This window comes from Ixodes scapularis, unplaced genomic scaffold (assembly GCF_016920785.2).
Source record: "Ixodes scapularis isolate PalLabHiFi unplaced genomic scaffold, ASM1692078v2 PGA_scaffold12__126_contigs__length_90152505, whole genome shotgun sequence".
Classification (NCBI taxonomy): domain Eukaryota; kingdom Metazoa; phylum Arthropoda; class Arachnida; order Ixodida; family Ixodidae; genus Ixodes; species Ixodes scapularis.
This window is the reverse complement of record NW_024609838.1, coordinates 60,884,956-60,957,044: the sequence shown is the minus strand read 5'-3', so window position 1 is coordinate 60,957,044 and position 72,089 is coordinate 60,884,956.

Genomic DNA, 72,089 nt, shown 5'->3' with positions numbered 1-72,089 from the left:
CATTACCTACCCCTTGCTGGGCTCCGTGGTGGGCGGTGCAACAGGGCACTGAATTTTCTTCCCAAATGTATGGGTCTGCAAACTAAAAAAAGCTCTGATCGGGCCCCGAAGAGGTTCCGCACCGAAGTAAAATTCCAGTCTGAAAAGTCCTCTGTTTCCGAAAAATGTTCAAGATTTCCAGTTCATTTTGAGAAAAAAAAAAGCCACCGGGCAAACTGTTCCTCTTTCTTGTAGCTAAGGCACTAGAAGGAGTTGTTGGCAAAAACTTCAATGCAAAGAAAATGGCGGCCGGAGACCTCGTTGTGTAAATTAGTACAAACAGCAACGTGATGCCCTCTTGGGTCTTAACTTTTTGTCGGACTATAAAGTCAGTGTTACCCCTCACCGCAAACTGAACACCGTCCAAGGAGTAATTTCCGAGGACGGCCTGCTGTTCACATCTGACGCAGAGCTGATGGAGGGCCTCTCTAGCCAAGGAGTTGTCGGTGCACGACGAGTCACAATTCGCCTTGATGGCACAGAACTCAAAACAAAACACATAGTCTTAACGTTTGCGTCCGTCACACTTCCAGAGGCTGTGAAAGCTGGCTATCTCCACCGCCAAGCCACATGTGCAAAATGTGCCAAAAATGACCACCCCCCGACCCTTGCATCAACGACACGCACTGTGTGAACTGCGGTTGATCCCCACCCTGCATATTCTCGATCCTGCAGAACGTGGAAGGGGGAAAACGAGGTATTTGCACTTAAAGTCAAGGAAAACCTCTCCTACCCAAAAGCACGCCATCGCTTCGGATTCTTGCGTAATGACAGATTTGCGCAGGTGGTGCAGCGGGGACCTGCACCACTGATGGTAGCGGTGGCCACCCAGACGCTCTTTTTGGACTATGGGAGGCCACTGCAGTCCCCCACACCCCATCTGACGATTTGGCTTCCGGGGCGTGCAATCTCGGCTGGGAGATCCACAGAACCTCCCAGACAGAGGCGAACCTTCGCAATCCAACGGGACAACAGCCTTTGTCCTCGCAGCCTGTTTCCCAGACCCAGGTTTGGCCGGTGGCTACCGCAACCGTGACTCCTCCGCAGTCTCCTTCCAGGGAGAAGGGTCGACACTCTCGTCCACACTTCCTGGAGAGATTATCATCAAAAGAGCGGCATGTCTCCCGTGCCGCTCCTGCAGTGCCTAAGGAGCAGGAACGGGTAGACCAGGGTGACGCCTCGCCCAGCACCTCTTCTGCCCCTTGGGCTGGTCGTGGGCATGGCGCCCCGTTCCCCAAACCCGAACATACCTTAAATTAAAAGCTTTGCTTCAGGAAATTGAGGCCATGGAGGAGTGTAAAGAAGTTCCACTCATGCGTCTGACCAGGACGACATGGAGTGGCAGACTTCTAAGACTAAACATGAAAACAAAGCGCCTGTGATCACTTCAACGTGAGATTGTAAATTAATTTTTGCCACATGCGGCAGCTTTAGAACTTTCATTTATTCGCCTAGTGTTTCTTCTTTATTCATATTTTAACTCATTTTATAAAACAATTACTAATTTTCATTTTATGCAGTGGGTCTGCCGACGCCTAATCAAAAATATATATGATGTAAATTATTTTTTGGACGAGTTGAGGCCAATTGCACTCAACCTGCAAGAAACACATTTAAATAACACTCATGCACAGATTTTACGTCGGCACCAAGTTTTTAGAAAAGATAGAATCTATCCTGGTATGTCGGGAGGAGTGGCATTAATGCTGCAGAGTCGTGTTGCTTGCTCGGAGGTCCCCCTTTCTGCGCCCCTTGAGGCTGTAGCTATGCGCCTTCTTGTTGACCGTTTGATTACGGTAGTTTCTCTTTATCTGTCACCTAACTCTCCACTGCATATCAGTGAACTTGAGTCACTTGTAAAACAATAAGCTCAAGCTTTTTTTTAAATTTTAGCCGATTTTAATGCCCACGCCCTTAGTGAGGTAGTGCTTACCAATATTCACTTGGAGCTATCATACAGTGGGTTTTTTATCATCTGGGTTGTGTCTTTTTTAATGGGAGGGAACCCAGATTTTTTAGTGGAGCTCATCAATCATTCACACATATTGACAATTCTATTCGATCAATAATTCTACTTTCATGCCTTTCGTCGTGGAAAGTTTTAAATAACCGTTTTGGTAGTGATAATTTCCCTATTGTTCTAGAGAGCACGATGCCCATTCTTTCTATTCCGACACGACTTCCAAGGTAGAAATCGGAAAAGGCTGACTGGTCTATTTTTGTTTGGAGTTCTTTATTGATTCGTCTTTTCTTACAAACATCAGCCCTGAAGATGCCACGCTGTATGTTACTGAAGCGGTTATAAATGCCGCATCACGCAGTATTCCCCAGACCTCTGAACGGCTTCTCAAGAGGTGCAAGCCATGGTGAAACATTGAGTGCACTACAACACGCAAGTCGCAAAATTAGACGAGGAGCATATTCAGACGTTATCCCACCAAACCAATTCACTTGAATTCAAGAAAAGAAGAGCGAAAGCTCTCTGGACACGAAGGAAGGCTAAAGGTAGTTCTTGGGAAAAAAATGTGTCGCCTCTTTGAGCAGCTTTGCTTCTTCAGAGGAAGTGTGGAATCGTCCCGGGAAGATCAGGGGAGACTATGGGCCTTTAAGAATACCCATTTTTCCATCAGCAACATCACTGAAGGAACAAGCAAATATTCTTGGTGAACACTTCCATGAAGTCTTTAACTCAGCCAACTATAGTGGATCATTTAAGAGGTTTAGATCGGCAGCAGGAAACCAAGCTATTTCTTTGTCTGGTGGTCAAGGTGTTCCTTATAACAAGCATTCACAGGGTGTTAAGTTGAATTGGCTCTCGGCGTCAAAAAGAATCTGCAACTGGGCCGGATAGGATTCAATACGAGATGCTAAGAAGACTGTCGCATGAATCTCCAAACAGTGTGCCCACTTTTTTAATTTATTGTGAGATGCTGCTTCTTTTCCTGACTGTTGGAAAATGGCACACATTATTCCTATACTGAAACCCACCAAAGACCCATCTTTACCGACGAGCTACCGCCCAATAGCACTCACAAGCTGCCTGGGCAAAACCTATAAGGGAGTCATTAATCGCTCTCTTGTGCATTTTTTAGACGCAGGTGTGTTTGACAGAAATCAGTGTGGCTTCCGAGCGGGCCGCTCCACGGTAGATCACCTTGTCCGCTTGAAAACTTTTATTCAGGAAGCATTTGTCCATCGCCAGCACTGTGTTTCTCTATACTTTGAACTACAAAAGGCTTATGATACGACTTGAAGATATGGAATCCTTCGAGACTTGTATTCACATGGTGTCCGAGGTCGCATGCTTCGCTGTGTTCAAAGTTTTTTTGACGGGTTGGACCTTCCAAGTGCGATTGGGCTCCATCCTTTCGGATGTTTTCCTCCAGAACAGCGTTCCTCAGGGTGGAGTACTAAGCGTTACCCTCTTTGCCGTAAAGATTAATAGTTTGGCTAAGGTTATGCCACCATCTGTATGTTATTCAATGTACGTGAATGATTTGCAGATATCGTTTCCCTCTTATAACCTGTCCAGCTGTGAACGATAATTGTAGCCCACAATCAATAAGATGAGCAAGTGGGTTCATCTCTCCCGAAAAGACGGTCTGTTTCCTCTTCCCTCCGCCATGGCCTGTCTCCAGATTCAGTGTTGCATTTGAATGACGTTGCTCTTTCTGTAAAGGAGGCGCACAAGTTTCTGGGAAATAATATTTGATACTAAGCTCACTTTTATACCCCACTTGAAAAAGTTCAAACAAAAATGTCTACGTTCATCGAACATACTCAAAGTGCTGTCGTATACGTCCTGGGGGTCTGACATACCCGGGGACGTATTGCATCCTGGGGCCCTTGTGACTTTAGAACTCCTTGCTGCGGTGCCGCCTGGACTATGGCGCGATTGTTTATGGGTCGGCACGTCCGCCTGCCCTAAAAATGTTGGACCCCATTCATCACCTGGGGCTGAGACTTACCACGGGAGCATTCCGAACATCACATGTGCTTAGCTTGTATGCTGATACTCATCTGATGTCCTTGGAAAGACGAAGGCAATATTTAAGTCTTTGCTATGCTTACAACATATACAGCTGTTCTCAATATCCCACTTTTGATGCACTTCAACTTCTACGTCCTTCCGACTCTTTGAAAACAAGCGGAGCATTGTTCGACCCCTGAGTTTCAGAGTGCAGAGCATGGCAACATCGCTCCATCTCCCCCTTGGTGAGGCTACTTTGCTGAGGAGCAACAAGAGAGATATGCCTTGGGACCTTCTGACAATCTCGTGTGACTGGTCACTGTCCAAGTACAGAAATAAAGCTATTTCTTCACTAGTTTTCAGCAGGACTTTGCCGATTTAGAACCAAAATACAAGGACTACTCACGCTTTTACACTGATGGATAAAAGCAAACTTTTGTGGGGTGTGTGTTTTATTCCATCACCTTCAGGAAAGTTCGACAACTCCACACTCTTGCAAATAATTTCGCTGCTGAATTTTACGGTATTTAATGGCTGTTGAGTACTTACTAGAGAATATTATCATGGAAGCAGTTCTGTGTGTCGAATCTCAGAGCGTTCTTCTAGCCGCTTCGTCCTTAGCAGACAGCAACAACCTTCTCGTGCAATGTCTTTGGGTACGGCTAAACCGAGCACTTGAACTAGGACACCATATGAAATTCTACTGGGTCTCAAGCCACGTGAGTATTTCCGGAAATGAGGAAGCAGACTTGCCTGCTGCCTCTGCAAAAGAATGCCCAAAACTGCCTCTTGGCGTGCCACACCAAGACCTGAAACCGATTATACAGAAATCGATTATGAAGTCATGGCAGTTGGATTGGGATTTGAGAAAAAGAGAACAGGCTTCACAATATCAAGTCCCAACCTGGGAGTATGAGAGAGTTCCTTCCATAATGTCCGTCGGGTTGAGGTTCTCTTTTGCCGCTTAAGAATTGGTCATACGCGTTTCTCATTTGCACCTTCTCTGTGGTGCGGATGTTAAACTTTGCGAAAAATGTGGGAACGATATGCCTGTTTTGCACATCCTCTGGCATTGCAAAGCTTTAAACCAAGAGCACCGATCATGTTTTCCAGAACTTTTTCAACATCACCTCCCCTTTCATCAATATTTTCTGCTTGACGATCAACCACTGGTACCATTCGATCGAGTTTTAAATTTCCTTCATAACACTGGCCTTTTACACCAGCTCTAGCTTGCAGTTCTTATAGGTTACACTCCTAAGCCCATCGGAAAAAAATTCTTTGTTTGGCGCAATATGATCTGAGTTGCTCTTGCGCTATAAACCAGCACTCATCATCATCATCACGGGTAGGAAAAAATAGGGATGTTTCATTTTGCCAGTACAAAGTCACGTCCTGAATATTTTGCTGCCGGCTTAATTTGAAAATTTATCAACTTCACGGAAAATATTTATTTTATAGTGTGCTAACGCAACCAGTTGATAAAACGTTATTGATGCGGCCTGCAATAAAATGGATGATTGCGCCTATCGAGAGGCCATTTTAATCAAGCTGAAAACGCGTGATATTGTATGAATATGTACTAATATTGCACAATACTTCATGTACCCCCTGCATAATGCCTAACGGTGCGGCAGGTATTCATGCAAATAAAAAATAATATTTTAATTGGCTCATGCTTTAAAGTAAAAAGCTTTTTCGTACACTTGTTATTAAAATTAAAAAAAGAGACTGACAATTTCTACGCATTTATTTGTTTATATTTTATTAAGATGATTGTTCTGAAAAATTTTATCTTAGAAATCTACTGCAGCCAGTGAGCCTCCCAACAAGTTTCGCATGGGAATATGTTTTGCGTGATGGCGTTCCTCTACAGGCCGACCTGCAGACTTGTCTTTTGCCCTCCAGAAAACCGCTCCTAAGTTTCCTTTTCTAAATTCCCTCTCGTGCTTTTGCTCCTCCTCTCCACACAGGAACGGATATCTGAGCTAATCTCCGCAGAAGAGAGGAGAATATCTCCCTCATTATCAAACAGAAAAAAAAACAAATATGAGAAAGGGTTTCCTCCTCTACGCTTGTTGGTCGGACTTTAATGCGTTAGCACTAGAACGCTCATTCTGACGAAACCCTGGCAGGGTCTCTTGTTTGAGGGCGCCTGGGAGAGAGGAAGAGGAGGCGTAGATGGTTACGCGTGCCATGCTCCCATTGGTCTGAAGCACTGACGTCAGCCAGCGTCAATCTCGCTGTGTCCTCGGCGCTGACAAACTGATAGACACCGCCGAGTTTTTGTCAAAACGAGCCCTTTCGTTTTCATCAAAGTCACACTCACAACTGGCGCGTAGCCAGAGAGGAGAACTGGCCGCGGCGCAATAGCTTGCAGGTTTGCTCAGTCATCACCTCCCAGATAAGAAATCATAAGTGTGGAATTTTCCTGGGTCACTAAAGAAGGCCACCGTCGGGCACAGATCGGACACGACTACAGCATCAGCGTTCGGTAAGGAGTCGTGTTCTTACGGTTTGGACACAAGTTACAGCCGAACGATGAAGCAGCACTCGTTTCCAATATATGGACTATAGTGACCTTCTGTATTGGCGCAGTAAAATACAGCACTTAGGATTTCTCATCTGCGAGGTGTTGGCTCAGTTGCCGCTCTGCCGCGGCGTTTTTTCTTTGAGATGTGTTTTCGTAATAGCGGTGCGTGGGCTGTGATGTGTGTGTGCAAGTAAAATGATAGATGTGGTTTCCTCCAAGAGTGATAGGAATGCGGTTCCTTGCACGAGTGGTATGAGTGGGGTTCCTCCCACGAGTTATATGAACGACCGTATTCAAGGGCGGCGACGTAGAGTGCAGAAAAGGGGGGAAAAATTGCAAGGTTCATTGGTGCATTCCTAGGAAATGCGTTAGTAGGACTCTTGGGAAACGCTAACACAGACCCCGGGCCGACGCCAAAAAGTGGCTGCAAAAAAAAAGGAAGAAGCAGAAGAGAAAGCCATAACAGAAAAAGTGAAGGGGTCAGCTTTAGCGATTCCCAAAGGAGGACGTGCGTGGTGTATTTTCAGTGCCATGCCAGCACATTCCCCATGAATCCCCCAATGGATCTTAAAATGTTTCGTCCCGTGGATGACGGAAATTGCGACCCACTAGAATATTTTGACGTTCTTGTTCATCTTTTATTTTGTAGCGGCGCCGATGATTCCCGAATATTTATTAGATCTTAATAGACACAGTCTCCAAGACTCGTTGCAATACACCCTTTTTTTAAGTGAATCAGGCAACAATGGCGGTCGCCATTCCTTGTGTACAAAGCACGTTGTCGTGAAATTCGTGATGTTAGAAAGAATGACAGAAGACACGAGGATGCGTTATAGGATAATTCAAATTGCACTGTAGAAATATGGAAAGGGAATATTTACAAAACTATTTACACCACTTCAACAAATGCTAAGGTTCGAGTGTCCACTAAAAATTCTCTCGCTGACGACTTTTCAGTCCTTGCGGCGTAGTACCCGTGGCAGCCGATGATCAGGGGTCTACCGACGTCCGGACAGAGGGACGAATTGACGAGGGAGTTGATCGATGGCCTAAGGCTTGAATCAGGCCCCGCATGTTGGTGGCAGCCTATGACCAAGTGTCCACCAAGGTCAGGGCCGAGGGACGTAGCGACGAGGTAGTTGGGCGTTGGCCGAAGGCTTGAATGGAGCCCAGTACGTTCGTGGCACGGCGCGGCAGCGGGTGCTCAACTGCGCCACGCATGCAGTCTTGTCTAATTCCGGAAGGTTGGCGCCCGGACTGTGTCAGAAGCGGGTTGTAATTCGGGCCTCTTGACGTCTGATCACGCCGACGGGGGTCCGGCCTGGTTGCGTCTGCTGCCTCCAAGAGGTTCCCCGTCGAGTAAAGAGAGTCTGGTCGGTGCCATTCTCGGCGTTTGCGGAAAGGACGCTATTTGTTTTCGCATGAATGGCATGCATCTTCCACGTTACCATCACGACAAATAGTTCTGTTGATCTGACACATACAATAGCCCCTGCCTGCCCCGCTCTAAAAACCCGCAGACCTATGGGGTTCTAAAACCGTGTGGGTTCCACAGAAATTGTGTGGGTGGTCGGGTCCCTATGGGTCCCCGCAGAGTTCGTCTGGGTGTGTGGGGACACACAGCTTCCAGAGAGTTTGTGTGTGTGTGTGTGTGGGTGCGGGGACCCCATGGGTCCCCGCACAGTCTGCATGGGTCCTGCAGAGATCCTATAGGAGTTGTGTAGGACCAAAGTCCTGTGGGAGCTGTGTGAGCAACCCATAGGGTTTCATAACCCCATGCTCTGTGGGCAATATATGTGGGAATCTGTGGGGGAATGCATGCTTGACACCGTATTTCACTGCAGACCATTGCCAAGAACTGGCTGGTTCTATTTCTATTTACTGCTTGGCTCTTCATTTCTCTTGCTTTCGCCGGTCGTTTATTTTTTTCTCCCCGTATGTGGTTCACTTTTGCTGTCGTCGACATAACAGCAATGACATCCCCATAATGTTTCGGCCACGGAGCTTCATCACTAGGCATCCTGCATAATATGCAATGACGAAATATTTAAAGGAGCACAGCTTGTAGAGGTAAGGCTTCAACAAATGTTCATTTAGACCACATGGCACATCACTTTCATGAACAGTTTCATTTAGAATAGCCTTTAATAATGACGCACTTGAAAGTTGCAATTGCGACATGTTTTATAAAATCAATAATTAACAAGTGAATTAACAAATGCTCGTTAATTAGTCGACATATTGCCACGGTTATACCCTTATCTATGTCCGCCGAGGCCCACCAATACACAGTGAAAATGGCATCCACGTAACTCCCGCCCCATATTTTTAAAAATGATGTTCGAATTAAAATGTCACATTTTGTATGATGTCAGACCCGATTATATCAAACTATCTCTTGTATCAAACTCTTTGTGAACAGAGTAGTAGCTGCAATAAAAATGCGTAGCGAAAATGTGGTTACTTGAACGAAAATTGCAGCGTCTCCCGATAGATAGAACTGCCAAGAGCGCCGTTTAGCTCTGCAAGCTGGCTTTCCCCCAACGCGAGGAAGTCATTGGGGGAAAGCAAGCTTGCAGAGAAATCTGGCTTTTCTTTCGTTTGGGCAACCGCGTCGACCGCCCGGAAGTGGGGAGAGGATGAGCCGGTGAGATCTTGAAAAACGAAGAAGTGGCCACTGAATAGCCCCATGGAGCGTCCCTTACGACGTACAGACGCTCGTTTGTGAGTAAACAACTTTCTAAATATGTCGTGTTTGTCAGTCGTCAGATTCATTCAAACGTTCATGCAGAATTACCCGCTATATCGAAATGGTAGACAGTTTTTTGTAAGTTGGATATAAGTGGGTTTGACTGTATATCTATTAGCAACCATCTCCATTTGAAAGCTTTTTACGAACAGTTTCTGGCCTTGACAAGTATTGGGCTCATGAAAAATACCGTCACCATGTCACCGCTTTCCACAACCAAAATCCCTAGAAAAAAGTGCTGGTTATACCCTTAATGTAATTCTTCTTACACTAAGCGGGCCGCGTATTTGAAACCCGATATATCGCGCCTGTAAGCATTGACGAGAGCTCCGCGGGTGGGCCGTTAGCACCAGGGAGATTTGGCTGGGGGGAAAGCGCTGTTGTAAACACTTCCCCTGGCGGGCGACCTCGAGAGACAGGCGTATTTTACGACGCGAGGTTCGGAACGCGCGTTTTCTGCCGAGAGAATCGGAGCGTGCGTTCCGGGCCGGGAAAATAAAGTTACACCACCACCACCACCAGAGCGCAGTGGCTCTGGCCGGCGCTGTTTACACGGCGCGTTTACATCGGTTTAGTCTTTCTCGCCCCAGTGTGCGGGGTCGCGGCAGAACGGCAACGTCAGACCGCCTCTGGCAGAATGAATTGCGGGATGGCTCACTTGGCGCTATCCACACTGGAGTCGGTTGTCCGCTTTGCCATGCGAGAAATGGTTTTGCTTGCATCCGAACCAGCCCGACCTTTGACCGTGAGATGTACGCAGACCGCGGGTTCCCACCCGGGAATACAAGCAATTCCCACGTGGCGAGAAGGTGAGCCGATTGGTTGGCGGCGGGAAACGCCCGTCTCACGACGCGTCGAGGATTCGCCGGTCAACTAAAAGGGGACGGACCAGCGAGCGGCTTGGATGGGAAACTCAGCGAGTGAGTTTAGTTCGTGCTAGGGCTCGAGAGCTGTCGCTCCGTAATCGAGTCAGGTCATGGGATTCCGAGGGACTTCTGTCCCCGTAATCGGGACGTAATCCCACGAGCCAGCCAACTCCCGAGCTTGGATAAGCTAAAACCCATCCACCTCCTTCCCAACTCCTTACAGGGGAAGTTATCATTTCGCACTATCGTTTATCTTTGTATTTTCATTCGTTACAAAAATATTAAATTGTTTATTGAAAAGTAATTCCGAAGTTCAACTGAATTAGTTGTCAACGGCCAAGGGAAGCAACTTCGTATCCGGCAAGACCCGCCGAGCTTCCCACAATGAAGTTCGTCACCACACCCGGACCTGGCAATCCGGACGGCGCAAGGTGACCAAGCAACGAAAGAACCCGTACTGGCACAGTCGACAGGATTGGCTTCGACGACATCAAAATTCAAGAAACATCATCAAACGGCCACGGAAGGACTACCGCAGAGAGCCCACGCATCAGAGACCGACTAGCGTCAAGGGAGCCCACTGTCACCCCGTGCCATCCAGTCCAAGGGAGACTCCGCGGCGCCGGTGAGTGGAACCTTCACGTTTTTTTGGTGTGTGCGCAGACGTAGCAGTCAGAGTTCAGGCAAAGATGAAGAAATCGGGGGATAAAGCGAAAACTGCGGAAAAGGACAAAGGGACCGACGGAGGAGCGGAAGGGTCGGTAAGTCGGTCCGCCGACGAGCGCGCTGCCCATGCGTACGCGGAAACCATGCGGCGCATGGAGCATGAGCACGAGATTGCCATGTTGAGGCTCAAACTTAAGAGCGAGGAAAGAATCGCGGCAATGTGTGGACCGAGTGTCGGTGGGGCGGCTACCGTGGCGTCCGGAATGGGCAGGCTGGACCCTGGTTCGCAATGCGCGAAACTTCTTAAAAATCGGAAACTGCCATCTGACGCGTAATGTTCCGGTTTGATTCGACAGTGTGGAAAAGATGTTCGCGGCCTACGGAGTGCCAAATGAGAGCCGAGTGCATTTGATTATGCCGGCCTTGTCAGAAAGATTGAAGTACCTTTTTACGAGGTTATCTGCCGAGGAAGTAGCTAACTACGACACGGTCAAGGCCGCCGTCTTGGACGAGCTCCTACTCACCCCTGGCGACTACCGGAAGCGGTTTGCCGGCGCGCGTAAGCGAAAAGACGAGGGGTGGGCGCAGTTCGGCTCGAGGACGGCCAGCTATTTCAGCTACTACCTGGAGGCGCGGAACGTAGAGAGTAAAGAGGACCTGATTCATCTAATGGTCGCAGATCAGACGAAGTCGAACCTGAGTCAGGAGTGTCTCCGACACGTCACGCTGCGCGAACAGACAAAGTGGCTACAGGCGCACGAGCTGGCTAAGGTCGTACAGATGTATGAGGGGGCCGAGAGGAACGGGCGAGTATCGAGGGGCATAGAGATCAGTGGCGACGGCTCGAAGCCAGAGACGGACGCTTCTAAGCAGAGCCCTCCTCGCACTTCGCCTCGTTGCTTTGGCTGTAACCAGAGCGGGCACATTTCGCGAAACTGCCCTAACCGCAAAGAGCAAGACCAAACCGCTCGAAAGCCACTCGTACAGGGAGTGATGGTAGGGGACAGAGCTGCTGTTTTGAGTTTCCCTCAACAGCCAACGGCTGCGGTAGATAAGAATGACAAGTGGGGACCCAGAGGTTCAGGACTGATCCTAGTCGAACTTGTCTCCGGCGACCAAGAGCTAACGGCCGTGCTAGACACCCGAAGTGAAATAACAGTCGTCAGAGAGAGCGCCGTTCCGCCGGAACTGGCCGAGCATAGCCGCACTGTTCACCTTGTTTCTGCCTTTGGGCAATAGGTAACAGCAAAACTCGTGCGTTTGCCGCTGCAGGCCAGGGGTTGCTCAGAGTGATCCGGTCATCGTACTGTGCGGGGTTACCGATAGACTGGCTATCACGGCGGATTGCTTACTTTCATCTGATGACTGGAAGTTGCTGAACCGGCACGAAGACCAGGATTTTGATCGGGGTGGACACAGGATAGCATCATTGAATGCTTTCGTAGCGGCTTCAGATCCTGCGACTTGCGACGGCGGAACCAAAGTGGTTCGGGGGAGCCGGCTGAGAAACAGCCGTGCTCGAGTGGGACATGTGGGAGCCATGCTTCACGAAGACGTAGACTTTGGAGAGGTAAACTGCGCACCCCCCGAAAACGGCAAGACTGAACAAACAGGTGAGCTTATTCACGAGGAGTGTCAGGTTGCCGGGAGGTCAATCACCCTCCCCGGCACGTCGTGGGGTCTGGAACGAATAAACGCGACCAAAACAAGGACGCCGCGAACGAGGGTTTAGATTACGATTACCCGCGCAATGAGAGGAAACCACAGAGCGTCCTGGGGCCGTGTGGCAACTTCCGAGAGTACGCCAAAGACTACGCTGCAATCGCCGAGCTCTGCACGGCCCTTACCGAAAAGGGCGAACTGAACAAAATACCTAGGCGGATGGAGGGCGCATTCCCGCAGCTAAAGACAGCACTCTTTGCGGCAGCGATCCTTTCGACGCCGAACCTGCAGGAGCCTTGCAGTCTTTTGAAAGACGCGTCAGCAGTGGCACCAGGGCCGTGCCTGGACCAGGTCGGGAGTGACGGAGCCGAGAAGCCGATCGCGTTCGCCAGCCATACGTTCACTCCTACTCAAACACGCTGGTCCACCATTGAGCGCTACGCGTTCGCTATCGTTTGGGTGATTGTCAAATTTTATGGCGGGCTCTTGGGCGCAAGAGTGCACGTCGTGTCGGACCACAACCCTTTGTCCTACCCGGCGTCATGCAGCCCTCATGGGGCGAAACTGTCAGAGTGGGCTCTAGCGCTACTGCGCTATGATCTGATAATGACCCGCAGAAAGGGGCCGGCTAGCGGTAACGCAGACGCTTTGTCTCGCTTGCTAAACAGATTTTGGGGTACCACTGACTCAGCGCTGCGCCCACCCGAGAGCATGGGTGGTTTCACTTGCCGCGCGGCCTGATGTATATATCCCAGGAGTGTGGCGTTGCTGCTGTGTCCGTGCGTGGAGAAAAGACTTCGTCGGACCTTGCGACCCCTGTGACTTGAGATTTGCACGAGTCCAGAGACAATTCTGTTTTGCGAAGCATTTTTGTTTTGTTTCCAAGCGCGGATATTGCAGCAGGCGTGTTCTGCTTAGTGTTTTACTTTTCCTTTTTTTTTTTCTTCCTCGCGTATACGTTGACGTGCGCATTGCGACATGTACGCGTTATTTCCATTATAAGGACGTACTGTCATTCAACATGCGGACATTTCACAGCACGTGTCTCATGGATTTTCTTTCATATTTTGGTTTCTGTAACGTTGAAGTGCTCGGTTATATGAATACGTATTCATCTTCAGTGTTATGCACTTACGTTTACGAAGATAACCTTTTTTTTTTTTTACAACGATAGTTGCGTCTTTCGCACCGTATGTGGAAATGCGAATGATGTCTTCGATCCTTTTTATTTGTTTGACTCTTACATGTTATTTCAGTCCAACAAGAGTTTTAAGGGGGAGGTGTAAGGATCGACGAGACCTCCGCGGGTGGGCTGTTAGCACCAGGGAGATTTGGCTGGGGTTGGAAAGCGCTGTTGTAAACACTTCCCTTGGCGGGCGACCTCGAGAGACAGGCGCACTTTACGACGCGAGGTTCGGAACGCGCGTTTTCTGCCGAGAGAATCGGAGCGTGCGTTCCGGGCCGGGAAAATAATGTTACACCACCACCACCTCCAGAACGCAGTGGCTCTGGCCGGCGCTGTTTACACGGCGCGTTTACATTGGTCTAGTCCTTCTCGCCCGAGTGTGGGGGGTCGCGGCAGAACGGCAACGTCAGACCGCCTCTGGCAGAATGAATTGCGGGATGGCTCACTTAGTCGGCGCTATCCACACTGGGGTCGGTTGTCCGCTTCGCCATGCGAGAAATGGTTTTGATTGCATCCGAACCACCCCGACCTTTGACCGTGAGATGTACGCACACCCCGGTTTCGCACCCGGGAATACAAGGAATTCCCACGTGGCGAGAAGGTGAGCCGATTGGTTGGTGGCGGGAAACGCCTGTCTCACGGCACGTCGAGGATTCGCCGGTCCACTAAAAAGGGACGGACCAGCGAGCGACTTGGATGGGAAACTCAGCGAGTGAGTTTAGTTCGTGCTGGGGCTCGAGAGCTGTTGCTCCGTAATCGAGTCAGGTCGTGGGATTCCGAGGGACTTCTGTCCCCGTTGTCGGGACGTAATCCCACGAGCCAGCCAACTCCCGAGCTTGGATAAGCTAAAACCTGACCACCTCCTTCCCAACCCCGTACAGTGGAAGTTATCATTTCGCACTATCGTTTATCTTTGTATTTTCATTCGTTACAAAAGTATAAATTGTTTATTGAAAAGTAATTCCGAAATTCAACTAAATTAGTTGTCAACGGTCAAGGGAAGCAACATCGTCTCCGGCAAGACCCGCCCAGCTTCCCACAACGAAGTCCGTCCCCCCATCCGGACCTGGCAATCCGGACTGCCCAAGGTGACCGAGCAACGAAAGAACACGTACTGCGCCCTTCTTCTATCTAATGTTTGAGCAAGCGAAAATTAAACCATTAAAAATAAGTACAATGCTGAATTTGCTGATGCTGAATTCAGGTTAGAGAAAGCTATTAAGTGTGTTCAAACATCGCACCAGTCATTGAGAGTACTAATATACATAACATATTATAACCCTGCTTTTGTTTGCCACTGCATGCCAAGTACTTAGAGCTACTGTAATTTTACACAATACCTACTGGAAGTTCACATTGTTCAATGGGCACGTCGAAGTGACCAGATGAATGGCCATAGTGCGCTATGATTTATTACAAGGACATGCCTGAAATCGGTGGCTTCAGCATTTCAAAGATCAGAACATAAATCGCCTTGAGTCAAAAATAAAAAGAAAGAAAAAGTCAAATTTGGGGGCTTTACGTGCCAATCAAACGACGGGCATCTGGCACGCCCCAGCGGAGGACTGAGGATTAATTTCGACCACCTGGGGATCTTTTGACGTGCAACCGAAAGCTCGATTACACGGCGCCTTCTCCGCAATAAGCCTCCGTCAGATTGCGGGCACCTCGGCCGGGATTCGAACCCGCTACATGGGAATTCGTAGGCCGGCGCTCCCTCCTCCGAGCCACCAGAAGAAGAAAAAAGGAAAATTTCGCAAAGCCTTTTTTTCTTTTGGTGAAGACAGATATTATTGAGGGCCACTGTGGCATGTATTACAACCGCAAATGATTGGAATAAAAAAGAAATGCCCTACGCATTGCTTAATTCATATAGCCAAAATAAAGGACAGTGGCACACAAAAAAAACATGAAAACTAGCGTCTGCAAGTAAAGTATACAAAAATATAGGTTTTGTGTTTTACTGAGGTTACGTAATCTTCCCATAATTTTACTGAAAGCTTCCACCATTATGTTACACCTGTGTGCTCAATCCCGTCAGTTTTATGCGGTTCATCCAAAGACCACCAAAACATTGGGAACTTTCAGTATAATACCAACTAGCTGCCAAGATAATGCCTTGATTGAGAAGATTTTTCAAACAACTGCTTAGGTTACGTTTACGTGAGATAATTTGCATTCGCCTCTTAGGAATGCCGTTTTCTGGGGTGTCAGAGGAAGCCTGCTGTCCATGTTACGACTTGCATTCGACGCCACTTCGGTCACAGTCCTCTGTAGAAGGACACTGGACTCCCACAGAGGAATGGAAAAAGGTTCTTCTCAGCAACGCTTGGCCTTATGTCCTGGTTCACTATGTTGTTACCCCAGGCTTTCCACGTCACCTCGACATCAACCGTCGTAGAAATGCACCTATAAAAAAAATTAAAAGAGGAGGCTAAATCGGTGTATTTGGTGGTGAGATCCTCTTTTAATGAAATGCTGCTTCGTGCATGTTGATTAAAGTAAGCTTTCGTTTGTTTAACCCCTTTTTTAATAAAATAATTTGCAAACGTTTTGGTGGCGCCCATACAACAGTACTATGCTGCTCGAGCTGTCAAGCTCCTTTGTGACGTCTCCTGATTATGACGCTGTCGAACTGCAATGGGTACTGGGTGGCAAGCCCTTTAGTAGCGTTGGCTGCTGGCGAAGATTATTTGGCCGGCTCAGAAAAACCTGACAGTGCGCTCACTGGCTGACCGTACGCCTTGTGATTTCGGTCTTCCCTTCCCAGCCTTCTTTGCCTCCTAGGCCAGCTCCTTACATGGTGTTCCATTATCCCCCTCTTCTCCCCACCCTGCTTCCTGAACTTGTCAGTCGGCATAATGAATAGAGAACATGAGAAGATGAGCCCACTGATATGCAACCTCATGCGTGGCTGGGACTATAAAACTGACGCCTTAAAAGAAAAGAAGCACTTTATGCTCCAAGATTGGTGGAGTTTCATTCCCATGTACCTGGTGAACATAGGAAGAATAGACCATTTTCAATACATAAGCAAGCAACATTGATGGTCACCATTTATTGGACACGAAAGCTGTGATTGGATCGAAGTCCACGTGGAATGCTGACGTTGCACTTACGTCTAACGATGCCAATCACTGATGCGGCGCTTGTTTCCAACGCGTAGTCGAGATCCGTGTTTAAGAATTGGCGGCCTTGGACATGCACGCACTTCTGAAAAGGGTTTATTGTATGGGCCAAAGGTAATTAATGGAGAATATGATGCTCCAAGTCTTTCTGCCCTATGCAGTCAAAATGTTGAGCAGAATGTTAGAGATGCAGGTCTAAACTTTCTACAACGAGATGTCGCCTTAGATATGTTTTTCAAGACATTATAAACTTGGTTCTTAAACCACTGCTGGTGAAGTGATGAACACCAAAAAACAATAATTTGTGACAATGGTGCTGAAAAAGAGATCTCATTTGAAAAACATTTATCAAGATCTACATAGTCAATGACAAACTGTCAAGGCCTTTTCATTATGAAGACATTCTAGAAGCGTAGAAATGCATTCTATCCAGGGGTATCCCCTATCAAGCAAAAGATTACCAAATCAACTTACCGTACCAGGTTCTAGGAAGTTTAGGAGCTGACATGGATCCACCTCAGCGGGCGCTTTAGCAGCTGCCTCAGCAGATGCAGGTCTGACTGTACAAGCTGGTCCATCTTAAGTTGCAGGTACTGCAGCTGCCCCACCCAAGGCTATACCACTGTGGCACACGCTCTGCATCACAGGAGCTGGTGCTGCTGCCACTTGTTCTGTGAAAAATATAAAAAGCATATGACATGGGTCAGAACAGTATGCAGCACTGCCACAAGATGTGTGTGGTGCTACACTAAAAGCTGAGAGTGGGATGGCAAATATATACCGATTCAATCAAACATCCGTCAGCTTTGAGCAATGCAGCTCCACTCCTGCCCCTGTGTATACATGCAGAACAGTGCCACACAACACAAGGCTGATAACAGTTTGGTCCAGCCCATTCACAGCTTCGACGACAGCGTCAGACAAAAACTTAATAGGTATAGTAAGGGTCGAATACATGACATTTATAATGCTGTAGCTTGTGAAAGAAAGTATGTTGAATGCATACTATGCTCCTGCAGTCAAGTATTCGTGGTTAGAAAAGAGCGCGGTATATTTTTCATAAAAATGTACCTCAAAGCTTCACAACTCAGGAGTGTTCTGGAGAGTGTTACAGATCATAGCTTCTTGACTACACGGCTTCATAGACCAAGTTAAATGTTTTCGGACATAAGTGAAGCAGAGATGTACAAAAATCTATGCAAAAAGTCCGCAGTTCGTGTAGATCAGAGTTCAAAACAAGTGTGAGAGAATTCGGCATGACAAATATGCCCATTTCATAATTCATTTTTGCAAAATAAAGGGTGACTGCAAAGAAAGAAAAAGTTTTTTTTAACAGCCTAATGGGCGCAAGCATGCAATAAAACAAATCTTCTGAGAAAAAACACATTTTTTCTAGCAATATTTACGCCACAGGACGTAATTTAGTCGGGGTCACAACTTCTCCACATTTGAAAAACTCGCTCTTTCGACGAGCGCGGAGTGGCTGCTATACGTCACTTCGTGACATATCATACTAACTTTGTGGCACGCGATTTTAAACGGACAAAACAGCCGCAAACTAAAATCAGTCTGGCGCAGTAAATATTGCTGTAAACATTTTTGCTTTTGGCGGAAAAATTGTTTTGTGACATGCTTGTCTTACTTAGGCTGTTTAAAAATACAAATTTTTCTTTGCAGCTACCCTTTCAGATGACTCAGAAAGTGCAACCAGCTACAGGGTGTATTCGCGCAAGTCTTGTGAGTGTTGAATTGTAGATACACCGCCCAGGTTTTGTCCATGTGCGATATATGAGAAAATATCTTAGAGACCAATACTGGAAACTTCACTGAAAACCAATGGACACGGTGGCGAAGGACAAGAGTGGCATTGTTCACCACTCTCGCTGTTCGTTTGTGTTTGTGTGTTGCTACCAACAAGCGCACCAATGGGAATGCTTTAGCCATTATTGGGAACACTAAATAAACAAATACAAATACAACACACAGAGCAACACTGCGTGCAAGTAGTAATGCGCTTCTCTTGTCAACTCTGCATTCCGTTAGAAAACATGATAGCGCTTTGAAAACGGGGACGTAGGAAGGACATACACCACAGAGCGCTCTGTGGTGTCTGTCCTTCCTATGTCCCCGTCTTCAAAGCGCAATCATGTTTTCTAACGTGCCATACCAACATGCCCAACAATCAGCACTTGTCTGCATTCCGCTTGCGAATGAAATGCGCAATTTTCCTAGAGGCTTTCGTTCCATTCAGAATTGCTAAAGGCCAGCCCATAAACACAGTCTGTGTTAAAAACAATCCTAGCAGCAATAGTTTGCTAGAATATTGACCAATACGTAGAGAACCTTACAATAAACAGCAGTGGCACTCTTCCATGAAGCCTGTACTTCAGCAGAGTAGGTTGTCATCCTGTGTCGTCTCAGGACACTGACATCGGAATGGTGAAAGTGAATGCCAACTTCTGCTTGGCAAGGGCTGCAGTAAGTATAAAGATGAAAACACAGAGTAGAATATACAATAAAAATATCATGGACCAACTCGAAAAAAGTGCACAAAAGGACTGGAACACGTAGGACACAGCCAGGTGCAAACTAGTAACTCAATCTATGCAACACAAAAGAAAAAAAGAGAGGATCAGAGAAATCAGAAAGGCTGTGCTTGGAGAACTGAGCTTCAGGAACCGGGGCGCGAGGCAAAGATGTTAGGTAGATTGTTTTACAGACACTCTAGAATTAACAACAACCTTTCCATGTAGTGAAGTGGTGAGTTCATTCTAATCGAATATCTTAAAAAAATAGTACACAAAAACCAAGGAATAAAGGGTAGGAATACATATACTATATACACGTGCAGACTCCCAAGTCACATAAATTAGAGAAGAAAAAATAAAGAATCCGGAAGGAGCTTTAGCAAAAGTTGAAACAGGCCCAAGTGGAATGTGCTGATTCACCCATATGCACTGGACTAAAAACAATTTCCTTGGTAGCTCAGGCAGCAGACGAATGTGCGGACACATTGGTTGCCCATACTACGAATAATAAAGGCCTAAAATAATCTGCTTTTATGTTTTTCGTAGTATATGCTAATTATACACTTTTTGTCTAAGGATGACATACACGAGCTGTGTAAACAGTACATAGGTAGCTGATAGTCCATCGTGAATTTCAGAGAAAGATTGAGCTGTTTTGATGTATTAGCCATCCCCTTAACTGACGAGGGAATGATGTTTTTAATATCTGCTCTTGCTAATGTGTGAATCAGCGCGTTCCACTTGGGCCTCTGCCCAAGCCCCTTCCGCATTCTCAGTTTCCTTCTCTGTTTATGTGAGTTGAGAGTCTGCGCTTGCATGTGGTCTACGTGTTACTCTCCTTGTCTCCTTGACTTCTTGTGAACTATTTTTCAAGGTGTTCAGTTAGCACCAGCTCGCCACTTTACTACCAAAAACAATTACAACCTACACCATTCTCTAAAGGCAGTACCAAAGGGAAAAAAACAGGAATCGGGTGAGGTATGAACACTATATTCTTACACTGAACAAAATATACGTCCCATAAAATTGCGAGACACTACCTTAATTAAGGACATGCTTGTAAATTACCCGAGAAGCGGCGTCAAAAATTATTTCGCGGGCACAAATTTTTGCGATCGGGAGCAGAATGCTATGCATTAATAATAATAATAATAATAATAATAATAATAATAATAATAATAATAATAATAATAAGCTTTATTTTTCATTTCCCATTACAGGTAATGATGGGGCCGAGAATAAAAGCCGCGATAGACGGCTTGACAAGCTCTCGGCCCCAGTTACATTCAGCAGCAGTCAGAGGGAACAAAATAAAATACAAAGGCATTCAATCAAAGAATAAGCACATTTAACGGATATCAATTACCTAGTTAATCTTTAAAGCATATCAATGTACAAAATCGACGTTTACATAATAAATACAAATACATGGACATGAAGGGAATTATTAACAACTTACCGAGAACATAGAGATACAACATCGAAGATATACAAAACTAAATATCAGTAGACTACACCAAAGGTATACATGACAGAACGTAATTCATTTAAACTCAATATATCTATATCAATATTGTGTAAAATTAGTGAATTGAGAAGTCTTGGGACTCGGTAGGCTAACATTTCTTTGCCAACATTCAATCGACACGTTGGTATTTGCCAATAATCGGGGTTACGAGTTTGATATGCTAAAACATGTTTTTGTAAATTTGACAATGTTACCAAGGAAGAGGTGTTATGTTGCAATTCTTTTTTAAGGCTTGTGGATAGTCTATAGCTATACATATTTTTGATACTAAGTATATTATAAATTTTGAATAAGTTTTCTGTATGCGACAAATAGGGTGCGTTTGCAATAGTTCTTAGTATTCTTTTTTGAATTAAGTGCACTTTCTCCAAGTTTGTTATTGTAGTTGTGCTCCAGACTAAAGAACAGTAATTCAAATGAGAATAAAATAACAATTTATATAACAAGAGTTTAATCGATGTTGGAAGTATATACCGGTTCCTGCATATCAGCCCTACAACCTTAGATAGCTTTTTATTTAGATACGCAATATGATGGTCCCAGGTCATATTATGAGAAAATACTACACCAAGTGTTTTAAACTTCTCTACCAATTCGATGTCTACTGAGTTTAAGGTTATCCTACATAATGATGGAATAACTTTATGTTTTGTCCGAAATATAACAGCTTTAGTTTTGCTAGTATTTATTTTTAGAGCGTTCCTGTTGGTCCATGATGATGTTTTATCTAATACTAAATTAATTTTTGACACGAGCTCTTCTGCATTATCAGAAGCATAGAGAAGTGTTGTATCGTCTGCATACATTACAATTTTAATAGACTGGTCAATATTTACTATATCATTTACATAGACATTAAAAAGAAATGGACCTAAAATACTTCCCTGTGGTACCACTGAGGAAATTTGTTTTATATTAGAACAAAAGTTACCGCAACACACATATTGTTTCTGATTTTCGAGATAGGACCGTAGTAGATGCAAGGCTTGCCCCCGAACACCATAAAATTCGAGTTTTTGTAATAGCAATTCGTGGTTTAAATAATCGAAAGCTTTAGTAAAGTCAATATAAACCCCTAAAACAAGTTTCTTGTCCTCTAAGTTGCGTAAGATAAATTCTTTTTCTTCAAGTAAGGCAAGTTCCGTAGAACAATGTTTTTGGAATCCAAACTGCGACCTTGTAATGAGTTCATACTTTTCGAAAAAATTTGAGAATCTTACATGAATAAGTTTTTCGAGCCCTTTTGAAAACTCGGGAAGTATTGAAACAGGTCTATAGTTATTAATGTCATTCTTATCACCTTTCTTATGCAGTACAGAAACTTTGGCAATCTGCATACGTTTTGGAAATATACCTGCAGATAAACACAAGTTAAATATATGAGTTAAACAATGCACGACTAAGTCTAATACATATTTTACGGGTCTAATTTGAATATCATCTGGATCTCTACTGCATGTATTATTTAAGTTCATAAATACATTAAAGACCTCGGAATCGCTAACGGGATCTAAGAATATTGAATGTAAGTTTCTATATTTAATATACTCGCAAGCCTTATTGTCGTGAGCTAGAGAAACTAGATTTACAAAGTAATCATTAAATGCATTAGCTAAAGCAGTATTTTTAACGTCTTCGCCGTTAATATGCAATCTATCTATGTTGTTATGGTTCTGATTATTTTTAATAATTGAGTTTACTTTTTTCCAAATAACATCAATACGTCCAGCTGAAGATCTAAAACTATTGTGATAATACCGTTCCCTAGCGGTTCTTAGTTCCTTCGTTAACTGGTTGCGATAAGCTTTAAACTTTGTCAAATCATCTTGATTTCTTGATTTGTTAAATCTTTGGAATAACTTGTTTTTTTCATTAATTTTCGATAAAAGACTTGGGGTAATCCATGGTTTCCGAATTCTACGTGATTTTTTCGTTTTTTTGTAAGGAAATTTTTTTATATAGAGGCGTTTAAAACTCTCTAGGAACGTGTCGTAAGCTACATCAGGGTCTGTTGCAGCAAAAACATTGTTCCAGTCAGCATTTTCAATATCATTACGAAACATGTCCAGATTATAAGGGGTGATATGCTGAATGTGCCTAAATGACTCTGCATTTTTTTTGTGAGAAAGACTATCATTTACGCATAGGAATATAGGTAGGTGATCGCTTATATGGGTGGTAAGTATACCAGCTTTCAGACATACGTGATCAATGTTTGTAATAAAAAGGTCAATAAGAGTTTCCGTGTGCACTGTAATTCTTGTTGGTAGAGTTATTATGTTAGCATATCCATACGTTGTAAGTAATATTTCAAATTCAGTTCTAGGCGTAGTATCAAGTAGCATATTAATATTTAAATCTCCTCCAATGATTACCTTCAAGTTATTATCACTACCGAATCCCAAAAGCCCCTCAAAATATGCAAGAAAAGTATTAATATTGCCATCCGGTGGACGGTAAACCACAGATATAAGCATATTTTTTGCCACCAAAGATAACACTTCATAATCCTTTGTCATAGTACAAAAAGTAGATAATAATTCGGTTTTGATGCTTTCTTCAATCAAGAAACATACACCTCCGCCACGATTAGAAACACGATTTAAACAGTAGTGGTTATAAGATGGCAGCCTAAAAACATCTTCTTCCTCAGTATACCATGTCTCGGTAAACATAATTATATTGAATTTAATTGAAAACTGGCTAAAAAGACACTCCAGATCTGTTACTTTATTTCTAGCAGACCTTGCATTTAAATGAAAACCTTTCAGTGACGACTCAAAACTGCGTTCAAGATATTGTGAAAAATCAGCGGGAAGTACGTATGGTGATTCTTTCATGAATTGCGAAGGCCCTAGTATCTAGACGATAAAGACCTCAAGCTACGAATGGATCGCTTTCAGATCACCTTCGCTTCTAATCACATAGGCGTCATCACCATCTTTGCGCCTGATAAAGACTTTTCCATTCCTTTGCCATACGTACATGAAGCCTTTTCCCATCGTCCATTATTTTGCCTTGGCTAGTAGTTCACGATTTTGCTTCGTCAGATTTTCACTAATGAAGTATTTGTTTCCAGTGTTTCGTAACTTTCCCCTCCTGCTCAACCATGCGTCCCTTGTTGTTTGCGAAGCAAAGCGGACAATAATGCCAGGGATTTTATCTGGCTTTGAGGGCAGGCTGTGAATGGCTGTTACTTCGGCTTCAGCTAACTCAGGCAGTTCTAGGCTGGGAGCTATTTCATTTATTTTGCTCATTAGATCCTCGTCTTTCGTCTTGGTGATACCGTGAAATTCAAGGTTGAGCTTTCAGTTTCTCCATTCGAGGTCATGAAGTTCATTCCTGAGCCGCTTCACCTCCTCACCATTGTCCTTTCCCTCGAGTTCCGCCACTTTACTTTTTAGTTGTTTAATTTCTTCCCTCTGTTCTTTCACACTTTCTAATATTTCATCGTATTTTGCCGACATCCTGATAATGGATGCTTCGATGCCTCCTACAGTTTCTTTGAGATCTGAGAGTTCATCTAATTTGTTGTTCATGGAAACTAACATGGTCGATACGTCAACATCCGATTTCGGTTTATTGGTGGCGCCTTTCTTAAGTTTTGAGGTTCGACAAGTGGGGAATTTCCACGCGCCACGATAGGTTTCGCCCTTTGTTTTTAGTGTTACTTCAGAGATTCCCGCACAACTACCGCAATGATACGCGGAACCGCATTCACTACACGTAATTGACTGCTCATCATCGAGGATTTCCTCTTGGCATTTCAAACACAACGTATCGGTCATCTTTGATAGCGTGCATAGACCAAATAGCATGCACAACAGGCAGCAGCAGCGACAAGGATATAATTGCCTTAGGAATGATAGTGAAATAAACCAACCTAGAATGACGTACAGAACAGATTATCGTTTGTTGCTGTTGCTCGTCGCTGCTGCCGCCAGAATGCTGCGGCTCACGTTGGTGACGGCTTTTATGGCAGGATTTCTTGCTCAGAGGTCGCTTGGGCCTGGTACCATGGGCGGGGCTGCACGCTTCTCTTCGTTGGATGAAATCACGATGGTCCGTTGCTTGTAGTAACACGTCACAGCCGATCCCACGCTGCAGCTTCCGCTTGTACACGGCCAGGCGTTCAGCAGATAACTGGAATGACGTACAGAACAGATTATCGTTTGTTGCTGTTGCTCGTCGCTGCTGCCCCCAGAATGCTGCGGCTCACGTTGGTGACGGCTTTTATGGCAGGATTTATTGCTCAGAGGTCGCTTGGGTCTGGTACCATGGGCGGGGCTGCACGCTTCTCTTCGTTGGATGAAATCACGATGGTCCGTTGCTTGTAGTAACACGTCACAGCCGATCCGACGCTGCAGCTTCCGCTTGTACACGGCCAGGCGTTCAGCAGATAACTGGAATGACGTACAGAACAGATTATCGTTTGTTGCTGTTGCTCGTCGCTGCTGCCGCCAGGTAAATTCACCATGGGGTGAATTTACCGCGGCACCAATTTTTAGAAATTCTTTGCTGATTACGAAGCGCGAAAATGAAGTCGTTTCCAGATGACTGGGCGGCGGAAGCTACGGGCTTGCTCGATCAATCAATCGCTGCCTTTTGCTGGCGCAGCTCTTCGGACGCAGATACGCACAAAACTCCACCCGTAGCATCAAACCTAGAGCTTCGGCGATGAAGGGGCACCGCGCTTTTCTAGACATTCTAGTTTACCAGTAAACAATACGGTGGAAGGATGGAATCACCCCCCCCCCCTTTCTTTTTCCACCTTTGCCTGCTCGCCCGCCCGCCCTTATGTCCCAAAAAGTTTCGCCGCTACTGATGGACCTGGAGCGAGTACGCAACCTTACCGGTCGTTTATACTGGAAGCGGATCCGCGTTCGCAAAGCGGTTGCGAACGGGGTTGTATAAAGATCCAGTACAATTGCACGCGCACTCTTTGACATCAAGTGCGCCTGACATTGTACTGAATCTTTATACAACCGCGTTTGCAACCGCTTTGCCAAGGCGGATCCGCTTCCAGTGTGAATGTGCGGTAAGGGCTCATCTGTTACCGATAATTAACGCGAGGATGGAGTGCTCTGCTTCGTTCGCAAAGCGGTTGCGAACGGGGTTGTATAAAGATCCAGTACAATTGCACGCGCACTCGACGACATCAAGTGCGCGTGACATTGTACTGAATCTTTATACAACCGCGTTTGCAACCGCTTTGCGAACGCGGATCCGCTTCCAGAGTGAATGAGCGCTAAGTGCTCATCTGTTACCGATAATTAACGCGAGGATGGAGTGCTCTGCTCCGTTCGCAAAGCGGTTGCGAACGGGGTTGTATAAAGATCCAGTACAATTGCACGCGCACTCGGTGAGATCAAGTGCGCGTGACATTGTACTGAAGCTTTATACAACCGCGTTTGCAACCGCTTTGCGAACGCGGATCTGCTTCCAGTGTGAATGAGCGGTAAGCGTTCATCTGTTACCGATAATTAACACGAGGATGGAGTGCTCTGCTTCGTTCGCAAAGCGGTTGCGAACGGGGTTGCATAAAGATCCAGTACAAGTGCACGCGCACTCGATGACATTAAGAGCACCTGCAATTGCACTGAATCTTTATACAACCGCACTTGCAACCGCGTTGCGAACGCGGATCCGCTTCCAGTGTGAATGAGCGGTAAGCGCTCATCTGTTACCGGTAATTAACGCCAGGATGGAGTGCTCTGCTTCGTTCGCAAAGCGGTTGCGAACGGGGTGAATAAAGATCCAGTACAAGTGCACGCGCAATCGATGACATCAAGAGCACGTTCAATTGCACTGAATCTTTATACAACCGCGTTTGCAACCGCGTTGCGAACGCGGATCCACTTCCAGTGTGAATGAGCGGTAAGCGCTCATCTGTTACCGGTAATTAACGCGAGGATGGAGTGCTCTGCTCCGTACGCAAAGTGGTTGCGAACGGGGTTGTATAAAGATCCAGTACAATTGCACGCGCACTCGGTGAGATCAAGTGCGCGTGACATTGCACTGAAGCTTTATACAACCGCGTTTGCAACCGCTTTGCGAACGCGGATCCGCCTCCAGTGTGAATGAGCGGTAAGCGCTCATCTTTTACCGCTAATTAATGCGAAGATGGAGTGCTCTGCTTCGTTCGCAAAGCGGTTGCGAACGGGGTTGTATAAAGATCCAGTACAATTGCACGCGCACTCGATGACATCAAGTGCGCGTGATATTGTACTGAATCTTTATACAACTGCGTTTGCAACCGCTTTGCGAACGCGGATCCGCTTCCAGTGTGAATGAGCGGTAAGCGCTCATCTGTTACCGATAATTAACGCGAAGATGGAGTGCTCTGCTTCGTTCGCAAAGCGATTGCGAACGGGGTTGTATAAAGATCCAGTACAATTGCACGCGCACTCGATGACATCAAGTGCGCGTGACATTGTACTGAATCTTTATACAACTGCGTTTGCAACCGCTTTGCGAACGCGGATCCGCTTCCAGTGTGAATGAGCGGTAAGCGCTCATCTGTTACCGATAATTAACGCGAAGATGGAGTGCTCTGCTTCGTTCACAAAGCGGTTGCGAACGGGGTTGTATAAAGATCCAGTACAATTGCACGCGCACTCGATGACATCAAGTGCGCGTGACATTGTACTGAATCTTTATACAACTGCGTTTGCAACCGCTTTGCGAACGCGGATCCGCTTCCAGTGTGAATGAGCGGTAAGCGCTCATCTGTTACCGATAATTAACGCGAAGATGGAGTGCTCTGCTTCGTTCGCAAAGCGGTTGCGAACGGGGTTGTATAAAGATCCAGTACAATTGCACGCGCACTCGATGACATCAAGTGCGCGTGACATTGTACTGAATCTTTATACAACCGCGTTTGCAACCGCTTTGCCAAGAAGGATCCGCTTCCAGTGTGAATGTGCGGTAAGCGCTCATCTGTTACCGATAATTAACGCGAGGATGGAGTGCTCTGCTTCGTTCGCAAAGCGGTTGCGAACGGGGTTGTATAAAGATCCAGTACAATTGCACGCGCACTCGATGACATCAAGTGCGCGTGACATTGTACTGAATCTTGATACAACCGCGTTTGCAACCGCTTTGCGAACGCGGATCCGCTTCCAGTGTGAATGAGCGGTAAGCACTCATCTGTTACCGATAATTAACGCGAGGATGGAGTGCTCTGCTCCGTTCGCAAAGCGGTTGCGAACGGGGTTGTATAAAGATCCAGTACAATTGCACGCGCACTCGGTGAGATCAAGTGCGCGTGACATTGTACTGAAGCTTTATACAACCGCGTTTGCGACCGCTTTGCGAACGCGGATCTGCTTCCAGTGTGAATGAGCGGTAAGCGCTCATCTGTTACCGATAATTAACGCGAGGATGGAGTGCTCTGCTTCGTTCGCAAAGCGGTTGCGAACGGGGTTGCATAAAGATCCAGTACAAGTGCACGCGCACTCGATGACATCAAGAGCACCTGCAATTGCACTGAATCTTTATACAACCGCACTTGCAACCGCGTTGCGAACGCGGATCCGCTTCCAGTGTGAATGAGCGGTAAGCGCTCATCTGTTACCGGTAATTAACGCCAGGATGGAGTGCTCTGCTTCGTTCGCAAAGCAGTTACGAACGGGGTTGTATAAAGATACAGTACAAGTGCACGCGCACTCGATGACATCAAGAGCACGTGCAATTGCACTGAATCTTTATACAACTGCGTTTGCAACCGCGTTGCGAACGCGGATCCACTTCCAGTGTGAATGAGCGGTAAGCGCTCATCTGTTACCGGTAATTAACGCGAGGATGGAGTGCTCTGCTTCGTTCGCAAAGCGGTTGCGAACGGGGTTGTATAAAGATCCAGTACAATTGCACGCGCACTCGGTGAGATCAAGTGCGCGTGACATTGTACTGAAGCTTTATACAACCGCGTTTGCAACCGCTTTGCGAACGCGGATCCGCTTCCAGTGTGAATGAGCGGTAAGCGCTCATCTTTTACCGCTAATTAATGCGAAGATGGAGTGCTCTGCTTCGTTCGCAAAGCGGTTGCGAACGGGGTTGTATAAAGATCCAGTACAATTGCACGCGCACTCGATGACATCAAGTGCGCGTGACATTGCACTGAAGCTTTATACAACCGCGTTTGCAACCGCTTTGCGAACGCGGATCTGCTTCCAGTGTGAATGAGCGGTAAGCGCTCATCTGTTACCGATAATTAACGCGAGGATGGAGTGCTCTGCTTCGTTCGCAAAGCGGTTGCGAACGGGGTTGCATAAAGATCCAGTACAAGTGCACGCGCACTCGATGACATTAAGAGCACCTGCAATTGCACTGAATCTTTATACAACCGCACTTGCAACCGCGTTGCGAACGCGGATCCGCTTCCAGTGTGAATGAGCGGTAAGCGCTCATCTGTTACCGGTAATTAACGCCAGGATGGAGTGCTCTGCTTCGTTCGCAAAGCGGTTGCGAACGGGGTGTATAAAGATCCAGTACAAGTGCACGCGCACTCGATGACATCAAGTGCGCGTGACATTGTACTGAATCTTTATACAACCGCGTTTGCAACCGCTTTGCGAACGCGGATCCGCTTCCAGTGTGAATGAGCGGTAAGCGCTCATCTGTTACCGATAATTAACGCGAGGATGGAGTGCTCTGCTTCGTTCGCAAAGCGGTTGCGAACGGGGTTGCATAAAGATCCAGTACAAGTGCACGCGCACTCGATGACATCAAGAGCACCTGCAATTGCACTGAATCTTTATACAACCGCACTTGCAACCGCGTTGCGAACGCGGATCCGCTTCCAGTGTGAATGAGCGGTAAGCGCTCATCTGTTACCGGTAATTAACGCCAGGATGGAGTGCTCTGCTTCGTTCGCAAAGCGGTTGCGAACGGGGTTGTATAAAGATCCAGTACATTTGCACGCGCAGTCGGTGAGATCAAGTGCGCGTGACATTGTACTGAAGCTTTATACAACCGCGTTTGCAACCGCTTTGCGAACGCGGATCCGCTTCCAGTGTGAATGAGCGGTAAGCGCTCATCTTTTACCGCTAATTAATGCGAAGATGGAGTGCTCTGCTTCGTTCGCAAAGCGGTTGCGAACGGGGTTGTATAAAGATCCAGTACAATTGCACGCGCACTCGATGACATCAAGTGCGCGTGACATTGCACTGAAGCTTTATACAACCGCGTTTGCAACCGCTTTGCGAACGCGGATCTGCTTCCAGTGTGAATGAGCGGTAAGCGCTCATCTGTTACCGATAATTAACGCGAGGATGGAGTGCTCTGCTTCGTTCGCAAAGCGGTTGCGAACGGGGTTGCATAAAGATCCAGTACAAGTGCACGGGCACTCGATGACATTAAGAGCACCTGCAATTGCACTGAATCTTTACACAACCGCACTTGCAACCGCGTTGCGAACGCGGATCCGCTTCCAGTGTGAATGAGCGGTAAGCGCTCATCTGTTACCGGTAATTAACGCCAGGATGGAGTGCTCTGTTTCGTTCGCAAAGCGGTTGCGAACGGGGTGTATAAAGATCCAGTACAAGTGCACGCGCAATCGATGACATCAAGAGCACGTGCAATTGCACTGAATCTTTATACAACCGCGTTTGCAACCGCGTTGCGAACGCGGATCCACTTCCAGTGTGAATGAGCGGTAAGCGCTCATCTGTTACCGGTAATTAACGCGAGGATGGAGTGCTCTGCTTCGTACGCAAAGTGGTTGCGAACGGGGTTGTATAAAGATCCAGTACAATTGCACGCGCACTCGGTGAGATCAAGTGCGCGTGACATTGCACTGAAGCTTTATACAACTGCGTTTGCAACCGCTTTGCGAACGCAGATCCGCTTCCAGTGTGAATCAGCGGTAAGCGATCATCTTTTACCGCTAATTAATGCGAAGATGGAGTGCTCTGCTTCGTTCGCAAAGCGGTTGCGAACGGGGTTGTATAAAGATCCAGTACAATTGCACGCGCACTCTTTGACATCAAGTGCGCCTGACATTGTACTGAATCTTTATACAACCGCGTTTGCAACCGCTTTGCCAAGGCGGATCCGCTTCCAGTGTGAATGTGCGGTAAGGGCTCATCTGTTACCGATAATTAACGCGAGGATGGAGTGCTCTGCTTCGTTCGCAAAGCGGTTGCGAACGGGGTTGTATAAAGATCCAGTACAATTGCACGCGCACTCGACGACATCAAGTGCGCGTGACATTGTACTGAATCTTTATACAACCGCGTTTGCAACCGCTTTGCGAACGCGGATCCGCTTCCAGAGTGAATGAGCGCTAAGTGCTCATCTGTTACCGATAATTAACGCGAGGATGGAGTGCTCTGCTCCGTTCGCAAAGCGGTTGCGAACGGGGTTGTATAAAGATCCAGTACAATTGCACGCGCACTCGGTGAGATCAAGTGCGCGTGACATTGTACTGAAGCTTTATACAACCGCGTTTGCAACCGCTTTGCGAACGCGGATCTGCTTCCAGTGTGAATGAGCGGTAAGCGTTCATCTGTTACCGATAATTAACACGAGGATGGAGTGCTCTGCTTCGTTCGCAAAGCGGTTGCGAACGGGGTTGCATAAAGATCCAGTACAAGTGCACGCGCACTCGATGACATTAAGAGCACCTGCAATTGCACTGAATCTTTATACAACCGCACTTGCAACCGCGTTGCGAACGCGGATCCGCTTCCAGTGTGAATGAGCGGTAAGCGCTCATCTGTTACCGGTAATTAACGCCAGGATGGAGTGCTCTGCTTCGTTCGCAAAGCGGTTGCGAACGGGGTGAATAAAGATCCAGTACAAGTGCACGCGCAATCGATGACATCAAGAGCACGTTCAATTGCACTGAATCTTTATACAACCGCGTTTGCAACCGCGTTGCGAACGCGGATCCACTTCCAGTGTGAATGAGCGGTAAGCGCTCATCTGTTACCGGTAATTAACGCGAGGATGGAGTGCTCTGCTCCGTACGCAAAGTGGTTGCGAACGGGGTTGTATAAAGATCCAGTACAATTGCACGCGCACTCGCTGAGATCAAGTGCGCGTGACATTGCACTGAAGCTTTATACAACCGCGTTTGCAACCGCTTTGCGAACGCGGATCCGCCTCCAGTGTGAATGAGCGGTAAGCGCTCATCTTTTACCGCTAATTAATGCGAAGATGGAGTGCTCTGCTTCGTTCGCAAAGCGGTTGCGAACGGGGTTGTATAAAGATCCAGTACAATTGCACGCGCACTCGATGACATCAAGTGCGCGTGATATTGTACTGAATCTTTATACAACTGCGTTTGCAACCGCTTTGCGAACGCGGATCCGCTTCCAGTGTGAATGAGCGGTAAGCGCTCATCTGTTACCGATAATTAACGCGAAGATGGAGTGCTCTGCTTCGTTCGCAAAGCGATTGCGAACGGGGTTGTATAAAGATCCAGTACAATTGCACGCGCACTCGATGACATCAAGTGGGCGTGACATTGTACTGAATCTTTATACAACTGCGTTTGCAACCGCTTTGCGAACGCGGATCCGCTTCCAGTGTGAATGAGCGGTAAGCGCTCATCTGTTACCGATAATTAAGGCGAAGATGGAGTGCTCTGCTTCGTTCACAAAGCGGTTGCGAACGGGGTTGTATAAAGATCCAGTACAATTGCACGCGCACTCGATGACATCAAGTGCGCGTGACATTGTACTGAATCTTTATACAACTGCGTTTGCAACCGCTTTGCGAACGCGGATCCGCTTCCAGTGTGAATGAGCGGTAAGCGCTCATCTGTTACCGATAATTAACGTGAAGATGGAGTGCTCTGCTTCGTTCGCAAAGCGGTTGCGAACGGGGTTGTATAAAGATCCAGTACAATTGCACGCGCACTCGATGACATCAAGTGCGCGTGACATTGTACTGAATCTTGATACAACCGCGTTTGCAACCGCTTTGCGAACGCGGATCCGCTTCCAGTGTGAATGAGCGGTAAGCGCTCATCTGTTACCGATAATTAACGCGAGGATGGAGTGCTCTGCTCCGTTCGCAAAGCGGTTGCGAACGGGGTTGTATAAAGATCCAGTACAATTGCACGCGCACTCGGTGAGATCAAGTGCGCGTGACATTGTACTGAAGCTTTATACAACCGCGTTTGCGACCGCTTTGCGAACGCGGATCTGCTTCCAGTGTGAATGAGCGGTAAGCGCTCATCTGTTACCGATAATTAACGCGAGGATGGAGTGCTCTGCTTCGTTCGCAAAGCGGTTGCGAACGGGGTTGCATAAAGATCCAGTACAAGTGCACGCGCACTCGATGACATCAAGAGCACCTGCAATTGCACTGAATCTTTATACAACCGCACTTGCAACCGCGTTGCGAACGCGGATCCGCTTCCAGTGTGAATGAGCGGTAAGCGCTCATCTGTTACCGGTAATTAACGCCAGGATGGAGTGCTCTGCTTCGTTCGCAAAGCAGTTGCGAACGGGGTTGTATAAAGATACAGTACAAGTGCACGCGCACTCGATGACATCAAGAGCACGTGCAATTGCACTGAATCTTTATACAACTGCGTTTGCAACCGCGTTGCGAACGCGGATCCACTTCCAGTGTGAATGAGCGGTAAGCGCTCATCTGTTACCGGTAATTAACGCGAGGATGGAGTGCTCTGCTTCGTTCGCAAAGCGGTTGCGAACGGGGTTGTATAAAGATCCAGTACAATTGCACGCGCACTCGGTGAGATCAAGTGCGCGTGACATTGTACTGAAGCTTTATACAACCGCGTTTGCAACCGCTTTGCGAACGCGGATCCGCTTCCAGTGTGAATGAGCGGTAAGCGCTCATCTTTTACCGCTAATTAATGCGAAGATGGAGTGCTCTGCTTCGTTCGCAAAGCGGTTGCGAACGGGGTTGTATAAAGATCCAGTACAATTGCACGCGCACTCGATGACATCAAGTGCGCGTGACATTGCACTGAAGCTTTATACAACCGCGTTTGCAACCGCTTTGCGAACGCGGATCTGCTTCCAGTGTGAATGAGCGGTAAGCGCTCATCTGTTACCGATAATTAACGCGAGGATGGAGTGCTCTGCTTCGTTCGCAAAGCGGTTGCGAACGGGGTTGCATAAAGATCCAGTACAAGTGCACGCGCACTCGATGACATTAAGAGCACCTGCAATTGCACTGAATCTTTATACAACCGCACTTGCAACCGCGTTGCGAACGCGGATCCGCTTCCAGTGTGAATGAGCGGTAAGCGCTCATCTGTTACCGGTAATTAACGCCAGGATGGAGTGCTCTGCTTCGTTCGCAAAGCGGTTGCGAACGGGGTGTATAAAGATCCAGTACAAGTGCACGCGCACTCGATGACATCAAGTGCGCGTGACATTGTACTGAATCTTTATACAACCGCGTTTGCAACCGCTTTGCGAACGCGGATCCGCTTCCAGTGTGAATGAGCGGTAAGCGCTCATCTGTTACCGATAATTAACGCGAGGATGGAGTGCTCTGCTTCGTTCGCAAAGCGGTTGCGAACGGGGTTGCATAAAGATCCAGTACAAGTGCACGCGCACTCGATGACATCAAGAGCACCTGCAATTGCACTGAATCTTTATACAACCGCACTTGCAACCGCGTTGCGAACGCGGATCCGCTTCCAGTGTGAATGAGCGGTAAGCGCTCATCTGTTACCGGTAATTAACGCCAGGATGGAGTGCTCTGCTTCGTTCGCAAAGCGGTTGCGAACGGGGTTGTATAAAGATCCAGTACATTTGCACGCGCAGTCGGTGAGATCAAGTGCGCGTGACATTGTACTGAAGCTTTATACAACCGCGTTTGCAACCGCTTTGCGAACGCGGATCCGCTTCCAGTGTGAATGAGCGGTAAGCGCTCATCTTTTACCGCTAATTAATGCGAAGATGGAGTGCTCTGCTTCGTTCGCAAAGCGGTTGCGAACGGGGTTGTATAAAGATCCAGTACAATTGCACGCGCACTCGATGACATCAAGTGCGCGTGACATTGCACTGAAGCTTTATACAACCGCGTTTGCAACCGCTTTGCGAACGCGGATCTGCTTCCAGTGTGAATGAGCGGTAAGCGCTCATCTGTTACCGATAATTAACGCGAGGATGGAGTGCTCTGCTTCGTTCGCAAAGCGGTTGCGAACGGGGTTGCATAAAGATCCAGTACAAGTGCACGGGCACTCGATGACATTAAGAGCACCTGCAATTGCACTAAATCTTTACACAACCGCACTTGCAACCGCGTTGCGAACGCGGATCCGCTTCCAGTGTGAATGAGCGGTAAGCGCTCATCTGTTACCGGTAATTAACGCCAGGATGGAGTGCTCTGTTTCGTTCGCAAAGCGGTTGCGAACGGGGTGTATAAAGATCCAGTACAAGTGCACGCGCAATCGATGACATCAAGAGCACGTGCAATTGCACTGAATCTTTATACAACCGCGTTTGCAACCGCGTTGCGAACGCGGATCCACTTCCAGTGTGAATGAGCGGTAAGCGCTCATCTGTTACCGGTAATTAACGCGAGGATGGAGTGCTCTGCTTCGTACGCAAAGTGGTTGCGAACGGGGTTGTATAAAGATCCAGTACAATTGCACGCGCACTCGGTGAGATCAAGTGCGCGTGACATTGCACTGAAGCTTTATACAACTGCGTTTGCAACCGCTTTGCGAACGCGGATCTGCTTCCAGTGTGAATGAGCGGTAAGCGCTCATCTGTTACCGGTAATTAACGCGAGGATGGAGTGCTCTGCTTCGTTCGCAAAGTGGTTGCGAACGGGGTTGTATAAAGATCCAGTACAATTGCACGCGCACTCGGTGAGATCAAGTGCGCGTGACATTGCACTGAAGCTTTATACAACCGCGTTTGCAACCGCTTTGCGAACGCGGATCTGCTTCCAGTGTGAATGAGCGGTAAGCGCTCATCTGTTACCGATAATTAACGCGAGGATGGAGTGCTCTGCTTCGTACGCAAAGTGGTTGCGAACGGGGTTGTATAAAGATCCAGTACAATTGCACGCGCACTCGGTGAGATCAAGTGCGCGTGACATTGCACTGAAGCTTTATACAACTGCGTTTGCAACCGCTTTGCGAACGCGGATCTGCTTCCAGTGTGAATGAGCGGTAAGCGCTCATCTGTTACCGGTAATTAACGCGAGGATGGAGTGCTCTGCTTCGTACGCAAAGTGGTTGCGAACGGGGTTGTATAAAGATCCAGTACAATTGCACGCGCACTCGGTGAGATCAAGTGCGCGTGACATTGCACTGAAGCTTTATACAACCGCGTTTGCAACCGCTTTGCGAACGCGGATCTGCTTCCAGTGTGAATGAGCGGTAAGCGCTCATCTGTTACCGATAATTAACGCGAGGATGGAGTGCTCTGCTTGGTTCGCAAAGCGGTTGCGAACGGGGTTGCATAAAGATCCAGTACAAGTGCACGGGCACTCGATGACATTAAGAGCACCTGCAATTGCACTGAATCTTTACACAACCGCACTTGCAACCGCGTTGCGAACGCGGATCCGCTTCCAGTGTGAATGAGCGGTAAGCGCTCATCTGTTACCGGTAATTAACGCCAGGATGGAGTGCTCTGTTTCGTTCGCAAAGCGGTTGCGAACGGGGTGTATAAAGATCCAGTACAAGTGCACGCGCAATCGATGACATCAAGAGCACGTGCAATTGCACTGAATCTTTATACAACCGCGTTTGCAACCGCGTTGCGAACGCGGATCCACTTCCAGTGTGAATGAGCGGTAAGCGCTCATCTGTTACCGGTAATTAACGCGAGGATGGAGTGCTCTGCTTCGTACGCAAAGTGGTTGCGAACGGGGTTGTATAAAGATCCAGTACAATTGCACGCGCACTCGGTGAGATCAAGTGCGCGTGACATTGCACTGAAGCTTTATACAACTGCGTTTGCAACCGCTTTGCGAACGCAGATCCGCTTCCAGTGTGAATCAGCGGTAAGCGATCATCTTTTACCGCTAATTAATGCGAAGATGGAGTGCTCTGCTTCGTTCGCAAAGCGGTTGCGAACGGGGTTGTATAAAGATCCAGTACAATTGCACGCGCACTCGATGACATCAAGTGCGCGTGACATTGTACTGAATCTTTATACAACTGCGTTTGCAACCGCTTTGCGAACGCGGATCCGCTTCCAGTGTGACTGAGCGGTAAGCGCTTATCTGTTACCGATAATTAACGCGAAGATGGAGTGCTCTGCTTCGTTCGCAAAGCGGTTGCGAACGGGGTTGAATAAAGATACAGTACAAGTGCACGCGCAAACGATGACATCAAGAGTACGTGCAATTGCACTGAATCTTTATACAACTGCGTTTGCAACCGCGTTGCGAACGCGGATCCACTTCCAGTGTGAATGAGCGGTAAGCGCTCATCTGTTACCGGTAATTAACGCGAGGATGGAGTGCTCTGCTTCGTTCGCAAAGCGGTTGCGAACAGGGTTGTATAAAGATCCAGTACAATTGCACGCGCACTCGGTGAGATCAAGTGCGCGTGACATTGTACTGAAGCTTTATACAACCGCGTTTGCAACCGCTTTGCGAACGCGGATCCGCTTCCAGTGTGAATGAGCGGTAAGCGCTCATCTTTTACCGCTAATTAATGCGAAGATGGAGTGCTCTGCTTCGTTCGCAAAGCGGTTGCGAACGGGGTTGTATAAAGATCCAGTACAATTGCACGCGCACTCGATGACATCAAGTGCGCGTGACATTGCACTGAAGCTTTATACAACCGCGTTTGCAACCGCTTTGCGAACGCGGATCTGCTTCCAGTGTGAATGAGCGGTAAGCGCTCATCTGTTACCGATAATTAACGCGAGGACGGAGTGCTCTGCTTCGTTCGCAAAGCGGTTGCGAACGGGGTTGCATAAAGATCCAGTACAAGTGCACGCGCACTCGATGACATTAAGAGCACCTGCAATTGCACTGAATCTTTATACAACCGCACTTGCAACCGCGTTGCGAACGCGGATCCGCTTCCAGTGTGAATGAGCGGTAAGCGCTCATCTGTTACCGGTAATTAACGCCAGGATAGAGTGCTCTGTTTCGTTCGCAAAGCGGTTGCGAACGGGGTGTATAAAGATCCAGTACAAGTGCACGCGCAATCGATGACATCAAGAGCACGTGCAATTGCACTGAATCTTTATACAACCGCGTTTGCAACCGCGTTGCGAACGCGGATCCACTTCCAGTGTGAATGAGCGGTAAGCGCTCATCTGTTACCGGTAATTAACGCGAGGATGGAGTGCTCTGCTTCGTACGCAAAGTGGTTGCGAACGGGGTTGTATAAAGATCCAGTACCATTGCACGCGCACTCGGTGAGATCAAGTGCGCGTGACATTGCACTGAAGCTTTATACAACCGCGTTTGCAACCGCTTTGCGAACGCGGATCCGCTTTCAGTGTGAATGAGCGGTAAGCGATCATCTTTTACCGCTAATTAATGCGAAGATGGAGTGCTCTGCTTCGTTCGCAAAGCGGTTGCGAACGGGGTTGTATAAAGATCCAGTACAATTGCACGCGCACTCGATGACATCAAGTGCGCGTGACATTGTACTGAATCTTTATAGAACTGCGTTTGCAACCGCTTTGCGAACGCGGATCCGCTTCCAGTGTGAATGAGCGGTAAGCGCTCATCTGTTACCGATAACTAACGCGAAGATGGAGTGCTCTGCTTCGTTCGCAAAGCGGTTGCGAACGGGGTTGTATAAAGATCCAGTACAATTGCACGCGCACTCGATGACATCAAGTGCGCGTGACATTGTACTGAATCTTTATACAACTGCGTTTGCAACCGCTTTGCGAACGCGGATCCGCTTCCAGTGTGACTGAGCGGTAAGCGCTCATCTGTTACCGATAATTAACGCGAAGATGGAGTGCTCTGCTTCGTTCGCAAAGCGGTTGCGAACGGGCTTGTATAAAGATCCAGTACAATTACACGCGCACTCGATGACATCAAGTGCGCGTGACATTGTACTGAATCTTTATACAACTGCGTTTGCAACCGCTTTGCGAACGCGGATCCGCTTCCAGTGTGAATGAGCGGTAAGCGCTCATCTGTTACCGATAATTAACGCGAAGATGGAGTGCTCTGCTTCGTTCGCAAAGCGGTTGCGAACGGAGTTGTATAAAGATCCAGTACAATTGCACGCGCACTCGATGACATCAAGTGCGCGTGACATTGTACTGAATCTTTATACAACCGCGTTTGCAACCGCTTTGCGAACGCGGATCCGCTTCCAGTGTCAATGAGCGGTAAGCGCTCATCTTTTACCGCTAATTAATGCGAAGATGGAGTGCTCTGCTTCGTTCGCAAAGCGGTTGCGAACGGGGTTGTATAAAGATCCAGTACAATTGCACGCGCACTCGATGACATCAAGTGCGCGTGACATTGTACTGAATCTTTATACAACTGCGTTTGCAACCGCTTTGCGAACGCGGATCCGGTTCCAGTGTGAATGAGCGGTAAGCGCTCATCTGTTACCGATAATTAACGCGAAGATGGAGTGCTCTGCTTCGTTCGCAAAGCAGTTGCGAACGGGGTTGTATAAAGATCCAGTACAATTGCACGCGCACTCGATGACATCAAGTGCGCGTGACATTGTACTGAATCTTTATACAACTGCGTTTGCAACAGCTTTGCGAACGCGGATCCGCTTCCAGTGTGAATGAGCGGTAAGCGCTCATCTGTTACCGATAATTAACGCGAAGATGGAGTGCTCTGCTTCGTTCGCAAAGCGGTTGCGAACGGGGTTGTATAAAGATCCAGTACAATTGCACGCGCACTCGATGACATCAAGTGCGCGTGACATTGTACTGAATCTTTATACAACTGCGTTTGCAACCGCTTTGCGAACGCGGATCCGCTTCCAGTGTGAATGAGCGGTAAGCGCTCATCTGTTACCGATAATTAACGCGAAGATGGAGTGCTCTGCTTCGTTCGCAAAGCGGTTGCGAACGGGGTTGTATAAAGATCCAGTACAATTGCACGCGCACTCGATGACATCAAGTGCGCGTGACATTGTACTGACTCTTTATACAACCGCGTTTGCAACCGCTTTGCTAAGGCGGATCCGCTTCCAGTGTGAATGTGCGGTAAGCGCTCATCTGTTACCGATAATTAACGCGAGGATGGAGTGCTCTGCTTCGTTCGCAAAGCGGTTGCGAACGGGGTTGTATAAAGATCCAGTACAATTGCACGCGCACTCGATGACATCAAGTGCGCGTGACATTGTACTGAATCTTTATACAACCGCGTTTGCAACCGCTTTGCGAACGCGGATCCGCTTCCAGTGTGAATGAGCGGTAAGCGCTCATCTGTTACCGATAATTAACGCGAGGATGGAGTGCTCTGCTCCGTTCGCAAAGCGGTTGCGAACGGGGTTGTATAAAGATCCAGTACAATTGCACGCGCACTCGGTGAGATCAAGTGCGCGTGACATTGTACTGAAGCTTTATACAACCGCGTTTGCAACCGCTTTGCGAACGCGGATCTGCTTCCAGTGTGAATGAGCGGTAAGCGCTCATCTGTTACCGATAATTAACGCGAGGATGGAGTGCTCTGCTTCGTTCGCAAAGGGGTTGCGAACGGGGTTGCATAAAGATCCAGTACAAGTGCACGCGCACTCGATGATATCAAGAGCACCTGCAATTGCACTGAATCTTTATACAACCGCACTTGCAACCGCGTTGCGAACGCGGATCCGCTTCCAGTGTGAATGAGCGGTAAGCGCACATCTGTTACCGGTAATTAACGCCAGGATGGAGTGCTCTGCTTCGTTCGCAAAGCAGTTGCGAACGGGGTTGTATAAAGATACAGTACAAGTGCACGCGCACTCGATGACATCAAGAGCACGTGCAATTGCACTGAATCTTTATACAACTGCGTTTGCAACCGCGTTGCGAACGCGGATCCACTTCCAGTGTGAATGAGCGGTAAGCGCTCATCTGTTACCGGTAATTAACGCCAGGATGGAGTGCTCTGCTTCGTTCGCAAAGCGGTTGCGAACGGGGTTGTATAAAGATCCAGTACAATTGCACGCGCACTCGATGACATCAAGTGCGTGTGACATTGCACTGAAGCTTTATACAACCGCGTTTGCAACCGCTTTGCGAACGCGGATCTGCTTCCAGTGTGAATGAGCGGTAAGCGCTCATCTGTTACCGATAATTAACGCGAGGATGGAGTGCTCTGCTTCGTTCACAAAGCGGTTGCGAACGGGGTTGCATAAAGATCCAGTACAAGTGCACGCGCACTCGATGACATTAAGAGCACCTGCAATTGCACTGAATCTTTATACAACCGCACTTGCAACCGCGTTGCGAACGCGGATCCGCTTCCAGTGTGAATGAGCGGTAAGCGCTCATCTGTTACCGGTAATTAACGCCAGGATGGAGTGCTCTGCTTCGTTCGCAAAGCGGTTGCGAACGGGGTGTATAAAGATCCAGTACAAGTGCACGCGCAATCGATGACATCAAGAGCACGTGCAATTGCACTGAATCTTTATACAACCGCGTTTGCAACCGCGTTGCGAACGCGGATCCACTTCCAGTGTGAATGAGCGGTAAGCGCTCATCTGTTACCGGTAATTAACGCGAGGATGGAGTGCTCTGCTTCGTACGCAAAGTGGTTGCGAACGGGGTTGTATAAAGATCCAGTACAATTGCACGCGCACTCGGTGAGATCAAGTGCGCGTGACATTGCACTGAAGCTTTATACAACCGCGTTTGCAACCGCTTTGAGAACGCGGATCCGCTTCCAGTGTGAATGAGCGGTAAGCGATCATCTTTTACCGCTAATTAATGCGAAGATGGAGTGCTCTGCTTCGTTCGCAAAGCGGTTGCGAACGGGGTTGTATAAAGATCCAGTACAATTGCACGCGCACTCGATGACATCAAGTGCGCGTGACATTGTACTGAATCTTTATACAACTGCGTTTGCAACCGCTTTGCGAACGCGGATCCGCTTCCAGTGTGAATGAGCGGTAAGCGTTCATCTGTTACCGATAATTAACGCGAAGATGGAGTGCTCTGCTTCGTTCGCAAAGCGGTTGCGAACGGGGTTGTATAAAGATCCAGTACAATTGCACGCGCACTCGATGACATCAAGTGCGCGTGACATTGTACTGAATCTTTATACAACTGCGTTTGCAACCGCTTTGGGAACGCGGATCCGCTTCCAGTGTGAATGAGCGGTAAGCGCTCATCTGTTACCGATAATTAACGCGAAGATGGAGTGCTCTGCTTCGTTCGCAAAGCGGTTGCGAACGGGGTTGTATAAAGATCCAGTACAATTGCACGCGCACTCGACGACATCAAGTGCGCGTGACATTGTACTGAATCTTTATACAACCGCGTTTGCAACCGCTTTGCCAAGGCGGATCCGCTTCCAGTGTGAATGTGCGGTAAGCGCTCATCTGTTACCGATAATTAACGCGAGGATGGAGTGCTCTGCTTCGTTCGCAAAGCGGTTGCGAACGAGGTTGTATAAAGATCCAGTACAATTGCACGCGCACTCGATGACATCAAGTGCGCGTGACATTGTACTGAATCTTTATACAACCGCGTTTGCAACCGCTTTGCGAACGCGGATCCGCTTCCAGTGTGAATGAGCGGTAAGCGCTCATCTGTTACCGATAATTAACGCGAGGATGGAGTGCTCTGCTCCGTTCGCAAAGCGGTTGCGAACGAGGTTGTATAAAGATCCAGTACAATTGCACGCGCACTCGGTGAGATCAAGTGCGCGTGACATTGTACTGAAGCTTTATACAACCGCGTTTGCAACCGCTTTGCGAACGCGGATCTGCTTCCAGTGTGAATGAGCGGTAAGCGCTCATCTGTTACCGATAATTAACGCGAGGATGGAGTGCTCTGCTTCGTTCGCAAAGCGGTTGCGAACGGGGTTGCATAAAGATCCAGTACAAGTGCACGCGCACTCGATGACATCAAGAGCACCTGCAATTGCACTGAATCTTTATACAACCGCACTTGCAACCGCGTTGCGAACGCGGATCCGCTTCCAGTGTGAATGAGCGGTAAGCGCTCATCTGTTACCGGTAATTAACGCCAGGATGGAGTGCTCTGCTTCGTTCGCAAAGCGGTTGTGAACGGGGTTGTATAAAGATACAGTACAAGTGCACGCGCACTCGATGACATCAAGAGCACGTGCAATTGCACTGAATGTTTATACAACTGCGTTTGCAACCGCGTTGCGAACGCGGATCCACTTCCAGTGTGAATGAGCGGTAAGCGCTCATCTGTTGCCGGTAATTAACGCGAGGATGGAGTGCTCTGCTTCGTTCGCAAAGCGGTTGCGAACGGGGTTGTATAAAGATCCAGTACAATTGCACGCGTACTCGATGACATCAAGTGCGCGTGACATTGCACTGAATCTTTATACAACTGCGTTTGAAACCGCTTTGCGAACGCGGATCCGCTTCCAGTGTGAATGAGCGGTAAGCGCTCATCTGTTACCGATAATTAACGCGAGGATGGAGTGCTCTGCTTCGTTCGCAAAGCGGTTGCGAACGGGGTTGTATAATGACCCAGTACAAGTGCACGCGCACTCGATGACATCAAGAGCACGTGCGATTGCACTGAATCTTTATACAACCGAGTTTGCAACCGCGTTGCGAACGCGGATCCGCTTCCAGTGTGAATGAGCGGTAAGCGCTCATCTGTTACCGGTTATTAACGCGAGGATGGAGTGCTCTGCTTCGTTCGCAAAGCGGTTGCGAACGGGGTTGTATAGACCTTTGTCCGGAAGTGCTCTTTTTAGCCTCGACCGCAAGGAGCAAAAGCGAACAATAATCTCGAACCCAGACGCTCACGGGGAGGGGGGGCTGCGTCGGCCTGCGCCGCCGCTTCAGCCGCTTCCCGTTGAGGGCTTCTTCGCTGGTGTGCCGACTGCCGTTTCGCTGGCATCGGTCCTGTTTACCGCGGTATGGGAGTATAGTGCCCGTAATGTGAGCGCCGTGTGTCCATACGCCACTTTGCCGCTGTTGGTTTCCATCTAGCCGAGCCAGAAAACATCTCGCGACGAGTTGACCGCGCCGCGAGTGACGAAGAAGAAGCAAACATGGCGACGGTTTGTGCGATCACTTTGGTGGCTCCGGTGTTGAGTGTCTTCAGCGTCCTCGTGAGAAGATTCCCCTGCCCTTCGAATTTATTGCAAGCACCACGAGTGGCACGAAAGATGTGGAATCATCGTCTCAACTACAAATAAGCAGGCCTTCACGAGCAACAACGGTGCCAGTTGTGTCAGGCTCACGCAGCCAGCGGCACAGTTGTGTTGGTTGTGTCGTCAGATGTTCAACAACGCCGAGGTATTTTCATTTATCATTTGGAATGGCTTCAAGACTGGGAAATTAATCTATTTCGCGGATTGTTAACGCCGAGGCGAGTGCCCTCCGTTGCAGTGCCGTCGTCGCGCAAAGTGCAGAGAAAACCGGGTGGCGATGGCGGCGGTGCTCTTTGATCTTGCGCCGTCGGGTTCATGAAGTCCGGAGTAAACGCACGTACGTGCGTCTGCTGGATCGGTGTTTTGGACTTCCTCAAAACTCTTTCTCACGCGCATTTTCCTTGTGAAGCTTAGTAGCTCATTACACCTCATCGTCGACCGCGCTCATTTGACTACGACGGACGAGCCTGCGTGATGTGAATTTCACTGCCTCAGATCCTTGGTGTGCTCTAACGAGGGCTAATAAAATATCACCGCGAACTTCTGAACAAACGAGTAGAAGTTTCGTCTGCTATCATAACTGATCGCCTGTCACAATATTAATCAGTAGCGTTCCTAGACTCCGCCCCCACAGGCACCGTGCTTCGTTGTCCGATAGTAAGTGTCTCCTGGTACCTCGTAGAATTCCAGCTCCCACTTCAAGTAAGTACCATCCTTTAGAACTGGCATTTAATAGTTTCGAACCCAGACGCTCGCAGTGTGTGTTTGTGTGTGTGTGTGTGTGTGGGGGGGGGGGGGGGGGGCGGGCATTCGCTAGTCATTCTATGAAACGTCGTGGTCTCGTTTTCATTCGCTAAAACGGCGTTCGATCAAGTGAACGGCTCCCACTTATTTCGGCTCGGCAGAGCCGCGCTGCCGCAGAAAGGCAAGCAGATCGCGAAAATCGGTCTCAAACGTGTCACGAATGTAATGTCGTATACAAGAAGCCCACAATCAAGCATTTGAAAGCTACAAGAAAGCGGTAGCGAAATATTTACTACGCAATGAACCCGGACTGAAACGCGGATGTCAAGGGTCAGCAGACACCGAGAACATTTAAGACAAGAAAGGTTTTCTCTTGTTTTTTTGATCGAGATGGGTTCTCGAATGTTCACGACATCTTATCTGTTGAAGAACGGGTCGCGGAGGCTTCTGGTGAGGACATCGTACACGATGTGCCGGTGCATTCGGACAGCCTGCCGCATCCAGCTCCCCAAAGCAACGCCGCCGACGCAGCCCCCCCCCCCCCTCCTGCCTGCCAGTTCTCTCCGCGTGGTGGCGCGAGCGTAGATAAACATGGCGGCGCCCTGGAATTGGCGCGGACACTGGTCTATAAAGATCCAGTACAATTGCACGCGCACTCGATGACATCAAGAGCACGTGCTATTGCACTGAATCTTTATACAACCGCGTTTGCAACCGCTTTGCCAACGCGGATCCGCTTCCAGTGTGAATGAGCGGTAAGCGCTCATCTGTTACCGATAATTAACGCGAGGATGGAGTGCTCTGCTCCGTTCGCAAAGCGGTTGCGAACGGGGTTGTATAAAGATCCAGTACAATTGCACGCGCACTCAATGACATCAAGAGCACGTGCTATTGCACTGAATCTTTATACAACCGCGTTTGCAACCGCTTTGCGAACGCGGATCCGCTTCCAGTGTGAATGAGCGGTAAGCGCTCATCTGTTACCGATAATTAACGCGAGGATGGAGTGCTCTGCTCCGTTCGCAAAGCGGTTGCGAACGGGGTTGTATAAAGATCCAGTACAATTGCACGCGCACTCGATGAGATCAAGTGCGCGTGACATTGTACTGAAGCTTTATACAACCGCGTTTACAACCGCTTTGCGAACGCGGATCCGCTTCCAGTGTGAATGAGCGGTAAGCGCTGATCTGTTACCGATAATTAACGCGAGGATGGAGTGCTCTGCTTCGTTCGCAAAGCGGTTCCGAACGGGGTTATATAAAGATCCAGTACAAGTGCACGCGCACTCGATGACATCAAGAGCACGTGCAATTGCACTGAATCTTTATACAACCGCGTTTACAACCGCGTTGCGAACGCGGATCCGCTTCCAGTGTGAATGAGCGGTAAGCGCTCATCTGTTACCGGTAATTAACGCGAGGATGGAGTGTTCTGCTTCGTTCGCAAAGCGGTTGCTAACGGGGTTGTATAAAGATCCAGTACAATTGCACGCGCACTAGATGACATCAAGAGCACGTGCTATTGCACTGAATCTTTATACAACCGCGTTTGCAACTGCTTTGCAAACGCGGATCCGCTTCCAGTGTGAATGAGCGGTAAGCGCTGATCTGTTACCGACAATTAACGCGAGGATGGAGTGCTCTGCTTCGTTCGCAAAGCGGTTGCGAACGGGGTTGCATAAAGATCCAGTACAATTGCACGCGCACTCGATGACATCGAGTGCGCGTGACATTGTACTGAATCTTTATACAACCGCGTTTGCAACCGCTTTGCGAACGCGGATCCGCTTCCAGTGTGAATGAGCGGTAAGCACTCATCTGTTACCGATAATTAACGCGAAGATGGAGTGCTCTGCTTCGTTCGCAAAGCGGTTGCGAACGGGGTTGTATAAAGATCCAGTACAATTGCACGGGCACTCGATGACATCAAGAGCACGTGCAATTGTACTGAATCTTTATACAACCGCGTTTGCAACCGCTTTGCGAACGCGGATCCGCTTCCAGTGTGAATGAGCGATAAGCGCTCATCTGTTACCGATAATTAACGCGAAGATGGAGTGCTCTGCTTCGTTCGCAAAGCGGTTGCGAACGGGGTTGTATAAAGATCCTGTACAACCGCTTTGCGAACGCGGATCCGTTTCCAGTGTGAATGAGCGGTACGCGCTCATCTGTTACCGATAATTAACGCGAGGATGGAGTGCTCTGCTTCGTTCGCAAAGCGGTTGCGAACGGGGTTGTATAAAGATCCAGTACAATTGCACGGGCACTCGATGACATCAAGAGCACGTGCAATTGCACTGAATCTTTATACAACCGCGTTTACAACCGCGTTGCGAACGCGGATCCGCTTCCAGTGTGAATGAGCGGTAAGCGCTCATCTGTTACCGGTAATTAACGCGAGGATGGAGTGCTCTGCTTCGTTCGCAAAGCGGTTGCTAACGGGGTTGTATAAAGATCCAGTACAATTGCACGCGCACTAGATGACATCAAGAGCACGTGCTATTGCACTGAATCCTTATACAACCGCGTTTGCAACTGCTTTGCAAACGCGGATCCGCTTCCAGTGTGAATGAGCGGTAAGCGCTGATCTGTTACCGATAATTAACGCGAGGATGGAGTGCTCTGCTTCGTTCGCAAAGCGGTTGCGAACGGGGTTGCATAAAGATCCAGTACAATTGCACGCGCACTCGATGACATCGAGTGCGCGTGACATTGTACTGAATCTTTATACAACCGCGTTTGCAACCGCTTTGCGAACGCGGATCCGCTTCCAGTGTGAATGAGCGGTAAGCACTCATCTGTTACCGATAATTAACGCGAAGATGGAGTGCTCTGCTTCGTTCGCAAAGCGGTTGCGAACGGGGTTGTATAAAGATCCTGTACAATTGCACGCGCTCTCGATGACATCAAGTGCGCGTGACATTGTAGTAAATCTTTATACAACCGCGTTTGCAACCGCTTTGCGAACGCGGATCCGCTTCCAGTGTGAATGAGCGGTACGCGCTCATCTGTTACCGATAATTAACGCGAGGATGGAGTGCTCTGCTTCGTTCGCAAAGCGGTTGCGAACGGGGTTGTATAAAGATCCAGTACAATTGCACGGGCACTCGATGACGTCAAGAGCACGTGCAATTGCACTAAATCTTTATACAACCGCGTTTACAACCGCTTTGCGAACGCGGATCCGCTTCCAGTGTGAATGAGCGGTAAGCGCTCATCTGTTACCGATAATTAACGCGAGGATGGAGTGCTCTGCTTCGTTCGCAAAGCGGTTGCGAGCGGGGTTGTATAAAGATCCAGTACAATTGCACGCGCACTCGATGACATCAAGAGCACGTGCAATTGCACTGAATCTTTATACAACCGCGTTTGCAACCGCTTTGCGAACGCGGATCCGCTTCCAGTGTGAATGAGCGGTAAGCGCTCATCTGTTACCGATAATTAACGCGAAGATGGAGTGCTCTGCTTCGTTTGCAAAGCGGTTGCGAACGGGGTTGTATAAAGATCCAGTACAAGTGCACGCGCACTCGATGACATCAAGAGCACGTGCAATTGCACTGAATCTTTATACAACCGCGTTTGCAACCGCTTTGCGAACGCGGATCCGCTTCCAGTCTGAATGAGCGGTAAGCGCATATCTGTTACCGATAATTAACGCGAGGATGGAGTGCTCTGCTTCGTTCGCAAAGCGGTTGCGAACGGGGTTGTATAAAGATCCAGTACAATTGCACGCGCACTCGATGACATCGAGTGCGCGTGACATTGTACTGATTCTTTATACAACCGCGTTTGCAACCGCTTTGCGAACTCGGATCCGCTTCCAGTGTATATGAGCGGTAAGCGCTCATCTGTTACCGATAATTAACGCGAGGATGGAGTGCTCTGCTTCGTTTGCAAAGCGGTTGCGAACGGGGTTGTATAAAGATCCAGTGCAATTGCACGCGCACTCGATGACATCAAGAGCACGTGCAATTGCACTGAATCTTTATACAACCGCGTTTGCAACCGCTTTGCGAACGCGGATCCGCTTCCAGTGTGAATGAGCGGTAAGCGCTCATCTGTTACCGATAATTAACGCGAAGATGGAGTGCTCTGCTTCGTTCGCAAAGCGGTTGCGAACGGGGTTGTATAAAGATCCAGTACAATTGCACGCGCTCTCGATGACATCAAGTGCGCGTGACATTGTACTGAATCTTTATACAACCGCGTTTGCAACCGCTTTGCGAACGCGGATCCGCTTCCAGTGTGAATGAGCGGTAAGCGCTCATCTGTTACCGATAATTAACGCGAAGATGGAGTGCTCTGCTTCTTTCGCAAAGCGGTTGCGAACGGGGTTGTATAAAGATCCAGTACAATTGCACGCGCTCTCGATGACATCAAGTGCGCGTGACATTGTACTGAAGCTTTATACAACCGCGTTTGCAACCGCTTTGCGAACGCGGATCCGCTTCCAGTGTGAATGAGCGGTAAGCGCTCATCTGTTACCGATAATTAACGCGAAAATGGAGTGCTCTGCTTCGTTCGCAAAGCGGTTGCGAACGGGGTTGTATAAAGATCCAGTACAATTGCACGCGCTCTCGATGACATCAAGTGCGCGTGACATTGTACTGAATCTTTATACAACCGCGTTTGCAACCGCTTTGCGAACGCGGATCCGCTTCCAGTGTGAATGAGCGGTAAGCGCTCATCTGTTACCGATAGTTAACGCGAAGATGGAGTGCTCTGCTTCGTTCGCAAAGCGGTTGCGAACGGGGTTGTATAAAGATCCAGTACAATTGCACGCGCTCTCGATGACGTCAAGTGCGCGTGACATTGTACTGAATCTTTATACAACCGCGTTTGCAACCGCTTTGCGAACGCGGATCCGCTTCAAGTGTGAATGAGCGGTAAGCGCTCACCTGTTACCGATAATTAACGCGAAGATGGAGTGCCCCGCTTCGTTCGCAAAGCGGTTGCGAACGGGGTTGTATAAAGATCCAGTACAATGGCACGCGCTCTCAGTGACATCAAGTGCGCGTGACATTGTACTGAAGCTTTATACAACCGCGTTTGCAACCGCTTTGCGAACGCGGATCCGCTTGCAGTGTGAATGAGCGGTAAGCGCTCATCTGTTACCGATAATTAACGCAAAGATGGAGTGCTCTGCTTCGTTCGCAAAGCGGTTGCGAACGGGGTTGTATAAAGATCCAGTACAATTGCACGCGCACTCGATGACATCAAGTGCGCGTGACATTGTACTGAATCTTTATACAACCGCGTTTGCAACCGCTTTGCGAACGCGGATCCGCTTCCAGTGTGAATGAGCGGTAAGCGCTCATCTGTTACCGATAATTAACGCGAAGATGGAGTGCTCTGCTTCGTTCGCAAAGCGGTTGCGAACGGGGTTGTATAAAGATCCAGTACAATGGCACGCGCTCTCAATGACATCAAGTGCGCGTGACATTGCACTGAAGCTTTATACAACCGCGTTTGCAACCGCTTTGCGAACGCGGATCCGCTTCAAGTGTGAATGAGCGGTAAGCGCTCACCTGTTACCGATAATTAACGCGAAGATGGAGTGCTCTGCTTCGTTCGCAAAGCGGTTGCGAACGGGGTTGTATAAAGATCCAGTACAATGGCACGCGCACTAGATGACATCAAGAGCACGTGCTATTGCACTGAATCCTTATACAACCGCGTTTGCAACTGCTTTGCAAACGCGGATCCGCTTCCAGTGTGAATGAGCGGTAAGCGCTGATCTGTTACCGATAATTAACGCGAGGATGGAGTGCTCTGCTTCGTTCGCAAAGCGGTTGCGAACGGGGTTGCATAAAGATCCAGTACAATTGCACGCGCACTCGATGACATCGAGTGCGCGTGACATTGTACTGAATCTTTATACAACCGCGTTTGCAACCGCTTTGCGAACGCGGATCCGCTTCCAGTGTGAATGAGCGGTAAGCACTCATCTGTTACCGATAATTAACGCGAAGATGGAGTGCTCTGCTTCGTTCGCAAAGCGGTTGCGAACGGGGTTGTATAAAGATCCTGTACAATTGCACGCGCTCTCGATGACATCAAGTGCGCGTGACATTGTAGTAAATCTTTATACAACCGCGTTTGCAACCGCTTTGCGAACGCGGATCCGCTTCCAGTGTGAATGAGCGGTACGCGCTCATCTGTTACCGATAATTAACGCGAGGATGGAGTGCTCTGCTTCGTTCGCAAAGCGGTTGCGAACGGGGTTGTATAAAGATCCAGTACAATTGCACGGGCACTCGATGACGTCAAGAGCACGTGCAATTGCACTAAATCTTTATACAACCGCGTTTACAACCGCTTTGCGAACGCGGATCCGCTTCCAGTGTGAATGAGCGGTAAGCGCTCATCTGTTACCGATAATTAACGCGAGGATGGAGTGCTCTGCTTCGTTCGCAAAGCGGTTGCGAGCGGGGTTGTATAAAGATCCAGTACAATTGCACGCGCACTCGATGACATCAAGAGCACGTGCAATTGCACTGAATCTTTATACAACCGCGTTTGCAACCGCTTTGCGAACGCGGATCCGCTTCCAGTGTGAATGAGCGGTAAGCGCTCATCTGTTACCGATAATTAACGCGAAGATGGAGTGCTCTGCTTCGTTTGCAAAGCGGTTGCGAACGGGGTTGTATAAAGATCCAGTACAAGTGCACGCGCACTCGATGACATCAAGAGCACGTGCAATTGCACTGAATCTTTATACAACCGCGTTTGCAACCGCTTTGCGAACGCGGATCCGCTTCCAGTCTGAATGAGCGGTAAGCGCATATCTGTTACCGATAATTAACGCGAGGATGGAGTGCTCTGCTTCGTTCGCAAAGCGGTTGCGAACGGGGTTGTATAAAGATCCAGTACAATTGCACGCGCACTCGATGACATCGAGTGCGCGTGACATTGTACTGATTCTTTATACAACCGCGTTTGCAACCGCTTTGCGAACTCGGATCCGCTTCCAGTGTATATGAGCGGTAAGCGCTCATCTGTTACCGATAATTAACGCGAGGATGGAGTGCTCTGCTTCGTTTGCAAAGCGGTTGCGAACGGGGTTGTATAAAGATCCAGTGCAATTGCACGCGCACTCGATGACATCAAGAGCACGTGCAATTGCACTGAATCTTTATACAACCGCGTTTGCAACCGCTTTGCGAACGCGGATCCGCTTCCAGTGTGAATGAGCGGTAAGCGCTCATCTGTTACCGATAATTAACGCGAAGATGGAGTGCTCTGCTTCGTTCGCAAAGCGGTTGCGAACGGGGTTGTATAAAGATCCAGTACAATTGCACGCGCTCTCGATGACATCAAGTGCGCGTGACATTGTACTGAATCTTTATACAACCGCGTTTGCAACCGCTTTGCGAACGCGGATCCGCTTCCAGTGTGAATGAGCGGTAAGCGCTCATCTGTTACCGATAATTAACGCGAAGATGGAGTGCTCTGCTTCGTTCGCAAAGCGGTTGCGAACGGGGTTGTATAAAGATCCAGTACAATTGCACGCGCTCTCGATGACATCAAGTGCGCGTGACATTGTACTGAAGCTTTATACAACCGCGTTTGCAACCGCTTTGCGAACGCGGATCCGCTTCCAGTGTGAATGAGCGGTAAGCGCTCATCTGTTACCGATAATTAACGCGAAAATGGAGTGCTCTGCTTCGTTCGCAAAGCGGTTGCGAACGGGGTTGTATAAAGATCCAGTACAATTGCACGCGCTCTCGATGACATCAAGTGCGCGTGACATTGTACTGAATCTTTATACAACCGCGTTTGCAACCGCTTTGCGAACGCGGATCCGCTTCCAGTGTGAATGAGCGGTAAGCGCTCATCTGTTACCGATAGTTAACGCGAAGATGGAGTGCTCTGCTTCGTTCGCAAAGCGGTTGCGAACGGGGTTGTATAAAGATCCAGTACAATTGCACGCGCTCTCGATGACGTCAAGTGCGCGTGACATTGTACTGAATCTTTATACAACCGCGTTGGCAACCGCTTTGCGAACGCGGATCCGCTTCAAGTGTGAATGAGCGGTAAGCGCTCACCTGTTACCGATAATTAACGCGAAGATGGAGTGCCCCGCTTCGTTCGCAAAGCGGTTGCGAACGGGGTTGTATAAAGATCCAGTACAATGGCACGCGCTCTCAGTGACATCAAGTGCGCGTGACATTGTACTGAAGCTTTATACAACCGCGTTTGCAACCGCTTTGCGAACGCGGATCCGCTTGCAGTGTGAATGAGCGGTAAGCGCTCATCTGTTACCGATAATTAACGCAAAGATGGAGTGCTCTGCTTCGTTCGCAAAGCGGTTGCGAACGGGGTTGTATAAAGATCCAGTACAATTGCACGCGCACTCGATGACATCAAGTGCGCGTGACATTGTACTGAATCTTTATACAACCGCGTTTGCAACCGCTTTGCGAACGCGGATCCGCTTCCAGTGTGAATGAGCGGTAAGCGCTCATCTGTTACCGATAATTAACGCGAAGATGGAGTGCTCTGCTTCGTTCGCAAAGCGGTTGCGAACGGGGTTGTATAAAGATCCAGTACAATGGCACGCGCTCTCAATGACATCAAGTGCGCGTGACATTGCACTGAAGCTTTATACAACCGCGTTTGCAACCGCTTTGCGAACGCGGATCCGCTTCAAGTGTGAATGAGCGGTAAGCGCTCACCTGTTACCGATAATTAACGCGAAGATGGAGTGCTCTGCTTCGTTCGCAAAGCGGTTGCGAACGGGGTTGTATAAAGATCCAGTACAATGGCACGCGCTCTCAATGACATCAAGTGCGCGTGACATTGTACTGAATCTTTATACAACCGCGTTTGCAACCGCTTTGCGAACGCGGATCCGCTTCCAGTGTGAATGAGCGGTAAGCGCTCATCTGTTACCGATAATTAACGCGAAGATGGAGTGCTCTGCTTCGTTCGCAAAGCGGTTGCGAACGGGGTTGTATAAAGATCCAGTACAATGGCACGCGCTCTCAATGACATCAAGTGCGCGTGACATTGTACTGAAGCTTTATACAACCGCGTTTGCAACCGCTTTGCGAACGCGGATCCGCTTCAAGTGTGAATGAGCGGTAAGCGCTCACCTGTTACCGATAATTAACGCGAAGATGGAGTGCTCTGCTTCGTTCGCAAAGCGGTTGCGAACGGGGTTGTATAAAGATCCAGTACAATGGCACGCGCTCTCAATGACATCAAGTGCGCGTGACATTGTACTGAAGCTTTATACAACCGCGTTTGCAACCGCTTTGCGAACGCGGATCCGCTTGCAGTGTGAATGAGCGGTAAGCGCTCATCTGTTACCGATAATTAACGCGAAGATGGAGTGCTCTGCTTCGTTCGCAAAGCGGTTGCGAACGGGGTTGTATAAAGATCCAGTACAATTGCACGCGCTCTCGATGACATCAAGTGCGCGTGACATTGTACTGAATCTTTATACAACCGCGTTTGTAACCGCTTTGCGAACGCGGATCCGCTTCAAGTGTGAATGAGCGGTAAGCGCTCACCTGTTACCGATAATTAACGCGAAGATGGAGTGCTCCGCTTCGTTCGCAAAGCGGTTGCGAACGGGGTTGTATAAAGATCCAGTACAATTGCACGCGCTCTCGATGACATCAAGTGCGCGTGACATTGTACTGAATCTTTATACAACCGCGTTTGTAACCGCTTTGCGAACGCGGATCCGCTTCAAGTGTGAATGAGCGGTAAGCGCTCACCTGTTACCGATAATTAACGCGAAGATGGAGTGCTCTGCTTCGTTCGCAAAGCGGTTGCGAACGGGGTTGTATAAAGATCCAGTACAATTGCACGCGCACTCGATGACATCAAGTGCGCGTGACATTGTACTGAATCTTTATACAACCGCGTTTGCAACCGCTTTGCGAACGCGGATCCGCTTCCAGTGTGAATGAGCGGTAAGCGCTCATCTGTTACCGATAATTAACGCGAAGATGGAGTGCTCTGCTTCGTTCGCAAAGCGGTTGCGAACGGGGTTGTATAAAGATCCAGTACAATGGCACGCGCTCTCAATGACATCAAGTGCGCGTGACATTGTACTGAAGCTTTATACAACCGCGTTTGCAACCGCTTTGCGAACGCGGATCCGCTTCAAGTGTGAATGAGCGGTAAGCGCTCACCTGTTACCGATAATTAACGCGAAGATGGAGTGCTCTGCTTCGTTCGCAAAGCGGTTGCGAACGGGGTTGTATAAAGATCCAGTACAATGGCACGCGCTCTCAATGACATCAAGTGCGCGTGACATTGTACTGAAGCTTTATACAACCGCGTTTGCAACCGCTTTGCGAACGCGGATCCGCTTGCAGTGTGAATGAGCGGTAAGCGCTCATCTGTTACCGATAATTAACGCGAAGATGGAGTGCTCTGCTTCGTTCGCAAAGCGGTTGCGAACGGGGTTGTATAAAGATCCAGTACAATTGCACGCGCTCTCGATGACATCAAGTGCGCGTGACATTGTACTGAATCTTTATACAACCGCGTTTGTAACCGCTTTGCGAACGCGGATCCGCTTCAAGTGTGAATGAGCGGTAAGCGCTCACCTGTTACCGATAATTAACGCGAAGATGGAGTGCTCCGCTTCGTTCGCAAAGCGGTTGCGAACGGGGTTCTATAAAGATCCAGTACAATGGCACGCGCTCTCGATGACATCAAGTGCGCGTGACATTGTACTGAAGCTTTACACAACCGCGTTTGCAACCGCTTTGCGAACGCGGATCCGCTTCCAGTGTGAATGAGCGGTAAGCGCTCATCTGTTACCGCTAATTAACGCGATGATGGAGTGTTCTGCTTCTTTCGCAAAGCGGTTGCGAACGGGGTTGTATAAAGATCCAGTACAATTGCACGCGCACTGGATGACATCAAGTGCGCGTGACATTGTACTGAATCTTTATACAACCCCGTTTGCAACCGCTTTGGGAACGCGGATCCGCTTCCAGTGTGAATGAGCGGTAAGCGCTCATCTGTGACCGATAATTAACGCGAGGATGGAGTGCTCTGCTTCGGGAAAAAGAAGAAAAACAGCCTCGCATAACACCATTCGCGCACAATTAGTAATCATGGTAAAAGCAAGTGATCTAGAAACAATAACAAGCACTTTGAAGGGCGGAAAGAATAATCTAACCCTAACGAACAAAGAAACGAACTTACTTTGGAACAACCGTGCGACGATCTTGGCTGCTGAGTAGATTCGACGTAGTTCCACGTATCACAGTCGCTTCCTTTTTTTTCGGACACATTTGAAACTAAGGTAAACTCAACTCACCACGACTAATCGGTAAATTTACCTTTAAGACTGAGATATGAAACAGTAACGGCGAACACGACCGGCGCAAAGTGCAAAACAAGGTTGTGGATTGGATTGCATTCGTTGGCTATTATGTATGTCTAGCGACTTTACGGAGGCTATGTTCGCGTATCTTCAACACTGTTGCAATGAAACGAACAGCAAAGCGCATTAAAAACTACTGGGAGATACAGTAATAATTAGGGCTGGGCGTCCATCAAAAATTTTAAGCCGATTCATCGACACCCTTTAATCGATTAACCAGATGCGTTGATTTTTATGAATAATATATTAAAATAATGCAACAACTCGTCTTGCCTTTGAAGACTTATTTTATTCTGTGTTACACGGCGCAAAGGACATTTGCAATTGAGGATACATACAGTTCAACGATTCAAAGAATCACATATTTTTGCCCCAGCTCCAAGGACAAAGAGGTTCGTCCACATTCTCCGACAGGAAGACAAGAAGTCAGGGCTTGGGCGATGCTTTCTTCTTTTTTCAGAGAAAGGGGCCGCGACGAGAAAGCGTTGATTGTTGTCTGCATTTTGACGGATGGTCCTTGCTGCAGCTACATGGGTGCTTCGCTCGTAGTTGATACTGAAGCGAACGTACGCTTCCAGTGTATGAAAACGGCTTTTCGCGGATGATGCAGTGGACTTCCTTCGAGTTAAAGACTTCACCATTGGAGTTTACTTTAAACCCCAACTTTCCACCGAGACTGCCTTTCATACTCGTGAACTCGTCCATTTGTACGGGTTGAATACTGGAACAAGTACCATGGCGTTGTTAGCTTCCAAGCTTGTTTTTCTGCTGTTTGTCTTGCCTCGGCAGGATGTGCAATAGATCCTTAACACGTGAAGTTTCGCTGTCGTAAAGGGATCAATTGCGGGCCCGGCTTGTTCGTCTGGCTTCGGTAGAACTGTAATGTATATCCTCAAACACGTGACGCTTCGCTAGTGCGAGAATTGAAGCTTGCTTATACTCGTAGCACCTGGCTGAGAACAGAAAACCGCTTAAGACAACGTCCGGATGCACGCCACGCAGCGTTTCCCTTAATAAGGGGGGGGGGGGGCATGAGTCACCTCTAGTTCGGGCAGGTCGTCCAAGATAGAGCCATAAGTGCGTCCAGTTGACTTCTTTTTGAGTACCGATTAAGAAAGCGATTAACCGGTTAAAACATTTGGTATCGATTAAAGCCTTAACCGATTAATCGAAAGGTTAATCGATCAATTGCCCAACCCTAGTAATAATAAATTACTGAGCACGTCAACATTGCCACAATATTAGAAATACGAACCTGAACAGGTGGCAAAAAATTAAATACGAGAATAACTACAGAATGTATCCAAACGAATTCAGCAGACAAATAACCTTCCAAAAAACAAGTTCTTACCACTGGGCGTTTGGTCTTCCTCGCTGATCACATGGTCGCTGGTTCGAATCCCAGTGGAGTGGAGTTATTTATTTATTTTTATTTTGTTTTTATTTGTTTTTATTGATTCAAATATTTGCTATGTGTTTTGCAGTCGCCGACCTCTTACCTTAGGGAAAAAATCACGCAGAATGTAAAAATAGAAAGTGCGAGTCCAAGTTTGAATTGACGCAATGCCCAAACCGTGGCCCTCTCTTTTTGTGGGAATAATTCGCTCCCTCTGTGATAATAGGTGGGTTAGTGTGATCGGCAAACGGCGCAAGTGCTATCAACGAAGTGAGGAAGGTAACAATAATGGTAATATTGAGAGCAACATGGGAAAATGCGTAACTGGTCAAACTGCCACAGTGATGCAGCAGAACCTTGTCTCAAGGCGGTCATCCTTACCCACTATTGAAACGAAATACCGCTATTTTAAGGCAGTTATTTACCTGGAACTCATAGCGCGCTGCGTATTAAGAACATCTCTTAATTTTCTGACTTCCGGAAAGTAGTACTTAATTTTGTTTCGGTGCATCCTGGTTTTACTTATCAAGGTTGCACTCCGCAGTTTTACTTTTTTATTAGGCCTAGACATGTTTTCATTTCTGACATACAAGAACAGTGTGGATAATTAAACTAGCTTTAAGAAACGGTATCGTTCGGTTTTAGAACATTTGTTTCGTAGCGTCAAGGGGTCACATTCACAATCCCGGCAGTGTAAATATCCACAACGCATTGGTGTTTCTTGTTGTTTCCTCCTTAAATATATATATATATATATATATATATATATATATATATATATATATATATATATATATATATATATATATATATATATATATTGTAACAGCGAAGAAGAAAAGGAAAGAAGAAGAGGTGCTCCGGACAGGGGGGCTATGTTGCGCTTTTTGCACTCCCAGGAGACTTGGAAGAGGGAAGTGACGTCAACGACTAGAGTAAATGCAGATTGGATGTTGACAGAAGAAAACAAAATCAACATCCAATCTGCATTTGCTGCATTGTTGACGTCACTTCCCTCTCCCTAGTCTCCTGGGAGTGCAAAAAGCGCAACATAGCCCCCCAGGGATCGAGGACGAGAACGTTGGAGAACGTTGGAGAACCCAGGAAATAAACCGTGACAATTCGGTGGCAGCGGTGGGATGCCGACCGAAACCCGACAAGGTCCTTTGCCGGTACAAGGGACGCCTTCCGGTGAGCCACCCTCCCAGGCCCAGCAGCCAGAGGAAACCACTTCTCCATCGGTGGCCGCACCAACCGACATTCCGACGACAGCGGTGACATTGGAGACGCTGCAAAGGCTGTTGGAACTGCAGACTCAAACAATCATGGCCGCTACGCAGCAATCTTCGGACCTTCTAACCGCAAGTATTGCCGACATCTGCCTCGAGTAGCTGCTCTGGAGACGCTTCAGCAAACAGCGCAACCAATGTCTTCGCAGTTGAGCAGACTCCTTTCACGAGCCGCCCGACTGCATCTTCTGGTCAACCCCGTCTTAAGTTAAATCCATTTAATGGCGAAACACCCTTGGATCTATACCTAGAGCAGGTTGATATCATTTCCGATGCAAACCACTGGACTGAAGACGAGAAGGCACGCGCTGTCATCGCGCAACTAGATGGCCCTGCCCTCAGCGTTCTTCATGCGCTCCAAGGAACCCGGCTCACTTACGCAGCATTGATCACGAGCTTGCGCGATCGTTTCGGTGATGAACACCTGCAGCAAGCATTCTACGCAGAATTACGTTCGCGGCGCCAAGAAGCAAACGAGAGTTTTCCAGAACTCGCTGCAAGTATAGAGCGTTTGACCTACAAATCCTTCCCGGACGCAACGTCTGATACATTGAATCGTGTCGGCGCAGCCGCGTTTGTGGATGCCATAGGCAACCCTGAGGTCCAGAAGTTTGTAAGACTAGCGAGACCAGAAACAATACGAGCCGCACTCGGACATGCCATGGAGATGAGCGCTGCTCAATGGGCTACCAGCCGCATGCAAGAAGCAGCACCTCCTGGAGTTACAGTGCAGCCATTGACAATTCCACAGGACACGCGCTCTCAGCCTGCGTCTGGTCGTTCACGGAACAATACCGCTGGGTCGTGCTACCGATGTGGCCGTCGTGGTCATTTTGCGGCCGAATGCTCAGCTGCTCCTGCTACATCGAGAAACGCTACTCCCGGTCCTTGGGAGCGGAACCGGGTATAACTCCTCAAAGACCCCTCATATCAGTTACAGACCAGTTAACGTCGGTTCCCCGCCACCCTGTACTGGTTCAAAACGTGGGGGTTGTGGACGCACTTTTTGACACTGGAGCAGCTGTGAATGCTATTTATATGTCCTTTCTTTCCTCGGACATTAAAGTGTTCCCTGACTACTCGGTTCTACTAACTGCTCATGGGGAAAGCATACCAACCGGAGGAAAAGTGAAACTAAAAATTACAGTGTTTGGTCGCACATCAGTTGAAGACTTTGTTGTAATTCCAAACTGTGTGTGTCCTTTGATTCTTGGGTACAACTGGTGTGCCAAAACCGGCTTATTTTCTTGGAAACCTTCTACGGCCTGTCAAGAAACTCTGCCATCAGATCAAAGCGCGTGTCATGAGTATGCGCTACTTCGACGCTTTTGGTCGTATATTATGACTTCCTGGGCATCTTATGCGTTTTTCTTGCTGCTTCGACTATTTTGGAGTACCTTCGTACTTCTCTGGGCATCGTCTGCATCTTATGGAGCAAGTGTATTGGAAACTCTGCTACATAAGTTTTTTGAATCATCCTCAGTTCAAAAAGGAGAAACGTGGGATATTCCTATTGCGGCTACAACAGTGCTACAACCAGAGACAGCCATGTGGATCAAAGTGCGGCCAAATCCACCCAAACTTAACGGTGACATTGTCTGTGAGGCTTCCCGGATTTCAAAACCTGGCTACGAAGTAGCAGTACCTCGAACGCTGACTACAAGTATAGGAGGCCATTTCAGCATCCTGATGATGAATCTCGGGCATAAATCCGTCACTCTTCAGCAAGGACACTATGTCGGCAAGTCGTTTCCTCTCACTCCAACAGAACTTCTAACAGCGGCTATCGATCAACCAGGATCGTCAGAACTACCCTCAAAAGAATGCGCACAAATACCATGGGATCTGTTCCAGTTTGGTCCAACCCTCGCCAATCACCAGATTGAATCCCTCAAAAAACTAATCACAACCTACCGGGCATGTGTGGCACTAACTCCGAACGAACTCGAATGCACACATCTAGCCGAACACAACATTAATATGGGCGATCATGCTCCTATTTACCAGTCCTAACGTCGCCTTGCTCCAGTAGAGCATGCCGTCATCCGAACACAGGTCGACGACATGCTTAATAGAGGAATCGTCACACCATCCAACAGCCCATGGTCGTCACCGGTCGTCTTGGTACGCAAGAAAGATGGGACTGTACGTTTTTGTGTTGATTACAGGAAGGTCAACAGCATCACGAAACAGGACGTATATCCCCTACCTCGCCTTGATGATTCACTAGACAGACTACAAGGGGCAAGTTACTTCACAACACTTGATCTCTTGTCAGGATATTGGCAAGTACCTCTGAACCCCGACGATGCCGAAAAATCGGCGTTCATAACTCCAGGCGGGCTTTACCAATTTACGCGATTACCATTCGGCCTTCGCAACGCGCCAGCTACCTTCCAACGCCTTATGGATAGAGTTCTAGGCCACCTCAAGTTGACTATGGCTCTGGTATATCTTGACGACATTATTGTATATGGGACGACGTTTGAAGAACACAACCGAAGACTCGAACTTGTTCTTGACGCGCTACAACGAGCGAACTTACGAATCAAACCTCAAAAATGCTTTTTTGGTTTTGAAGAAGTTCTCTAGCTCGGTCATGTTATCACCAAGAATGGCATCAAACACGACCCTACAAAGCTGGAAGCGGTGTCAAAGTATCCAAGACCAAGCCGCCTTTCAGATGTTTAAAGCTTTCTCGGCTTTGCATCCTATTTTCGCCGGTTTATACCACGCCAGTCGTGCAACACCCCTGACACTCCTACTTCGTAAAAACAACCCTTGGCGGTGGACAATAAACGAGGAACGTGCCTTCAACGACATTAAGGAAGGCCTTCTTCAGGCACCAATCTTAGCACATTTTAACATGGAATTCCCATCTTTTCTTCACACCGACGCCAGCAGAACTGGAATTGGAGCTGTATTACTCCAAGAATAACCCCGACAAATCTCAACGAGTATTCGCTTACTCCAGTCGCCGCCTTACCGATGCCGAACAACGCTACCTTTCATCGGAGCTCGAATGCCTAGCTCTCATCTGGGCTATTCAACACTTTCGGCCTTACTTGTATGGTCATCGTTTCACAGCCGTTACAGACAACTCTGCGTTTCTTCGGCTACAGTCGAAACGAGACCTTACCCCCAAGCTTGCTCGCAGGGCTTTACTACTCCAAGAGTATCAGCTGAATATCTGCCATCGATTTGGAAAATATCACACGGACGCCAATTTTCTCTCACGCAACCCTATAGCCCCAGCTGAAGAACTGAACAAAGAAGAGGTTCAGTTTTGCACCCCTGTGTTTAACCTTGCTGAATCTCAAACTTCAGACCCAGAAGTTCAAGATATTATGTCGCGACTGAGATCTCCTTCTAATACAGCGGAACGACGTCTACGCCGCGCCTATCGTGTCTGTCATGGGCTCCTCTGCCACCGCGGGACGCAAGGTTGGTTGCCCTTCGTGCCCACGCAGTTACGTACCGCCGTGCTCCACCTGTGTCACGACAAACTAACCGCTGGACATTTAGGAAGAGACAAAACGACAAAGAAGATCTTGGAGCGCTACTGGTGGCCACGAGTTCGCACAGACGTTGCCGAATACATAGCGTCGTGCATTAAATGTCAGTCACGGAAAATGGCAAACCCCACCATGGACTGTGGCGTCCAGCCTGTACCACTGCCTAAAGCACCCTTTGAAATTCTCGGCATCGACCATCTCGGCCCGTTTCCCCCTACTCCAAGTGGTAACAAGTATGTTCTTGTCGCCATCGATTACCTAAGTAAATGGGTAGAGTTACGTGCAGTTCCAAGCACCGCGGTCGACCACATCGTGCTATTCTTACGACAACAAGTTATTCTTCGGCGTGGTGTACCTCGCGTCATCGTGAGTGATCGCGCCTCATCTTTCGTTTCCCGTCGGTTTGCGAGAGAAATGGAAACTCATGGTATTCATCACGCTCAAGCAGCGCCATACCATCCACAAACAAATGGTCTTGTTGAACGGGCCAACCGCACATTCAGTGGCATACTCGCGAGCTACGTGAACGAACAACATAACAACTGGGACGAACTGGTGTCATACGCAGCCTTTGCAATGGACACTGCTGAACAATCAACAACCGAGGTTACCCCTTTCCAAATAGTGTACGGACGGACACCAGTTCTGCCCTGCGAATCCGGTGACAATGCCGTCTGGAAGCTAAGAACAGAGCACTCTACAAGTAACTCTTGACGCCGCTTCCAGGCCGTGAGAAAGAAAGCTCGCTATTCCATGTTGCGTGCTCAGGTACGCACTCAAGAACGCACTGCTCCATCATTCCCCCCACTTCCTGTACGTTGTGGGGACTGGGTTTTGGTACGCCGACCCCTTCGAAAGAAAGGCCGGGCTGAAAAGTTACTCCCACGCTACAGAGGCCCCTGTGAGGTTCTGCGTCAGCTGGGTCCTGTGACATTTCAAGTTCGTGATTGTACTGGCAGTCCCCATCATACCAATGCAACATTCACGGCACATCGTAGCCACCTTAAGCACTACGTCCCAAGTTCATCGAGACACACACACCATGCATCTGAACTCGGTCCATGAACTCGATCATTATCGATTCATAGGGGGGAGGGGGCGATTTTAACAGCGAAGAAGAAAAGGAAAGAAGAGGTGCTCCGGACAGGGATCGAGGACGAGAACGTTGGAGAACGTTGGAGAACCCAGGAAATAAACCGTGACAATAAATATATATATATATATATATATATATATATATATATATATATATATATATATATATATATATATATATATATATGTATATATATATATATATGTATATATATATCCCCCGTTCCTCTGGTGCGGTATGTCGTATAACATAAGCTATCGGGGAACAGATCATCTGGCTATTTGAACATTTAAAATATTTCTGTTAGCTGATCGTAACTACCACAGAACACAGTCGATTCCTGCCTGAAATAGCATATTTTCACACTCAATTAAAATCACCAATAACATGATTTGAGGAGAGTTGTGTACCTCTCGTGGCGTCGCAAGCAATAAACACATCTCTTACTTTTTCTAGTTTCCGGAGAGTAACGTTTATTATTGTTTTTGGAGCTCAAAACACGTGCTCATTCCTGCCACGTGTTTCTTCTTCTTTTCTTTTTTTTTCATCCGGAGGCGCCGCTATACCGTTTTTTTTTTTGTTTTTTTTTTTATCTGAGCCAAACACGTGCGTATACCGTCGAACATTAAGGCCACGGTTCCACTGAATGAGGCAGTTTAGGTACTTTTTGGCAGGCCATTACTCATCTCCTTTTAAATACTGTTTTGTGGGATTGATGTCATTCGAAAGGCAATGCAATCCTCTTTCATTTGATATTATGTATGTGTTGGTTTTTACTGTTCATGCATATTTGTAGCGTTGCGAATATGATGGCGCGGACCCTCACTTGCTCCGCTAGTTCATGTTTTATGAACGATCCATTAAAGATAACACGGTTCCAATATAGCAGTTTTGTTAAGATGATGTCGGAGCAGAATGTAACGATACACTTTTTTGGCATTTGCACTACTTTGTTTTTTTCATCCCTCCAAATATTGCCCTAAAATTGACATTTTTCAGCACGAATATGTTTTTAATGACAAGCGCTAGGGAAATGAAATTAGCTACAGATGTAGTGCTTATAATTGGTAATATGCAGAAAAAAATTTAATGTTGTGCAAATAAAATTTTTGTGTTTAGATATTTTATATCAAACGTAGCACTTCTTTGTGCTTCGAGTCATGGTAGTTCAAATGCCGCTGAAGAAATAATTAAACTATGATAAAATTGTTTATAACATTCAGAGCTACAATGGTAGCCCAAGAGGTGGACGATGGCTTTTTTTTCATTTTCAAAGTCATAACGCTCCAGGAGCTCTTCAAACTTACCTGTTTTTGACGCATATCTGTTTTGGATATCAAACAGATTTATTGGCATTTAATAACATTTATTGTTTGGAATAGATACACATTGCGATGCATTAAATTTTCACAATGATCTTGCTTTGGTTTCTTAATAGGTGTAGAGCTTAGCTAATTTTAAAAACAATTAAAAACTGTTTGGGTGTTTTGTTGTGCTACCTGGCGGATGGCAGACAAACTGCTGATTTCTAGTGTTCAAAAAATTTCCGAGGGCGGCGTTGGCGTCTGTATCATCATCAATCTCCGTGTCTTTTTACCTTCACATTTAAAAAAAATATATTGGAAGAATTACTATCGATAAATGAATGGTTTAAGTACTGGGTCAGGCTAATAAATCTAAGACGAATAATTACACAAGCTTAGCGAGATATAATGCGTTCATTATTCGATATGATTGAAATCAATAAACAATAAAGACGAAGAGGAAAATAATACACCCGAGTTCACTTTATGCCTAGAGTCACTACATGAGCTTTAAAGTACCGGCACTCAGTTCCCCAAAATTGGTTTGGGCGCCGCCATTTTGGGTCTTGCTCAGAGCAAACGCAACTGCCGATCATCATGATCCAAAAGTACTACTCTTTCAGCATTAGATGCGGTGCTAGGAAGCTGATGCAATATTGAAATGCTCTGTCGCGGGTTGTTTAAACATTTGTGAGGGACGGAAAAGCGTTTCCTGTGATTTTAGATAAAGCTCCATGTAACTGGCAACCATGATTTTAAGCCACAATTTTAAGCCAAGTGTCGTTACTCGGAACCGCAGCTAATTTACTGGCACAAGCGGGAACAATGAAGAAGAGGCAGGTGTCAAAAGGTAGTGGCTTGTGGAATCCACGTCATCGCCCCTCCAGGTATTACAAGCCTCTTGAACAAGAGCATGAATAGTGTCATTAAATAAGCTACGCTTCAGAGTAGCGACACTTGGCCTTATTTTGGCTTAAAATCATGGTTGCCAGTTATTTGAAGCTTTATCTGAAATCACAAGAAACACTTTTCCGTCCTCCACTTTAAACAGTTTTCGACAAAGCAAAGCAACATTACATGAGCGTCCTAACACCGAATCTAATGCTGAGGATGTCGCACTTTTGAATCATGACGATCGGCAGTTGCGCCTGCTCTGCACAAGCAGCAAAATAGCGGCGTTGACAACACTGTCGGGGAAGAGAGTGCCGATACTCTAAGCGCAGTTCATTTATTGGCTCTAGTTCCCGCGAATCTCCTTTTCCCTGACTGAAACTGAAAGTAAATATGAATAATACACCATTATTATAGCCTATTTAGTTATAACAAAATACACATAATGAGAGGAGGAAGCGGGCGGGTAGGAGAAACGCGGGTTTTATGTGCGACCGTTCTAACCGTCTCAAAAGAAAGAACGCACGAGCTTGCGCTGGTTAAAAAAAAAAAAAAAAAAAAAGACATCAAAAGAAAAGATGCAGCACGCTGTGTTCTTTGTTATTATGCGTCTAATTGCAGATTGTTGTGTGTATGTTTATACAGCCGGAAGTTAGGCTGCCTTAGTGGGCGTCTGGTGTCTCAGCTGTAGATGAACAATTTAGCCAGTGCGGTACAGCCGCAAACCTGGGGTACTCCACCGATTTTTTGAGCTACCTCAACTAACTATATTTTATGACTCCCCGGCCTTTACTCTCTCCGGTATGCTATTTAGAATCGAGAAATTCATAATAGGTACTGTGAAATCGGCAAATGAAAATGATGCAAGAACCAACATTTAAATATACGCGCACTTTTCAGTGCCGTGACGTCAGTGGTAGGCAGGCTTGCCAGTCGAGCAAGCAGCCAAAAAATAGAATATGCCTATCATTTGTTCCGTGCTGGAGCGCGGGGACTGCAGCGAGCTTCCCAAGCATTCATTTGACACCATGAAACTGCTTCGAATTAGTTTAAAACAATATCTACAGCCCAAAGTGTGAACGCCTGCCTTCCACTGACGTCACTTTTTCATTGTTGCGACTAGAGACTTTGAGCTTGAAAAACACGGTGAGGACCAAAACTGTAAATTCAATAACTTTGCAAAAAAACAATTTTGGGTAAAACCAGCTGAACAAAGGAAGGAAGGTGACAGGAGAAATGATTCGCGAACCGACCGCTGGACTACCAACTGTTTTTTTTTATTAAATCTTCCTCTCCTTCTATTAATTCATCTCCAATTATCCTTTTCCTTTTTCTTTCTCATTGCTCTTACTTTTGCTCTTATTTTTTCTCCCGATTTTTATCAATTATCTACGAAGGGTGCCGTGTAGAAAGAGTTTTTCTTTGGCTTGTAAGGTACGTGAAGGGATGCTCACGCACTTGTCGTCTTCTTCGCCGATAGCAAGGGCCTCTAAAACCTCCCTTGCAACCCGGTTTCTATGGTGTCCCATTATGTGAGGATGGTCGAGGTCTGCTGTACACAGGCATGTCCGACGATGGGCAGCTAAATGTCCTGGTCATGCCTGTGTACAGCAGAGCTCGACCATCTTCACCATAGAAAAACAAACAAATTGGAGTTTAGTCTGCCAGAACATGGCGACATTCTTACCCACTGTAGATGAGCAATTTAGCCAGTGCGGTACAACCGCTAGCCTGGTGTCTTTAACGTGCACCACGCAGTAGTGATACACGACCGCACGCCGGTACGATGCTCATCCAGATCGAAACGGGCAGGGGTGGGGTTCGAACCCAGGATCCCTGGGTTCTGCAGCGCGAGCTTACGCTCCACGCGCGTGGAGCTGGGCGTGCGCTTTAGCCCACTCGGCCACCGATCCCCCGGGACACTTTAGAAACCGGGTTGGAAGGGAGGTTTTAGAGGCCCTTGCTATCGACGAAGAAGACGACAAGTGCGTGAGCATCCCTTCAACTACATTGCAAGCCAAAAAAAAAAACTCTTTCTACACGGCACCCTTCGTGAATAATTGATAAAAACCGGGAGAAAAAACAAGAGCAAAAATAAGAGCAATGAGGAAGAAGAAGAATCAGGATGATTGGAGATGAATTAATAGACGAAGAGGAAGATTTAATAAAAAAAACAGTTGGTAGTCCAGCGGTCGGTTCGCCAATCTTTTCTCCTGTCACCTTCCTTCCTTTGTTCAGCTGGTTTTACCCAAGATGTCTCAGAACAAACTAGCTGAGCTTTTACCCTTAGTAGAAAAACAATATTTTGACCTAATATTTCGGATACTATTTTCACGATGTTCTTTGGTTAGTTTAGCAAAATTTCAAGCAAATCGGATACAATGAAAAAACCAGTGGAGTACCCCTTTAACGAGCACCACGGAGTAGTGATACACGACCGCACGCCGGTACGATGCTCTTCCAGATCGAAACGGGCAGGGGCGGGGTGGGTTCTGCAGAGCGCGCTTTCGCTCCAAGAGCTCCGAGACGGTGTGCGCTAGACCATGCACTCGGACACCGACCCCCCCCCCCCCCCCCCTTGTGCGTCTAATTTATATACAGGTATAAGTATTTGAAGATGGACGATGGACGTCGATCGTCTCGAGGTAATGTAACGTAATAACAATGTATAAATAATAAACTTGTTGAAGGACTGAACGACTAAATTTTTCAATTCTTGGATTGTAATATGGCAGTAGCCTATTGTACTTACTGTTGATGAAGAGCAATATGAGGTGACGAGGTAATCATTAATTGATGAGGAAGGACGACGACATTAGTGGGTGTCAAACCACAACGTACAGTGCCAGACTTGTTTCAAGTATCGTGTTCCCAAAAACTTTCTTCACCCGCAACAGTATAAGGTAGAATCAATGAGGATGCTGCTTTACAACTGTACGTTGAACAGGAAAACTGCACTGTGCAGAAGTGCGGCTTATTCGTTAATATGAGGGACGGATTTCTAGCAGCATTCCCTGATTGACTACTTGGAACAAATGGCCTCGTTGACGTAAAGTGTCCCCGTTCCAAAAGATTCTTGAAGCATACTTAAACCGCAAAGGAGTATGAGGCGAAAAATAAGAAAAAGGAGCCTGGTGTGAAAGGTCCAAATCACCACCATAGCTTCTACTATCAAATACAAGGGCAGTTACAAAATACACAAAGAGAGTTTTGTGATTTAGTTATATTTACACTGAAGGGCATTGATATCCAACGTATTCAGAGAGATGACACCTCCTGGTCAACCAACATAGAGCCTTTTCTACTCAAGTTTTACATGGAAGGCCCCACTTCCGCTGAAATTCCTCACGTAGACGAGTGGTCCGACCGATTAAACTGCCATTACTCTCTATCTGAGAATCTCTCGATCTTTGTTCGTAGGCCACAGTATTATGAGATCGAGGGGTGTGGCTCTTCGTCCGCCGAATATTGCTTCGGCGGGTTTCTTTTCGTGTAAGGTGAGACCGTCGCGTGCTACCGGAACAAGAACCTGGCGATTCTTCATTGAACTGCTTCTTCCGTAAGCTTCAAAAGGGCTTTTTTTTTCGTTTCGCACATCATCTGTTCTGCTTGCCCGTTAGTTGCAGGATGGTATGGTGCACTAATGTGATGCCTCATGCCGGTTTTTGTTTCTTGAAAAACTTGTTTATTTTATTTGAAGCAAAATTTTGCGCGTTATTAGAGAAATGTATTTTCGGTAGGGCAAAAGTAGGTAAAAGAGACCGTAGAACGTCAATGACGTGTTTGGACGTCGTGGCAGGCATCGTGTAAACTTCCAGCCACTTAGAGCACGCATTGCCCATGACTCCGTAGATGCGGATACGTTTCGCCACCCACCGACTGAATAGTGGATCGTTTTCAGTTACTGTTCATGATGGCGTTGGACTCAAGGAAGACTTCGAGTTTTTGCGCAAAGTTAGCCCAGGTGCCAGGACTTTTGTCGAAAGCGGTAAGTGTTCGAAACGTCGACAACGTCGGTAGCCACGTGTTGTGCTTGATACTAGACACTTACCATTCGCTGAGAAGAAACTTGCTTGTTCGTCTTCCATGAGTCGTCCGACATCAGGTCATCACCGCAACACCGTCTCCCGACAAAACAGGTCTTCATTGTTCGCATGTCCATAGTTAGCAATCACGTCAACTTATAAATTCCCGAACGCTCATAACTTGCCGTCGCTAAACGCCGTTCATTCATAGCGTCTTCATTGCAAATAAACATCTTCCTATTTCTTCTGATGGTTTTCCTAAGCTGTACTTACAACATTATGTGTGTCGGTACTTCCGAAAATATTGCAACGGCGTTTGTTTTCCGGGAACTATAATGTAACAACCTTTACAACATCTTCCGGACCCCGTGCAACACAATATTTCGTGACGTTATTTTAGTCGTCATTAAAATGGTGAGGTAAGTACCGTAAATCGCGAAGCAGTTTACTTGACGTCCGCTTCCACTGGTTGAGTCTACTGAGCGTGCATTTCTGCAGAGGAAATTTTCATTGATAGAATATTGACACGTCAATCAACATTTGATTCCTTCTTGGTAAGATTTATTGCGAAAGCCCGTTACAACCGCCGAACCGTATGTCCCTATATCAGAGAACAATTTATACCCAGCCTGACATTATCGCATACATCCGTTTGATGGGCCACGCTACTTGAGCTAGCTGAGCACAGCTGGCAGCGGCGCGAGCTAGGCCACGAGGGGAACGTGATGGTGCTCGAGCCATCCCACTGTGAACCAATGTTTCGGCCACCCCACGGGTGCGTGTCGCCATCTATTGGTTGAACTATCGCCTTGTTCAAGATGGCTGCCGTGGGACCGCAGCCTTAAGTATAGCATCAAAGTAAACTAGATTCCTGAAAAAAGTATTGTTCGGCGTTGTAAAATTTATATTTCGTGGCGTGCGCATTCAGATTCCCAATATCGTGAAGGTGTTTTCCTCACCGCATTGTTTTTTCTCTCGTTTTCGCGGTAAAACACGTCAACCTTGCCATGCTGGGATCAAATACGCCAGCGTCGGCAGTCACTTACGAAGGATATAACAACGCAAACATTTCCCCTCGCTATTCATGCGCTTCATGCCGCTGTTTGTCAGAATCTCAATGACTTAACTGCATAGTGAAAACGGCAAAAAAAGAAATAAAACGATATCGGTCAGTAAACGGAACTTCCACGGCGGGGCTCGCCAGCGTGAAGAGCAAAGCCCAGATTCCCCTATTGGAAAACCCGAATATAAACAGCGTATTATGGATATTGGTAAACAATATATTTTTATTGTATTGGAATACAATATAGACAGCGTATGGGAAAACATTACATTTATTGTATTGTATTACAATAAGGATTTGTTATGGGATTCCAATATCCATAATGCGCTGAAAATATTGGAATCCAATACCGTATAAACCCTTATTGGATCCCCATGTGTCGTATGGGGATCCAATAAGGGTTTACGATTCCAATATACTCAGCGTATTATGGATATTGGAATCCAATATATTATATCGGCTACCAATAAAACTATATACGAGTTGGAATATCACGTTCATCGCAACATTTGTCTGCAACGCAGTCTCTTCTTGTGTGTATTTCTGAGTGATAAATTTAAAAAAAATGTTGCTGTTGTGAAATTGTGAATAAAGAAGCAAAACACTGGACTTATCCATAACAAATATATTTAACATATTCCTGAACTGGAGGATCTGGCATTTACTGCAAAAGAAAGTTAATTGTTTAGGACTCTCATTAAAAACTTGATGTGTGAAAACAGAATGTGAAATCCTCACCTTAATGAAAAGAGCACGTGCTAGCTGTAGTTATATAGAAACTGCAAAATAAAAATTTGTGATTAGTTCGCGACAAGTAGCAATCGTTCACCAAGCGGGTAGATTCAAAATTACGTCTGCGTTTCATTGTGGAAAAATAAGCTTCAATGCTACCGCCACAGGTCATTCTGAGCTCGGTCAATAAAATATACGTATCCGCTCGTCTGGCTTCACTATTCCTGCTTCGCACCTAACTAGAGTATCTGGAATGCTCACCTTTGAGGAAAAACGAACTGGTGCTTGCTTGCCTGTAGGCCGTGGAAACTGGAAGAGGAATTTGCGGTTAGTTGCGTCCAAGTAGCAGTTACTTTGAGTAGCCACGTAAAGTACACTAAGTCTGAAAGATTCAAAATTATATGCGCGGGACATAGATATCCTCTTGTGACGTAACTGGGCACGTGTCAATGTCGCCCGCTTGTATTACAGAAAAATAAGCTTCAATGCAGGAGCTCCCAGTCGTTCTGAGCTTCGTCAATTAAAAATGCTGTACCGGTCGTATGACTTCAGTATTCCTGCTTCGGGAATCTGGAATTCTCACCTTTGAAGAAAAGCAAACTGGGACCTGCTGGCTCTTAGGCTGTGGAAACTGCCAGAA